At 43.2% G+C, this 72,089-nt stretch overlaps 1 protein-coding gene and 1 long non-coding RNA gene across 2 annotated transcripts; one reads left to right on the plus strand and one right to left on the minus strand.

Annotated features, from left to right (window-relative positions):
- Positions 1–10,737: 10,737 nt before the first annotated feature.
- LOC138774421 (uncharacterized) lies at positions 10,738–27,857 on the minus strand. The gene is made up of 4 exons (XR_011360310.1): positions 27,690–27,857; positions 26,549–26,685; positions 17,301–17,409; positions 10,738–10,902 (listed from the first exon to the last, which is right to left on the minus strand). It is a non-coding gene; the product is annotated as an uncharacterized lncRNA (long non-coding RNA).
- LOC138774420 (serine palmitoyltransferase 3-like) lies at positions 17,759–56,115 on the plus strand. The gene is made up of 12 exons (XM_069955267.1): positions 17,759–18,042; positions 31,119–31,310; positions 32,042–32,196; positions 33,230–33,378; positions 34,962–35,086; positions 36,804–36,897; positions 39,571–39,676; positions 43,867–44,086; positions 47,480–47,606; positions 51,952–52,087; positions 54,158–54,287; positions 55,833–56,115. The coding sequence occupies exons 1-12, from the start codon at positions 18,019–18,021 to the stop codon at positions 55,944–55,946; spliced, it is 1,572 nt and encodes a 523-aa protein (XP_069811368.1). The 5' UTR covers positions 17,759–18,018; the 3' UTR covers positions 55,947–56,115.
- The last annotated feature ends 15,974 nt before the right edge of the window (positions 56,116–72,089 follow it).

Below are 72,089 nucleotides of genomic sequence, written 5' to 3' on the forward strand. Positions count from 1 at the left end.
TCAGTCCATCAGCTGGGTCATGATGTTTCAGCTCCAGAGATCCCTGAGCCTGGCGGGGTCCCGTAGCCGGCCCCACCACTCACCGCTGCAACGGGAAGAGGTAAGTTAAAAGACAGTACCATCCATACAGAACACAGTATATAAACATTACACAGACACTGAAAGGTTTTTTTTTTTGTTTTTTTTTTGCAATCTTTATAATAGAAATCTGATTGCAACGTCAGCGGTGGCATCCCACTACTCAGTGGTGCCATCCTGATCCTGATCCTGGTCACTTCCTTGGTCCAGCGCGCTCCTACAATGCTCTCCTTGTTGGTCCCAGGCCCACTATTGTCCACTGGCATTCTCGTTTTTCCTGAGTGCTGCTTCCTTCTGCTGCTGCAATTCCCCCTCTGTCCACTAGGGTTCATGCACAGCAGCTAACCGAAGATCTAAAGGGACACCGTGTCTCCACCCAATCCTGTTCTATCCGCATATATTTAGGTTTGCTCTGCCTGATCCTCCTACCCTGAGCATCTTGGATCCCTGTGTTCCTAGTGAAGGTGCTTTCCTATTTAATTGCTATTCCGTGTATCCTGACCTGTGTCTGTTCTTTGGCTTGTCTACCTGACCCATTTCTGTACCGTTTGCCTCTCATGTTTCCAACTCTGATTGTTTGTCCCACATCTGAAGCCGTTACCACACCGGGTCTCACTTGTGGAGCAACCTGGTGTACTCTATCTGCAAAAGTCCAGCTTCCATATTCTTGAACGGGATAAAGTGTGAAGACCTAGAGGACAGTTAGACTCCACTCCAAGGTGTTACTCAAAGCCAAACCGGTTCAGTAGTACAGCAGGTTCATGTCTGTGGACTGTTTAACTTAGGTATGCAAATTTATGCAAAAATATAGAAAATTATGAAGTGTAAAAAAAACAGTAAATGCAACACATTAATAATAAACCAATATTTAACCTAGGGTCATTTTATGATACAGTAAGTCGATAGATGCTTCAGTATAAAGATGAGCGAATCTACAGTAGGAACGAAGCGAAGTGCTTCATTCCTATGGGGATTCCGCTTATCAGGCTGCTGGCTGCTCCGCTCCCGACTGCTCCTCCCTGGGGGCTGGGAAAAGATGGATCCAGTCCTGGGAAACTGGGAGAAGTTTCCCAGAACGGGATTCATCTTTTCCCAGCACCCGGGAAGAAGCGGCACCGAGCGGAGCACTCTTCAAAGCCCGCAGCCTGATGAGCCAAATGTTTTGCTTCATTCCTACTGTAGATTCGCTTATCTCTACTTGAGTACATCCCTTCTAACTTGTGGTTAAAATGAATGATCATCCTAAAAAAAAAATATATATATATGATCAGTCAACAAGAGTGTTTGCTCATCTGTCGGATGATCGCTTGGATGTTTCCTCTAGGCAATGATCAGTTTGCAGGAATGATTGTTTACCTGACCATCAGCTTTAGGCTATGTTCCCACAGCGTATCTTTTCGTAAATGTACGGCCGTTGTTGCAATCGGCAACCGGCCGGGATCCCTAGCGGCACCGCAAAGAACTGATATGTCAGTTTTCTGTGGCTGCTATTTAGTGAATAGGGGCCATAAAAAACCATGTCAGTGCACATTAAGGAGCGAGCGGCTGCGGATGCACGCTCAATAGAGTGCAGTGGGGAGTTCTGATGCAGGCGTGCATGGATGCGCCCACATCAGAACTCTGCGGCAGGAAAGATCATCCGGCCGGTCCTGCAGTACCTGCCGGGATACTCTTTTCAGAGACCGGCCGTTCCATGACCACTTACTCTTCTCTTACTGCATGTGAACATAGGCTTAGGCTGGTTCAGATTAGGGTCACATGTAGTATTTTGCATAATAGTTAAGCATGTTTTTTTTCAATGACAAAAACTATTTTTCTTAAAGGAACAACTGTAAGCTATGTTTTTATTAAGCATATGCAACCTATACAATGCTGATTTAGCTGATTGTTTTTTTTTCCCATTAATTATTGATTGTTCTAATTGCTGGAATTATTTGTCATTATTTCCCCTGCCCAAGGCCCCGATGCACTATGTATCCAGCTTCCAGCAATAAACTGTTTTGTTAATGGCCCTGGGGAATGTAACTTAATAAAAATTTTAATGTTGTTTTATATGAATCTGGTTTTCATTAGTTTAGTCTTTAAAAATGTGATTTTAAAGGCATTTTTAATTCTGTTAATTTGTATTTCGAGCCATTTTAGTTTTACTTTATCTTGGTTTCTCAAGAAATTCCTGATCATTAGGAATTTGAAGGTTTCATTTTGCCGAATAGTTTGGTGGTATAGTAACATAGTTACTAAGGTTGAAAAAAGAGTTTAACAGTGCTCTCTGCTGCCATCTCTGTCAATGTCAGGAACTGTCAAAAGCAGTAGAAGTTTTCTATAGGGATTTGTTACTGCTCTGGACAGTTCCTGACATGGACAGAGGTGGCAGCAAAGTGTCCTGCAGGACATACAGCAGCTGATAAGTACTGGAAGACTTCCGATTTTTAAATAGAAATAATTTGCAAATCTGTTTAACTTCTTGACACTTTTTTTTTTTTAATCAGGAGTAGCACTTTAAAAAATGGGTCAATGGAATTTTACCATCCAGCTTGCTCTCTCCCCTCCTAGACCGCTACCTGAGATACTGATGAGGGCTTTTCCCTTAGTAGTCACATGCTGAAGATTCACCCAAGAAAAGGACTAATAATGCCCCTGCTCTGTACCCTCATACAATAATATTGCCCCTGCTGTGCCCCCACATAGTAATATTGCCTACTGCTGTGTACCCCCGTACAATAATAATGGACCCTGCTGTGTACCCCATAAAATAATATTGGCCCCGGCAGTGCCCACACATACTAATATTGCACCCTGCTATGTCCCCACATAGTAATAATTCCCCTTGCTGTGTACCCCCATACACTAATAATGCCCCCTGCTCTGCCCCTAGTAATAATGTCCCCCATGATGTGCCCCCCATACTACTAAGCACCAATAGTTAAAAAATAAAACATCCTACTTCCTACTCACCTAATCCGGGATGTAAGGATGCAGGTAGCAGCTCTTCTTTGTCTTTGGGCGCCATCCTGCGAGCCGCGGGACAGATCCTCTGGCATGAGTGATGACATCACATCATCACGCCTTGTCGAGAGACCACATCCCGTTGTGCCAAAGGCTGCAGGTATGAAGTGCTGGCCGCCTATAAGATTGAATGTAGGAGCAGGATGCTGGCAGTTCCTACTCCTACATTCTATTCACTTTAAAGGACAAGTGCCATGAAAAACTTTTTCCCAGTAATTGAAGCACATTACAAAGTTATATAACTCTGTAATGTGCTTCAATCACCTATCTGCCTCCCTTCCCTGTCTTTTCCCCCCTCCACCCCCCACCAGGAAGTGTCCTAACTCACACAGACCTAACTACTGTCGTCACCGTCACCAGGCAGCTCCTTCTTGTGAGGATGAGTCATCAGCAGGAGGGCTGCTCTAGGTCCTGTTACACCAGCCTCCCCCTCCTTGTCAGGTGACTCAGCTTGCTCATGACTCCTTCACTCACTGAGTCCACGGCAGCAGGAGAGAGGGTATGAGGTGGAGGGGGCTGCCTATGTGCCGCAGTCAGACAGAGGGAAGATAAGCATGACATATGACAAGTGATGGCTTGCAGTTTTTTATCCAATGGGAGCTGAGCAAGCTGAGTCACCTGACAAGGCAGGGGAGGGGGGAGGCTAGTGTAAAAGGAGAAGGAGATGAGAGAAGAGCTACCGCAACTTCTAAGGATGCTTAAAAAGACAGTGTCACAATTCCAACTGGGATCCCATGGCACCCCTGGCAGGTTCTCCCTGCACCCCGGTTGGAAAACACTGATGTAGATACAGAAAAAAAGACAAATTTGGTCAGCTCTCCTAGGACACCATTCACACTAGGCAGGAGAACGTTGCTATGACTGAAATTGCAAACACACAGAAAACACTGAAAAATGAAACAGCTCACCGCAATGGCAAGATAAAGACCCAATACAGATATGAAAATAATTAAAAGCAAAAGCAACTGCTAAAAAAAATTCCCACAAAAATAATGAGGCTCTTGGTTACCATTTGCAAACAGTATAAACCACCCGACCAATTATAAGGTGGCCTCATGCTTGGGTTGGATCCTACACTGAACTTTAGCCTCTCCATAGCATGTAATATGCCTATGTTCTGGGCATGCAGGATCCATCTTTTACTGGCAAGAATAATATCCACCTGGGATGGGTGGATGCCATTGCGGTGAGCTGTTGCATTTTTCTGTTTTTTGTGTGTTCGCAATTTCAGCCCTAGCAACACGCTCCTGCCTAGTGTGAATGGTGTTCTAGGCGAGCTGACCAAATTTGTCTTTTTTTCTGTGTTCCAGAAGGGGGGAGTGGCTGCCTCTACTCTACTTGCACTCCACCCATCCCACCCAGGTGGATATTATTCTTGCCAGTATAAGATGGACCCTGCATGCCCAGAACATAGGCTTATTACATGCCATGGAAAAGGATAAAGTACAGTGTAGGGTTCACCCCAAGGCCACCTTATCATGGTGGGGGGTTTACACTGTTTGCAAATATCTCATTATTTTTATGGGATTTTTTTTAATTTTTTTTGGCAGTTGGGGGGGCTGCTTTTAATGATGTCTGTATCTTGCCATTGCAGTGAGCTGTTGCTTTTTTTCAGTGTTTTTTTGCTGATGTATATAGTCAGCTGATAAATATAATTCAGCTAGTATTGCTTTCTATAGGTGTATGTGTGCTTACTATGAAAATGTCTTCTTACATTCAAGGGACATATATGTAAAAAAAAAAAAAATCTAACTCAGTTGCGAGTATTGCAACATGACAAGGGTTTACCAAAGCCAGGCATCCATCCACAGACAGCTGTTTCTGGGTATTTGTCCCTCATCAGCGTGGGGCCCCTGGCTAACGGGGGGCAATGAAAAATAGACCAACAAGACACAAAAAGGGCCCTATTACACTATTACACTAACAGATTTATCTCACAGATTTCTGCAGCCAAAGCCAGCAATGGATTTGAAAAGAGGATAGATCCCACTCTTTCCTTTATGACCTGTTCTCTGTTTATAGTCTGTTCCTGGTTTTGGCTGCAAAAATCTGTCAGATAAATCTGTTGGTATAATAGGGCCCTTAGTCTCAAAACACGGGAATAGCCAGGTGTACATATACTGTAAACTGTACCAATCCACAAAAAGTAAAAAAAATAAAAAAAAAACCTTTGACTGTAAAAAAAAAACTTTTTTTTTTACCAAAAGCGTTCTCTTGAAAATTATTCTCTCATTTCTTTTCCCATGTAGCAACGAGATGAAAGCTAATAGGATTTGATGCATATTGTGCGCCTTAGTAAAATATTAGTAAATGAATCATACTCAGCTGACTGAGACGGATTAAAGTCCAATGAGAATGAAAGAATATATTGTATAGTGTTCCACAGGTTATCATGGATTAATGATTGAATACATGAGGTCTAATAAATGAGAAACGTTTTCATAATTCTAATGTTTTATTGATCTTTTCCAAGAAGGTCAGAGAATTATAGATTCCTGTGGCCTCTATTAACAGCACATTTAGCTGTAACCTGCACCTTCCATAAGTCGTCTGGCTAATGCACATTTTTGGCTCCGATGATGAAATTAAGGAGGTTAGTGTTAGAAGAATGTGTATAAAAAAAAGTCTAGAAAGTAAAAAATGGACTCCCTTAAAAACAACTTGATGGACCCAAACCAGCATGGCTTTACTGAGGGACGATCATGTCAGACTCCTCCCATTGATTTCTTTGACTATGTCACAAAAGTGTTGGATGAAGATGTTGCTGTGGATATCACCTATCTGGACTTCAGCTATATGCAATGTTATATTTTCTCCAATTATCATAATGTTTGGGTGCCACTGCTTTTACATGTATTTGCAAGATAGTACCTGTCCCAGATTTTCTTAAAGCCAAAGCCAGGAATGTATTTGAAAAGAGGAGAAATCTCAGCCTGTTCTCTGTTTTTAGTCCAATCCTGGCTTTGGCTCAGATAATCTGTTGGTGTAATTGGGCCCTCAAAGTAGTTGGGGTTAATTTAAAACGTTATAACTCCATTTGGAACCTTCCTGGCGCGTAACAGATTCCTCACATACAGAGTTAAAGATTGTGCGTTAGAATTCAACCAAAGATCCATCCAGTTGTCTATACAATTTAAGTTATGTCTGTGTTATTCATACATAGAGATCCTCAAACCTGTTGGTGAATCAGTTCTGTCATCTATATTCTTTACCAAAATATTTATCATGGACATTTAGTTATAGTGGATTGTAAATAATATATTTGGCAAACACAGCCCTTATTCAGAGAATAGAGATGTCTATTAAATGGCTCCTATATTCTGCTGACTGTGTTAGCAATGTCTGGATACAGAAGGATATCCTGCTAACAAATATATATTGAGGCTATGTTAATACATGGCAAAAAAGCAACCATTCAGTGACACTGCCGTGTCACAGAACGGCCGCTGTCGAAGAAGTTCAACTGCAGTATCGGCCGGGTGAACATCACTATAACTTAATTGGAATGCGGGCCCATTCCAGTGTGCCTGCACTCCAATTAGCCATAGCAGACAATGTAAAGTACGATCAGGAGCTGTACTTTACATTGTCTGCACAGTCTATTTTGTGCAGCTGAATAGCGGCTGCACAAAACAGACATGGCAGTTTTCTTTGTGGCTACATGGAATCCTGGCCATAGTGTATACAGTGTATATATTTTGCTGCCTTGATTGCATAGGAGTTAAAGGGAACCAATCACCTCCAAAATGCATATATAGCTTTTTAAATGTGCTGTTAGAGCACACAGCACACTTTCCGTACATGTTTCTATATACTCCCTGCCTCTCCCGTGTAATCCATAAAGTAACTTTATAAAACTGGCGCCCAGTATGCAAATTACATAAGGTAGTCACCTGGGCGGTGTTCGGCTAGATGGTAGTCACAGTCAGTCCGGGTCCCCTGGGCGTTCTTCGGCGGTAATCACGCCCCTCTGGGCGTGATTCAAATCACCCAGTAGCTCTGACATCACTCAGGAGCATGCTGTGCACGACGTCGGCGCGCCTACGTTCTTACGCCGACGCGCATGCGCAGTACAGCCGCTCCCATTCTGGCTGTACTGCGCCTGTGCAGAATAGCCTTGAACTCCGGCTCACACCGAGTTTGAGGCTATTCTGCACAGGCGCAGTACAGCCTGAATGGAAGCGGCTGTACTGCGCATGTGCGGCAGCGTAAGAATGCAGGCGCGCCGATGTCGCACCCGGCGCGCTCCCGAGTGACGTCGGAGCTACTGGGTGATTTGAATCACGCCCAGAGGGGCGTGATTACCACCGAAGAACGCCCAGGGGACCCGTACTGACTGTGACTACCATCTAGCCGAACACCGCCCAGGTGACTACCTGATGTAATTTGCATACCGGGCGCAGTTTTATAAAGTTACTTTATGGATTACACGGGAGAGGCAGGGAGTATATAGAAATATGTATGGAAAGTGTGCTGTGTGCTCTAACAGCACATTTAAAAAGCTATATATGCATTTTGGAGGTGATTGGTTTCCTTTAATGCGATCGGCCACTATGATTAAACAATGGTCATTGTTGCAAATCTGCAAATAATTGTTTATATATATATTGTATATTTTATACAATTTAATTTTTTTTTTAATTATTTACCGTTATATGGTGGCCATCCACTCAATTTCACCATTGTGTGAACAGAGCATTTCTGTGTTTCCAATCCATTCCTGGTTTTGGTTGCTATACAGCCTCAAACATACAGCCTCAAATATACGTAGTGTGAACTTAGCCTAAAAGGGTAACCTGCAGTAACATGCAATGACCATAGACAGAGGTGGCACTATTTTACATTAAAAAAAGAAAGAAAAAAACATAGACACTTTTAATAGTTTCATCCAATTTTAAGTGTAATGTTTCACTGTTAAAGCATTATTATTATTATTAACCAGTTCAGGAAAACTAAGCCCCTGTAAACTAATAGTTTGATTCAAATGGTTTCTTATCACAGCAAAGAGTGCCGACATTTCTGCTGACTGAATGCAGTTTTCCTTATGTGAGCCCGGATTATATGTTCTCTATTTACGGCTAAACATTTTCTTATTTCTTTGAAGGTTTGATGAAAACTATAAACTGTTTCTCGGCAACACTGAGGGATGGAAATTATGTCACGTATTCTGGACTTGGTTTCATTAAAATATCACTTCCCGCAGTCTTGGCCTCCATTTTAGAAAGCTGTTTTGCACTTTCTATATGCAAAATGTAATGGAGGGTTATAGAAACATTATAACTACTCAACAGCCAAAGCAAAGGGGATTATTTCTGTGCTATAACCCAACATGACTGTGTAATTTCTTAAAGTTTCAACTCGATACATGACTACTCCTCCAGCTAAAAGGAACCAATCACTAGAAAAACAGCTATGCAGCTATTCATACATGGTTTCCGAACATATAATTGACATATAATTCAATGTGCCATATGTAAATTATGTAGTCATGTGGGTAGTCCTTAGTGGTGAAAGTAATCAGTGGAGGGGCCTTTAGCATCACAGAGGGGCCGTCCTATAATTTCCCCTGTCATCGATGGGCCCGGCATGCTCAGTACATAAGATATCGAGCAGGGATTGGATGCCGATGTACTGTGCACATCTGGCCCAGCGATGACGTCAGTGCTCAGGGGACATTACAGGACGGCCCCTCCATGAGGCTGCACACTCCTCCACTCTCAGAGAGGTGCCATTAGAGAAGATTTTGTGCACCAGCCATGAATACTTTAATGTCGAGGACCTCTTAAAGGGAACCTGACGATGCGGGCACAGAGCCTGCCTGACCCCCCGATGCAGCCCCCGGATACTTACCCTTTCTGGCAATTCCCGCTCCTGGAGCCGTTCCTGGGACGAAGGTATGAACGCCTGAAGCCATGCGCACACGCTGCAACGATGAGTCCGATGCCCATACAGAATGACAGCTCCATTCATTCTCTATGGGCATCGGACTCATCTCAGGTTGTTTGCATACAGGGCGCACATGGCTTCGGGCACTGATACCTTCGTCCCGGAACCGGCTCTAGGAGCGGGACTCGCTGGAAAGGGTAAGTATCCGGGGGCTGCACCGGGGGGTCGGACGGGCTCTGTTTAAATAACCTTTAAATAACTACATAACGATAATTTACAAATGGCGTAGGAAACTTTCCAAGTTTTTCGGGGGCTGTGAGGAATTCTGATAGCAATTAATTATATGTTCAGAAACAGTGCGGGGGGGCTTCATGATGTATCATGGTGTTACATTTATTGTGGGGTTAGTACCAAATTTTAATAGTTTACAAAAAATTTCTTTAAAAAAAAATTGTAGCTTTGCATTATCCTGTTTTGACCCTCTTATTTTTTGTTTTTAATTTTGTTTTCTGGAGGCCTGTGTAAGAAGTTTGTTTTATGATGTGTGTGCTTTAGTTTTTATTGATACCATTTTAAGGTAGACCTAGGGGGAGATTTATCAAACTGGTGTAAAGTAGAACTGGCTCAGACCTGGGTCCTGCTGCTGGAACGTCATGGTCCCACTGGTGGATTACTAATAATGGCCAAATAATGGTCGTCATTATGAAATAACGGCCGTTATTTGGCTCCTAAAAGATGACCGTCAAACAACCAAAAAAAGGCCAAACTGTACCTGTTACTATGGGGCTTTTCACAGTTCCATATGGCGATGCAGTTGGACACCAGAATATTGGGTTGCTAAGGCAACCACCCATGCCATGTGAGTTTCATGCACAAGTTCTATTGATTAGAATAGGGTTCATGTACAGAATTACCTGGGTGTCGGGCATTAACAGACGTGTAGCTAGGATTCACAGGGCCCCATAGAAAACACAACACACACAAAGCACTGCATATATATATATATATATATATATATATATATACTGGGAGCCAATGGCTGCTTGCTATGACAGTCCACTGTTTTTACCTATAAGGGCCCATTAGGAGCCCTTATGGTTAAATACATAGGTGCAAGAGCAGACTACCCTTTACTTAACCCCTTATGTACTGTAGTGTGTAAGTGACCCAAAGCTCAGAAGACAATGAGATATCTGCTTTACTGCTCGTGCACTGATAACCCCTTACCTCTGCACAGAGCTCCCGCACATTTTTCTTCCCTACTTTATTGTGCAGCTGGAGAACAGAGGTTAGACAATATCAGTGTAGTGAAGCAAAGATCTTCTTCTGCTTGTTAACCCTTTTTTGTGTTGCAGCATGTAAGTAAACATTGGGTCACTTACACACTGCAGTACATAAGGGGTTAAGCAGAAGGACACACTCTCTTACCTTCTCCCCCCGGGCCCCCCTCCTACATGGGCCCCATAGCAACTGTCTACCCTGCCTGTATGGTAGCTACGCCACTGGGCATAAATCTGATCTTTTGCCATCAGCTGCATTTTCATGCCTATAACTCCTTACTGTCTTTAGGATCTATGAAATATCCTTGGTGCTTTTCTGATTACAGTACAGTTATTATATCTCAGCTATATGTTCATTTCTTTCCCACTGGGGGTAAGCAGTGCATAATCCAACTGAATGACAGCAAGCAAAAATCCTAATAAAACAGTATATTGGAAAATTGTTTCACCTATTATTATACAAACAATAACATTTATTAGCTGAAACCATCTATTACTAGCACATTTTCTTCAAGACTCCTTCATGTCCTCTGTATGAAATCATCCCTCTGGTTCTCTGACCTCTGTATTCAGTACAAGGCTCCGTGTGACAGTTCACCTATTGACTCCAAGAGGTCACGTACAGAAGAATTCCTGCGTTGTATCTAGATGCCTAAGAGAAGGTTAAAATCAAAATTTGACCTAGAAGACAAAACTATAATTAAAAAGAAAAAAGCTACTTGCTGGCGGCCAGTGCCACACATTGTACAGAAAAATGCCTGACAGATCCAATGCTGTCTACAGTGCTGTAGCTTTTGCTAAAAAAAAAAAAAAAAAAACGAAGAACCAAACAATCTTATATTTAAAAAAAAAATCTCAGATAACAGCAGACCTGTGGCAGACCTGGAGGCTTTCATTAGGCCCCCAGCTGCCATGACAACCCATCAATCACTTTATGGCAATCGATGCCTAACTGCTTAAACATTGATCTGCGTATAAGGGTTTTTTTCAGCATTGTGGTGACAGATAGTAAATGCTTGTACTCCTCGCTATCCAAGAACGCTCTTTTCTACCTCCTTACCTTCTTAAACCCATAACGGTTTTATTTTTCCGCTGACAAAGCTGTCACTTTTATGGTCACTTCGTTTAATTTTTTTGTGATGTGATGTTACCAAAAATCAGCAATTTTGTAATTCAGGATTTTTTTTTTTTTGTGTTAACACCATAGACCATGCAGGATCAGGAATGCTATCATTTATAAGTTTGGACAATTCCCCACACTGTGATACCAAATATATGTATTTTATGTGTTTACATTTTTCTTATTTAGAAAGTGGGAAAAGAGGGGTGATTGAATTTTGTTTGTAAATTCTGCCATAGGCAGCCTGTTTATCAGCAGAGACGCCATGGCAACCACTGAGGCCTAGTAGGTGCCTCAGGCTGCCAGGACAGCTGTTAAAAACCTCACAAGTAGATTGTGGACGTGCAAATCGGACTCTTGATTTTAACTTGAGTTAAATAAATGGCCTCAATGAGTGCCAGCTACAGACTGCAGCCAGCAGAGGATGAAAATAAAATTAAAGGAAAAAATATTGAAAGAGGAAAAGAGGATCCAGGTGGAGACGAAGGTGGAGGAGGTGGCAGTGGAAGGCAGGGGCCAGGGGGGGAGGCAATAGCCAACAATGCATATTTGCACCGGTACTGACAAGCCGTCTGGGATCCACTCCTTTTTCATTTTTAGGAATGTCAGTTTGACCATGTTGGCTTTGCATAGGCAGACATTGTTGGTGAAGACACCCCCTGCAGTGCTATGTACCCTATCAGAAACACTTACTACACAGCACGGCAGCACCTCCAAAGCATAGAGGGCAAGCTCTGGCCAGGTGTCCAATTTGAAAACCTAGAAATTGAATTGAGAGGAGCCATCATTCAGCACCAAGGGATGTGTTGACACCAGGGCCGGCCTTTGGGGTGTGCGACCTGTGCACTTGCACAGGGCGCCTCACTCCCAGCCAGCTAGGGGGCGCATCGGCAGGCAGAGGGCTGCACTGCACATCTAACTACAAATAGAAGTTAGGTGTGCTGTGTTTCTACCAGAGCGCCCCCGCCCTCCTCCCGGGCTCCGGCAGAAACACAGCACATTTAACTTCTATTTGTAGTTAGATGTGCAGTGCATCTCTCTGCCGCAGCTCCCCTGGCCGCCCTCAGCTTCTCTCCTCCCCTGCGTGGCGCTGGAGCATGACGTCACCCGGACCGCACGTCCAGCCAATCAGTAAGGGGACATGCGCTCTGGGTGAAGTCATGCCCCGGCGCTCAGGTAAGAGAACTCTCGGTGGGGGTCTGGCTCATCAAGGGGGGACTGTATGTGTGTGATGTCCCCTGGTTAGCTGTTCAGGACGTTTGTCCTGACACTAGCTAACCAGGGGAGAACGGATGTTTGTAGAAATGCCGGGAAACTTCCACCAGCAGGGGGCGGCATCAGAGTGTACAGAGAGAGAGAGAAAGGGGGAGGTAAAGCATGGCTGCCCCCTTTCCCTCTGTCACTTCCTGGAGCCTCCTCTCCTCCTGCAGCAGCTAGAGGCCGCTCTGCTGTCTGGCCTGTCAGCTGCCTGTACGGAGGAGCAACCTGCCAGGTTGATTGACCTCTGACCTCCAGCTCTCTCCCGCCGGGACCTGCAGAGAGACAGTGACAGCTCCTTCCTCCTTTAAATACACACTAGCACTGATAGTGTGGGGGAGGGGGATATGCTGGCTGCTAGCTTACAAAGAAGCATAAGTGTGTGTTTTTTTTATTTCTACAGGAGCTTTGACATTATAGGACTACAACTCCCAATGTGGTCTGTCTGCTGCCTGTGCCCCCCCCCCAAACACACAGACAGATCACACTGGGAGTTGTAGTCCCACACAGTCTATATAGAAAGCTGTCATCTGCACTCTGCAGCTCCTGTAGGACTAAACAAACTCCTCCTTATGCATAATAGTCACCCCTTATACAGTGTTACAATAATTAGAATTGTCCCATTTTACCTTGCAGTGCCAGACTGGATATAAGATGTTATCCAGTCATAGTATTTTGGTATCAGGTCTGGTATGGCGGTGTTATCCAGTCACAGTATGTTGGTATCAGGTCTGGTATGGCGGTGTTATCCAGTCATAGTATGTTGGTCTCAGGTCTTGTATGGTAATGTTATCCAGTCATAGTATGTTGGTATCAGGTCTGGTATGGCGGTGTTATCCAGTCATAGTATGTTGGTCTCAGGTCTTGTATGGTAATGTTATCCAGTCATAGTATCTTGGTATAGTTCAGGTCTGCTACGTTGGTGTTATCCAGCCACAGTATAGTGGTATTCTTCAGGGCTGGTATGCAGAATTTAATATGCAACCTTGTTTATATTTTAAGCAGTTAAAAACCATGAAGAAAAAAAGATTCAGACAATGCATGTGGCCGAAACCATGCATCCATTTCTTCCCTAGTAGCCGAGAGGAGGGCCCCGTTAAAAAGTTTGCTATGGGGCCCAGACATTTCTAGTTACACCCCTGGCAGGGGTGATGGTTGTGTGGGAGTGATAGATGTGTGGGGGAGGGCTGGGGGTGTTAGTTGTTTGGGGAGCTGTAGTTGGGTGGGGGCTGGGGTGTTAGTTGTTTGGGGGGGCTGGGAATGGTAGTTGTGTGAATGGCTGGGGGGTAGTTGTGTGTATGGGGGGGTGTCGGGCGATGGGTGTTGTCTGGAGGCATGGGAGGCTGAAGGAGCTTTATGTTACCTTAAGGGGGCGCCAAAAAGAGGTTTCGCACAGGGCGCCATTTACCCTAAGGCCGGCCCTGGTTGACACATACTCATCCATCATGCTTGGCCTCCTGCTCATACTCTGCTCTGCCGATGGTGTTGGTGCATTTTGTGGTGTGCTGAAGTGTTCCACATTGCGGTCATGCTCATCCTTTCTTCCCAGATGGTGCTGGTCCCCAAACTGTATGTGTTTACAAGGGACAAATATTACCAACACCTTCTGACTAATGCCACCCCTCTGCTACTGAATAAAATTAATTGTACAAAGACCAATATCAGCTCATACAATGACCATATACTGTAGCAGCAGATATCATCTCTACACAAGCTCTGCAGACTGTAAGTGATTACAGTGCAGTACAGCCAGTGACTCACAGGGGACGTCTTCTTTGAGTGCATCATAGGAGGCTTTCTCTAAATGGAGTTGCTCGCCTGTCCTCTTCTTCTCCATCACCTGGACTTCTCTTAGTCAAGAGTCGTCCGCATAGGATCTGCCAGACAAAGATTTTAGGCTCCTCGCTAATGCACCATAATCAACCTCCACATCTATATTGCCCTTTAGTTAGTCCCTTCCGTATCCATATACTAGTTAGACTCTTCTGTGCCCCCCATTAGGGCCCTCTGTGCCCCTATATAGAAGTCAGGCCCCTCTCTCTGCATCTGTATAGTAGTTAGGCCTCACTGTGATGGTAGCCCCACTAGTAGGTAGCACCCCCATGTTGCTATTGTCAATATAGGTACTGTCCCTAGTAGGTAGGTATCCCCTGGTAGTTACTCCCCCCCATGTTGTCATCTCCCAAGATAGTTAGCTCCCTTTCATAGGAATCTTCCCTTGTAGTCTCCTCCCTCCATGTGTGCATCCCCTACATCACCTTGTAAATTAATCCCTCTCCCACCATGTAGGCATCCCTCTATTAAGAAGCATAACCTCCCCCTACACACACACACACCCTCCCCACAGCAGGCATCCCTCTGTTAGGTAGCATAATCGACTGACAGCTGCCTTTAAATGCTTTGTGTGCCCCTATCCCTGGTGTCTGGTGGGGGTTTTTCCCCTCCCCTCATGGCACAATTGCGGAGGGGAGATCCCTTCTTCTTACCAGGCGGGGGCTCAGCGTTGCAGTGATGCTGATCCAGGCTCGGAAATCTGTAGATCTGGTCTGCAGCACTGATCTTATCGATCTTATTGATCTGTGCTGTATTAAGTATACTGCAGTGATCTCTATGAGATAAAAGTCCACCAGGGGGACTTAAAGTTAAAGTGTAAAAAATAAAAATAAAGTTTTTTCATTAATAAAAAAAATCCCCTTGTTATGAACATACCTGCTGATGCCTCCACTGCTCTCTCAGCACACTAGCTGGAAAGGGGGGAGGCGTCTGGACTGTCTGACAGGCATGCTGTCAGAGTACAGAGACGCCGGTCCAATCAGAGCTGATGCTCCCTCCTTACTCCCTCCCTGCTCTGATTTAAACAGGTGGAGGCTTCCATGCCTCGCTCGTGATCAAGTCTTTTGGCTGGCTCGTGCGTTTATTGTGTGCTCCTTTCTGTGTTTGACCTCTTCATCTATATTGTGGACTTGCCTTTTGGATTCAGATTTGGATTTGACGTGACCTCCTGGTTCTGACTCGGCTTGTTTGGTTTGTTCTTTTTTTCCCTGGACTGCTTTTTCTGTTTGACTTCTGGCTTGGACTTGTGGTACTTCTGGATTGTGATTCTGTGTATGACGTGACTTCCTGGTTTGACCTGGCTTGTTGGTATTTGGTTTATCTTTCTCCTTTGTCTAGCCTTAACGGTTAGGTCTGCTGGGACTTGTAGTTCTCCTGTTTTTGTTGTTGCCCTTGCTTCCTCCAGACTTGTACTGTTTCATCTCCCCTCCTGCACTTAGCCAGTGTAGGGACCGCCGCCCAGTTGGGGACTGCTGTTTAGGGCAGGTCGTCCAAGCAGGTAGGGATAGGGGTCTGGGTTCAGAATAGGGCTCACTCTTCCCTGCCCCGGACGTGACACCCCTCCCCTAATAAAAGTTTAAAGCGACTCGGTACCCACAATCTGACCCCCCCAAATCCCTTGTACCACCAGATAGCTGCTTTTAATCCAAGATCTGTCCTGCGGTCCGTTTGGCAGGTTATACAGTTATTGTCCTAAAAAAACAACTTTTAAACTGGCATGGTACTGCAAGTTTAAAAGTTGTTTTTTAGGACAATAACTGCATCACCCGGCATACGGACCCCAGGACAGATCTTGGATTAAAAGCAGCTATCTGACGGTACGAGTGGTTTGGGGGGGTCAGATTGTCAGCTTTAAATCATCCCCCTTTTGCCTTTTTATAAAAAAAAAATACAGTAATTTCCTGCATATAAGACTACTTTTTAAACCAGGAAAATCTTCACAGTCAGGGGTCGTCTTATACGCCGGGTGTCATCTTATAGGGCAGATGCTGAAAAACTGGATGCAGCAGCAACCTTATGAAGGGCAGAGTAAACTGCAGGCGTACGGGGTATGGAAAAGAGAGATACAGTGGGGCTGTGGCCAGAAAAACACACTATTTACACCTGTTTTGGCCGCACTTGTATCCTACCAGTATTACTGTACCTCCTCCTCTGCCTCTCAGATCTCGCTGCAGTTTGATGTTTTTTTTATTAATTTTTATTTGGTGTGCATTGGAAGAGGAGGTAGTCTTATACGGCAAGTATATCCCAAACTCTATATTTTAACTGGAAAAGTTGTGGGTCGTCTTTCATTCCTGATCTCACACGGTGCAAAATGGCTGATTTTTGGTCATATCAAATCCAGAAAAAAAGTATTAAAAAGTGATCAAAAAGTTACATATACGCAAATAAGGTACCGATAGAAAGTAGAGATCATGGCTCAAATACAGCGCCATAGACTAAATGATAAAAGTGTTCTAAGGATGATAGTAGAACAATTTTAAACACACACAGTTATATAAATGACATATCATTGTAATCATATATGTTTCTTAAGTCAGTACATGTCAGTTTTACTATAGAATGAATGGCGTAAACACGAAAAATCCCCAAAATGAAAATAAATATCTTTTTTTTTTCAATTTTGCTGCACAAATAATTTTTTTCCCGGTTTTGCAGCATACTTCATGGAAAAATGAAGTCTGCCATTGCAAAGTACAATTGGTGTCACAAAAAATAAGGGCTCATTTGGGTCTGTAGGTGAAAAAAATGCAAGGGCTATGGCCCGTTAAACACGGAGAGGAAAAAATGAAAGCGGAAAAACAAAAATCAGCCCGGTCCTGAAGGGGTTAAAGAAATACCTCGAACATGAAGATTATATTGTAGAGCAGATGTCATTTCTACATGTACGGAAATTGTGGTCATCCAGACAGCAAGCCAAATCCCTTAACCTGCCAAATATAGACTGAGCTGCAAGAAGAGAAATCAACATAGAGTCAGTAAATTTATATAGTATTATATATACACAGGATAAAACAACCGAGCCAACAAATTAGTCAAATAAACCAGCAAAAAAAAAAAAAGTTTGGGTGTGGACTGTAAAGTCTGGGAAATCTTCTGGTAAATATTAATCCTGGTATGTGCTCGTGGCTGCAGCTCTGGAGGCGGGAACTATGGTTATAAAGTCTATATGCTATGGTATTATATCATGAGATTGGGTAATCCTTTGTCTCACACGTATATGTTTTTACAGCATTTTATCCATTAACTTCCTTTAGAAAGAATGCTGAGTATGAGTCTTTCTTCCAGTTATGGTTCCAGAGTTCCTCTTCCCTGTGGCTGGGCTCTATGCCAGGGTAATATTTGTAAATAGCACTGCCAGGTACCGTACAACTTAGACAAACATGCTGAATGCTGGTTTGTTAGGCTATGGATGGCGGCTGTTTTACTACTAATAAAAACAGTTGTGATAGGTCTCAGGGCTAGTAGTGATATATAAAGCAAGCAGCCATGAGAATGCCCACAGTCTAGCTCAGGGCAGACTGACAAGGGATCCTACTGGCTGCAGAGGGGAGGAGGATGACCAGGGCTCATCAACTAAAGGTAAGACGTCTCTCTCTCTCTCTCTCTCTCTCTCTCTCTCTCTCTCTCTGCTAATCTTTTGTCTTTATGAACTTTCTTGTGATGACAAAAAGATTAATGCATGAGTGAACTGGCAGATAAAAAGTACAGTGTTTGTAACTGTTTGTACGGCTCGAGTCACACACAGGGAGTTTCCATGAAGCAGAAGGGAAGTGTGTACAGTTAGAGAAAGGGAACTAGTGACATTCTTCTTCCTACTTTGGTGATTTGCTTCAATTCTCTGTAACATACTGCAAGTTTTATGTAATTCTACAATGTTACGGGTATCTTCTGTAGCCTGCATATAAAGTAGAGTATGAACATATTACTTTATATACAGTATAATATTATATTAAAGGGGATGTCTGGTCCCACATATTTTTATGTCTGAGGCTGGCATTATAATAAATAAAAATTTGCAACATGCCCATCCTGGCTTAGTATTTCAATACACAGGAAACACTCTCTTAGACAATCACCAGGGTCACCTGCACACCAAATTTTGTGTTGGAAAAACTAAAATAAATATATCTATTTAAAAAAAAAAAAACACTGCTGAGGTCCTCACCGATCAAGACAATGTAAAGCGCACAGTAGCGCATTTATTACCTGCCTTACAGTAGCTCAATTAAAAGTCAATGGGGCTGTCTGGAATGATATGATTGACAGCTCCTGATTAGTGATGAGCGATCATTCCGATGTTCGGTTTGGATCCTGAACAAGAACATAAAAAAAAAGATCTTGATCGTTCTGAACATCGAACAAATTGTTTGTGATCGGTGAACACGAACAATTAGCGACATGTTTGTATGAACATATGAACTTTTACAAACATGTTCGCTCATCACTACTCCTGATTATCAAGATCCTCCCAGATGAAAAATATTGACGAGTCCCTGTGACGTGTTGCGTATGTTTTAAATAATCAGTAAATAGTAGAATGATGAATAGTAAAATGCATTCCACAGAACACAGGAGCTACGATCGTTTGGCACGCTGAGTGCATCATCTGGCTCATCTGTGAGCCAGGTGATGCACTGAGTGTGCGAAAGCCATCATTCTACTGTTTACTGACTGTATACATTGCTGAAGGTTGAGCACCACCTGTGAGTCGAGGACTTCTAGAGGTCCCGTGCCGGGACTGTGGACGCTGATTCTGGGGTGATAAGTGCCCAATATATGATTCTTACTGATCATGTTTTAAATAATGTTACCCATGACATGTGTTTTACACTACAGTAGGTGTTTAATTTTTCATTATTTATTTTCTAATTTTTATAATATTATTTTTTAATATTGTTTTGCTGGTACTTTTTTATGTAACAAAGACATTTTATTAATATTATTAATATCAATTTTTTTTCAATCTCTGTCAGGAGCCGTCACACTCGGCTCCCGGCACTGCTGGAGTGTGCGGCAGCCCCCCTGGTAACTACGATGGCTCCCTGGTAACCTGCCTGGCCTGGTACAGGGAACACGCCAACGGCATTCCTGATGACCGGCCAGGCCGGTTGCTAGCGGTGTGGCGGCATCCTCTTAGATATTGCCGCGGCCTATGCCAATCGGCATAGGTGTTATGTCTGTGCTCTTACTGACTAGTAGTCAGCACCACCAGTCAGCTTTATGTGGTCCGGAGCTGGAGTCTCAGACCCAATAACGCCCTGTCTCCATTAATGCACTCCCCTATGTGTCCTCCTTGCTTGCAATAGAGCCTCCTTGTGAGAGGGACTAAGCTAACTTTTCTATCCTAATTGTATTCCCTGGTTTCCTGATCCTGGTTTTCGCTTCCCGACTTTCCCCTCGACTTCCGACATTGTACCGCAACGACCAACTAGTACCGAACATGCTAGCTGACCTTGATATATTGTGTTTGTTCATCCTGTCTGCGTTTTGTGTTTTCACCTATTCAGGCTAGGGACTGTCACCCAGTTATCCGCTGCCACTTAGAGCAGTTGCGGAAAGCAGGCAGGGACAGTGGGATGGGTGCCAGTGCTAGGGCCTCACATGTCTTGTGTCCTTCAGTCCCATACCTGTCAGTCTCACTGCTGAGATCCCCACCAATCAAGACAATAAAAATCACACAGTAGTGCATTTTATTACCCACCTTACAGCAATCTCCGTCCAAGTAGCTCCATTATGTCAAAGGGGCTAGATGACGGGACGGAGATGATTGACAGCTCCTGATCATCGAGACCTTTACAAATGAAAACTAGTGAAAAGTCCCTTTGATGTGTCAAATATGTGTTAAGTAATGTCACCCATAATATATGTTTAAATGTTTAATGTTATGATTTTTTTTTTTTTTTATAATTTTTGTACTGGTACTTTTTTTATGTAATAAAGACATAAATTGCGGACAGAACAATGGACGTCTCACTATAGCCCTAGTCTAGAGAAGAAGACATGCTAAATGTCCCTTTAGGTGGCTGTAGAAGTTATTTTTGGGTTTTTTTTCTTTCATTTTTGGTTGGGATGAGGCTAGTTCAGCTTAGTTGGACTGATTCTGATTTTAGTTTGAACCTGGACAAGACTAGGAAATGCTGTGTAAGGTTCTTGTTTTCTGTGATGTAACCTGTGAAATAAACCGGTAAGGAAGCCAGTATTAACATGTTTATATCTCCTGAGTATTTAATTGATTGTGTAACTGTGCCCTACCTTCTTACTCCGGAAAAAGGTAATCTTGCTACCTAATCACTTACAAATTGGTGGAGGATGCGGCCACAAAGAAAAAACTGCTATGAAAATGTAAAGTTCTAGAGACCTTTATTTTGTATTTCTACAAGGTACCATAACTTTTAACTTTAAGATGGAGAATATGATTAAAGCTATGTTGCAGGTGGTTGCATCACAACAAGAGGTTACTAGGGTGCAACGGATGGGGTTAGAGGAGATAAGCTGCAGTTGACAGTCCAGATGAAGGCTACACAGGAGGAGCAAAGGATACTTTAAAATAAGTTGTGGAACAACTAATCAGTGTTGCTGGAAGGGCCCCATGTGTAGCAGACACCAGTTCTACCTCCATAAGAGCTAGCCATTTTTTGTGGAAGTTTATTTTATAACTTTTGAATGAACTGCTAAGCGAGGGGAATGGCCAAAGGAACAGTGGGCTAGATTTTGACCCTTTTCCTCCTACAAGAACCCCAAACAGCTTACCTTGACTTAAATAATCAAGATGCCAAGAAATATGACAAAGTAAAAAAGGAAATTTTAATACCAATGGGAGTTACAGTATGTTTCTTTGCACAGGTCTACCATATGGACAAATCTCCCTGATCCCAAATGTATAATCGCATCCACCCCTTGGAGCTAGAGATCCTGATAAGCCTCCAAATGGTTAAAACTCAATGTAATCGAATGTAAAGGTCCATTTCCATTAGCTTATGCAAGTCAGTAAACCATGGCAAGTACAGTATGCAAGGGCGGTCTGTGGCTTATGGGAGACTCAATAAGATGCTTTAGATGTCAAATACCAGGTCCTGTTATTGCTAATTGCCAATATCTGATGGACCTCTGCAGTCTAGAAACCGGCATATATTTCTGTACGCTCGGCTAGCTACTTAGCATTGCCTAAGATGATTTGTAAGAAATAAATGTGCACTATTGCTGTAGGAAGTAAAGATGTAAATGCATTATAAGATTCAGGCAGTCTAGTCGCTCTAGTAAGCCCAGATGTGGTAAACTCACAAAAATACCAGGTTAAAATCATTGATGTAATTTGCAGTCATGAGGATACCCAAATTTACCCCACTGCTATGGTGAATATACAGTAGAATATACAGTAGATGGTAAAACCGAGTATTTGATCTCAATTCCATTTACCATGCGTTGTTTATCCAAAGCTCGAGTATAACTCTTTTCTTAAAGCAGCAGCTGATAATAAAAGATCGTGTTGCTGAGACAAAGACTCAAGCCTAGCAAGTTCCATGCATGAATTGTCCCAATCGCAGGTAGGGTTTGGTCAGAGAAGGGGCAGAGAGGAGACAGACTGTGGACCCTAAACTCACCCCCCCCCCTTGCAAACTTTCCCTGCCTAGTTGGATCGAATAGTCCCAAGCTGCTGCGGACAGCCACCTGCGAGCCAAGGTCAAAAACAGTCGAGCAGTGTAATAAAATAACAGAATCCGAGTAGTGAGGTCCAAGGTATGAAACCAGCAGTAGAGAAACAGGGCAGCAATTATATGAGAATGCTAAGCATGCTTTGCAAAAAAGTCTAATAGCTAGCAAAGGGTTAATAGACCAAGGAAGTATATAAAGGAGGTCAGGGGTCTGGTCCAGATTGTAATTGTATCAGAGACCCAGAACCCAGGCTGACAAAGTGAAGTATAAGTGGAAAAGGCAGAGTGTCAATCAAAAGCAAAACAAAGGTTAACTGTTTACTGATCGGAGAGATATATGCAGGGAAGAGGTGGGTATGGTTCATAATCAATTACCAAGGTAGAAAGAATGAAGCAATATTAAAACTGGTGCAGATGAAAGTATGTTTCAATTTTTGACAAAGAGCACAGTTTGCGCCGCATACCACAAACCGAAGACTGCACCAATGTCCTAAAAGGTCATGACATAATCCCTATTGTAAATAAAAGAGCTTGTGCACAGAACTCACCCAGCATGGACAGTTGCTTTGGCAACTTAATCTTATGGCATTTGCTGCATCCACATGCACTGTTTAGTCCAATGCACTTTCTCCAGCACTATATCATGCTATGGCATAAAGGAGAATATGTTATGCTGTGATTGGCAAGAGAGGTAAAGAAAGGAAGAACCTGTGTGTACTACTAACAATCAGCTCAGCTGCATTGTAAAGAATGGGAAATAGCTGTGTACCATACTATAAATTCCTTTAAAAGCAGTTTAGACAACATGGCTGCACCCATTAACAATGTATTAAAATTAATGAAAAAAATGATGATCAGAAATTAGAAACAGATGACAAAATAATATGTTTACACTCCCATAACATTCCCATTTAAATTTCATTTGCATAAAATGTTCTTCTCTCTATCATTCATATGTTAGATTATCTGATAAAGGGACCCCTGTGTGCCAATAGTTTGCACATATTTTTGGGCTTAGCCAATATAGGTTTTAGTTTTAGAATTCTTTTGCCCTTTTTGACACAAAAGTATTTCACATCACACAGACCCTGCAGGTAAATGAGACAACTGTCTATCCACATCACATCAAAATTTACCTGGAACTTGAAAGCGTCAAACACATGTATATAAAGGTCGGATGAGTCAGAGTCACACAGTGTCACACACAATAGACAATAAATGTCAGCGTGGAAATAAAACAAATCATACACTTAATTAAACTGCCTCCAACTCTTTCTGCCACATATGCTAAAAATCAGGTGGAGGATAAACAGAGGTACCCGTGCAAATCCTATTTCTCTTTCCAGCCATGTATGTGAACTTTTCTCATTCCTACTCCTGGTCAGGGGGGTAACTACCACTATAGCAGCCATAGCGGCTGCTATGGGGTCCATCACATCAGGGAGGCCCCATTGCCCACTTCTTCAATACACTGGGCCCCTTGAGCTGTCATCATTTGCAGCACCAGGTCGACAGCTTAGGGTCAGTCCGAAGGGAAGGGGGACCCAATCAAAAATTTGCTATGGGGCCTTGCTATTTCTAGTTACACCCCTGCTCCTGGTTTTGGTTGAAGATATTAAGTAAAGTATTATGTATGAACATACATATGTAAAAAAGTGGTGTGGGTAAGCTCACCTTAAAAATTTATGATAGCTAACAAAATTTCTTATGAGGGTGCACGGACTCTTTCAGGAACTAAGTGTCTGATACCTAAGAAAAATAGAGCAAAAAATAGATAATCTGGCATTCCAAGATTTCTTCCTGTGTTAAAGCTTAACTTTTAATACTATGCAAGTTAAAAGATATAGTTGAGTATTGGACTAACGGGTTTCATGCAGGTGCGCTTAACCATGGTCTAATGAGCGGTAATAGGCAAGAAGTTTAATAGCCAGCAACATCCAATAAAATCAGGGCACAGCATAGGCATATAATTGCCTATTATAACTCATTAGACCATGATTTAGCACACCTGCACAAAACCCGTCGGTCCAATACGCAACTATGGCTTTAAACTTGGATGGTATTAAAAGTTACGTTTTAACACAGGACGGCACCTCGGAATGCTGGATTATCCATTTTTAGCTCTATACTTTTCATTTGTGAACTTAGCCTGAGGCCTCACGTACACATTCTGTGCATGGTCCGAATATATGGACAATGTGCAATAGAACGGATTATCAGAACTCCTGACATTGTGTGTTTTTACAGTTTCAGTACAGCAGCATGAAGATTTAAACTATTTTGGAGCAACAGGCATCATAATTATACATGATGCCAGGAGTTCCGATAAGAACAAATTAACAAAAGAGATCAAATTTTAGCAGTTGTAAAAATGTTTGTTCACACATTCAAGTTTTAAATTACAACTATTGAATACAAAGTTAGGAATGGCTTTGAAGATGGAAGAAATTCGAAGTCTTTTCTTTGTATTCAATAATTGCAATTAAGTACCTGAACATACCAGAACACGCCTTAACCCCTTAGCCGCATTTAAATGTATCTGTGGTGGTCTAGTGGCAGATCGGTTTCTCACAATGTAATCATGAGAAGCTGTTATACTTACCAGGCCAGGTCACAGCGAGGTTCTGACGCTCAGCAATCACTAGAGGCTGATCAATGGAATTGATCAATGCAGTACATATGTGCTGCATTTATCCATATGAGCAATCATGGTCACAAAAAATAAGGGATCACGTGGGTCTGTAGGTGAAAAAATGCAAGCGATATGGCTTTTTAATATGATGAGTGAACCTCGAGCATGCTCAAGTCCTTCCGAACCCAATCGTTCTGCATTTCATTAGCGTTGGCTGCTGAAGTTGGATAAAGATCTAAGGTTGTCTAGAAAACATGGATACAGCCAATGACTATATCCATGTTTTCTACATAGCCTTAGGGCTTTATCCAACTTCAGCAGCCCTGCTAATCAAATGCTGAACAATCGGGTTCGGATGGACTCGAGCATGCTCCAGGTTCGCTCATCTCTACTTTTTAAACATGACAAGAAAAAACAAGTGCAAAAACAAAAGTCGGCTTGATCCTTAAGGGGTTGAAGTGCACCTACTGTATATAAAGTGTATCTATAGAGTGAGTCTTTAGACCCTGACCGATCAAAGGAATGAGAGGGGACAAGTGTGGAGAGATCTACCACATAGACTTTTCACCATAAAAATAAGTTGATTTTCTAATTCTTGTTATGAACATAAGAATTTTGGCGGAAAAATGTAATATTTAGGTTAATAGAACTAAATAGTAGAAAATAAAATCTGTAAATTTTGCCCATTTATTTGAGCAGTGAAAATGTTGTTTTAGGGGCATGTTTTTGTGTGAATAATGAGTGCTTGCACTTTAAAAAACAAAAACAAATTTAGTTTAATTTACTATTGGCATTACACGTGTTAAATGGTGAATGGTAACCCACCTTATCTAACATGTTAACCATTAACCACGTAATGTAAAACTATGGAAAGCGTACCTGTGCTCGACACCCCAAAAAAGAGATATAACTATCTTGAAATAGCTTGGGGTGACCTGATGACAGACCTTTACATATTTTCTTGATATGTCCTTTCATTCATGAAAAATCTGGGTTTATAGTTTTGCAGACAATTCACATAATTGGCATAAAATTAACATTCATTTACAGAGTACAATAAAAGCTAAATGCAGTGTGTTGTTATGGATACACCTCAAGAGTACTGTCATTGACTGTCTATTGTCTATTGACTATTCATATCCTCTGACTGGAATCACACCCATTACCAGATATTTTCTCAAATTACATAAGATTCAGGTCTTGCATATCTAACTATTACATGAATAGGGTGCTAAATTATAAAGCTACAAAGATCCTGGTGCCGGTCTCCTGGTGCCGGTATTTAAAGGAAGGATGACTTTTATCAATGTGGAGGGGTGTGCAGTCAAACTGGCATGGCCTAGAGCATCAGTGCCCTAAGCCTGCAGCGCCTCTCTCCCCACTTTCTCTACGCCCCAGGGTTGGATGGAGGCCAGGAGAGAGGCGCCACAGGCCTAGGGCACTGATGCTTTAGGCCATGCCACTTTGACTGCACGTCCCACCACATTGATAAAAGTTGTTTTTCCTTTAAATACCGGCACGGGGAGGTAGACGCGGGTTTGGGGGAGGCAAGGTCCAAGTACAGAGTCGCTTTAACAGAAGGTCATCTCAACAACATGTAAAAAGGTGTGTGATTAAAGAAACCTCTGCTACTTCAGGATAGTAACATCTCCCCTCCATGTTCTCTTTTCGATAAAATTAGGTAAACATTTTACATCTTCTGATCCATGTTGGTAAGGCTGGTACAGAAGCCTGCTGAGATATTTTTGTTAATTTTTGTAGCAGATGCTCTAGTTTTGCTATAATAAGACTAAGGTCTTACTTCAGATCCTGGTGAAGGGCGTACATCTCTTCCTGCAATTTTGTCTCTTTGCACACTTCATGTGCAGCCTCTGTGTTTTTCTCTGGAACTGGTTCTAGGGTGAGTGTTATCACTTCCTCGCAATCCTGATCATCAGCCTTTAAAAGAAGCAAAAATGGTAAGTGTTAAGCATTAAATATTACTTTGGGTTCTTTTTCTAAATTTTAACCATTAAGGGGTTCTTAGAACTTACTAGAAACAAAGCAAAGTTATGGCAAAACCAGTAAAATACAGAAAAGCAACAATCAAGCTGATAGTAGGAATCTTGTTGGTTATGGAAGCAAATGGCCATGTTGTTTTTGTGAGCCAAAAGGAACCCCTTTACACGAAGAAGTGGTGGAAGGAGATGTACATGTTGGAATACTGTTTTGGATCCAAAATAGTTGAAAGTAATGTTGAGCAGAATTGCCCAACTCTTGCAACGTTGTTTGAACCTGAATGCTTTGCATTTGACCCCTGGAGACTTGAAAAAAAGTTGGATGCCGCCCTAGGGAGTCCTGTAAACATGGATACAGTCTATGGCCCTAAGGAGTCCTGGAAAACATGGATACTGCATCTCCAGCCACCAGGAGTCAAATGCCGAGCACTAAAGTTTGAAGAATGTTGCCAAACCCAACAGTTCAGCAAGTCCACTCAACACTAGTTGTAAGCAATGGTTAATTTATGAGCATGTTAATAAGTAGTTAAATGTTGTCAATGAGGATCTATACATTTCTACTAGAGATGATTGAATCTTAGGTTCTATCGAACTCGAGCCTTGCCAGACCTTTAACATTTGATTCCCGATGCCTTCCCGGTCCGTGTGGAAGAAGGAGACAGCCCGTGTACCGCCTGGAATTCTAGGCGGTACCCGGGCTGTCTCCTCCTTCCCCACGGACCGGTAAGGCATCAGGAATCAAATGCGAGTTCGATAGAACCTAAGATTTTCCGGTGTTCGATCATCTCTAATTTCTACTTGTAGGGATTAATATATGGGTCATGCTCCTCCCTTCCTTTGCTCTGGGGGAAGGACTACAAAATAAAGTGCACCATGCCTCAGACTAGGGCCCACCACTTGGCCTAACTCAAATCTTAATGTTGTTACTGATTCATCCAAACCAACCGTTTCACGGATGTTAAGATATGTGTCATGTCGTTTACGTTGACCTGTGGCATTCTTAGACCTCCGAATCCAATGTGTAAGGACACAAATTATATTACAGACCCCATCATAAGTAGAAAAAGTGGGACCAGTCTCAGAATCTTCCTGATAGTCTGTATCATAAGCAACCGATCCTCCTTCAGCAAAAAAATAAAATAAAAAATAAATATACAGTATATATAGTATATATTTTTTTTATTTCAAATCAACTGGTTCCAGAAAGTGCCAGAGATTTGTAATTTAATTCTATTAAAAAATCTCAAGCCTTCCAGTACTTATCAGCTACTGTGTATGTCATGCAGGAAGTGATGTATTGTTTCTAGTCTGGAGAACAGGAGAGGCTTTTAATGGAGATTTGCTACTGCTCTTGACAGCTCCTTTCATGGATAGAGGTGGCAGCAGAGGATATTGTATCAGACTGGAAAGAATACACAACTTTTTTGTAGGACATCATGCAGCTGATAAGTACTGGAAGGCTTGACATTTTTTAACAGAAGTAAATTACAAATCTCTGGCACTTTCTGACACCAGTTGATTTAAAAGAAAAACATTTTTGCTGGAATACCACTTTAAAGGAACACGTCATTACATTAGGACACTTGTATTATGTATAATGTAAAATAGAGAAACAGTAACATTTTCCGACTGTTTCAAGGATTACAATCTATTTGAGATCCATTAACAGACTAAACATAGTAGTACACGTTTATTTTATGTTAAAGACCACAATAGCCGACACTTTACATCGGAACCAGACTACAAGATAATGCCTAGGTTAAACTGCATTTCTGTTTCAGTGGTGGGAACCAGCCAGACCACCCTATGAGAAGTGAACTGTAATTGGAAAAGAGGTGGCAATATGGATTTGCCCATGGAATGCTTCTTCATAAAATGCTTCAACACAAATCCAAATACTTAACTAATTCATTGACTTCCCCTCTGTTGAAAGGTTCAGCTCTTGGTCCCTTTAGGGGAGGCTTTAGAATTGCAAATCAAAAGTGTTCTTTGTAATACAAGGATGAACATTGGCAAAACTAAATTAAGAACGTCTTAATTGCAGGACAATTATAGCATTGTGAAATGTCCTCCTTGTCCATTAACTTATGTAATATCTGTGACATGTCTGTTCCATCATCATCCTAATGGCATTGTAATCGTTTGCATGAGCGCTAGGGTCATATAAATGGTGTGTGATGTGCCTAGATAGCCTTGCAAGTGTTCATCCAAATTGGCTTTGTTTGGTGGCTAGAATATGTCTGCCTTTTGGAATTCCCAAGAAAGTGGTTGAAAACGACTGCTTTAGATCAATGTTTCCCAACCTGTGGCTCCAGTTGTTGCAAAACTACTGTATAAATCAGTATGTAGCTTTCAGGGTGTCAGGGTCAGCGGACGTGAGCCCACTGTGCTATTGTGCTATGTGACTATCCCTAAGGTTATTGTCTAAGTGTATCCTTCATTCTTCACAAGATGCTCCTGATGGTGGAGATAGGCTTTCCTGGAGGACACACCAGGTTAATAGGTTGATAACCAACCATGTAGCTAGACAGTTCAGGCAAATATACAAACACTGGACACACCACATGCAGGCGGTTGATGCTGGTGACGACACAGGTGCAGGTGACATGGTACGGCTCACACTGAACAGGTCACACTATGCAGGAAACTTGGTACAGGAAAGGATAACTAGTACAAACAAGGTGGGGTCAGGTTCACACTTAAGATGGGAACATGCAGGAATACAGGAGCCAACAGGGAGTGAAGGGTAATTTAGCAGAAACACCAGGATATGGAAACACAACAGCGGGAACACAGGAATCAGGATGGAGAGTGCAGGAACACTGTAGCTGGGAAGTACAGGTACAAAAGGCTTTTGAAAAGGCAGAAACAACAGACCAAGCAGGACCAAAGGACCTTGACGTTTAGGCAGGGTACATGTGCAGAAAGCCTCTTTATCAAAGCCTTTCCTATCTATCGAAGCCACAGGTGGATAAATACTGAGGCACTGAGCCTTTAAATTCAGAGAGGGTGCACACGCTCCCCCTCTAGTGGCCGGATCTATACTACACAAAGGGGGAAGACATGCTGCTCCCTGCTGCTAGGCCGGAAAGGCCACATGGACCCAGACCATGACAAAGAGCAGGGCGACGGCGGCAGAGAGTGGAGACCCCGTCTGCCACAAATGGGAAAATATGGCCACAGTGGTAAGAGGATGGCAGCAGAGGAAAGCCTTGCCATCTTTACACAAGGCATGCTAAGAGTTGCAGTTTTTCAGGTTGGTAGAATGTTGCTTTAGCCCTTTAGTGCACTTTGGTGTAGCTCTATAGACCTCATTGATTAACTGATAATTTTTAACATTAAAGGGGTACTCCAGTGAAAAGCTTTTTCCTAGTAATTGAACCACATTACAAAGTTATATAATTTTGTGATATGCTTCAATCACCTATCTGCCCCCCTTCTCTGTCTTTTCCCCCCTTAACCCCCCACCAGGAAGTGAAGTAAACTCATTCTAATCTAATGACTGTTGACCCCAGGCTTTTCTGTGGGAGACATTTTATGACAATGACATCATCAAGAGGGAGGAGGGTCTAAGCCCTGTTAGGCCTCCCTTTGACAGATGACTCAGGTTGCTCAGCTGTAAGCAAGCTGCAAGCTGTAAGCCAATCAGAGCCAGTTAGACATCACAGGAGATCACTCTCCGCCTGCGCCATAGACGCCATTTTATGCTCGGGGTGATTCCGCTGTCCACCCAAAGAATCAACATGTCATGGCGGAAAGTCAAGCGGGGGCGAGCGGTGGAATTCGCGGCAAAATATCCGCAAGAATTCCTTAGTGTGCACATACTGTACAGTACCATTGTACATTTCTATACAGTATATTGCTGAGATCTCTGGAGCTTTGTTTGAGGGATTCATTTCTGGTGCCACCTGGTGCCAAGAGACCAGTGCTGTAAATAGGCAAAGAAATAGGCTTAAAAAATTTACATGGATAATGTGAGAACTTTATTTATTAACTGTTTTAAACAATTTACAATACAGTCGGGCATCTTATAGTATTTTTTTTAATATTTGCCTTTTCTCCAAAAATCATTGTTTCATCTTTACTAAAATTTCAAACAACTTTCTTTATAACTTCTCTACCAGTGCAAAATGAATCTCTTCTGATAAATATTTTCCTTTCCCCTATTCCCGTAGGAACATCATCCATAAGGCATATTTCATGTTTGACCCATATGACTAGAATATTCAATGATCAAGAAAAAGCAGAAGCATTTACATCTCTGCAGAGTTCACTCAAAAAACCATAAATGATTACTCATCATAAATGATACATAGAGGGCGCACTGTATAATTCACTGTATGATATGTGTATTTTTTTTTCATCCCATAACAGCAGAATGGAGCAGCCAATGGCGGCCTATACAAGAGAGAATACAAGGAGGCTTATGAAGAAGCCCCACTGTACATTCCCGTGCTTACCTACCTCGGCTATGGCATTTTAATCTTGTTCGGCTACTTACGGGATTTCATGAGAAAGTGGGGATTAGAAAAATGCCATATGGCCAAAGAAAGGGAAGAGCAAAAAGTAAGAATTTTTTTAAGCATTTAAGTCTGTTAATATAAATAGATTTGCTGTTGAACAGATAAAAAGCAAGGTATAAGAGCGAGCAAAATGCCCCATTTGAATGATGTATACTAGGGTGCTCACTAGAGATGAGCGAACTTGGTTCGGGTTGGAGTCGATCCGAACCCGAACGTTCGGTATTTGATTAGCGGTGGCTGCTGAACTTGGATAAAGTTCTAAGGTTGTCTGGAAAACATGGATACAGCCAATGACTATATCCATGATTTCCACATAGCCTTAGGGCTTTATCCAAGTTCAGCAGCCACCGCTAATCAAATGCCGAAAGTTCGGGTTCGGATGGACTCGAGCATGCTCCAGGTTCGCTCATCTCTAGTGCTCACCAAATTCATATGTCTATATAGGTCATGATAATCTCAAAAGATAAAGTAGTGGCACTCACCAGGGTAAATTGTAGTGCAGGTTCCTTTATTTCAATAATGCATGGACATGACAAGGGCCGACAGGTGCAGGTTACAAGCTTGTTTCGCACTACTGTGCTTTAACAGACCCCAAAAGAGGGGTCTGCTGAAGCACTACATTACTAATTGTTCTAGGAATTGGAATCTTCTACTTCAGATAATGTAGTGCCATTAATGCACGTAGTTGGATAGATCATACAATATCATAAAATAAAAGCATTAGTTTGACAAATGAGTAAGATGCTCTGATCAGTAAAGTGTTCTGTTTTGAAGGATTTTGTGCCTCTTTATCAAGACTTCGAAAATTTTTACAAAAGAAATATTTACATGCGCATCCGTGATACGTTTTGTCGACCTGTGTGCAGTGTCCCTGGGAGTCTATTTGATCTAAAGGAACGGGTGTCTGATGACTTTAACTGGACTTACAGGTAATGATTCTGTTATTTCTCTTCATATTAAGCTACATGATCCTGGTTGCTTTACTCACATCATTCTACTACACTTACAGATTCTCGTCTCCCCTTGCCTTTGTTTCTGCCCCTGTTAGTTCCCACACTAAGGTCCATATTTACCTTTAGGAATCCAAGGGCCTTTGCCTTGGGCAGCAGTTTTGGGGGAGGCCACCATGCTGTAGCCTGGAAAAAAAATATCAATTTTCACCCTCATCCACATGGGTCAGAAGCAGAGGCATAGCTACCATAGAGGCAGGGAAGGCCGTGCAGGAGGGGGGCCCGGGGGGAGAAGATAAGAGCCTCCTGTGTCCTTCTGCTTAACCCCTTATGTACTGCAGTGTGTAAGTGACCCAATGTTTACTTGCTGCAATGATTACATGCTGCAACACAAAAAAGGGTTAACAGGCAGAAGACAAAAAAAACATTGCTTCCCTGCACTGATAACCCCTGACCTCTGTTCTCACTGCCTGCTGTGCAGAGGTCAGGGGTTATTAATGCACCAGCAGTAGAGCAAAGATTTCCTTGTATTCTGAACATTGGGTCACTTAAGGCCCTATTCCACGGAACGATTATCGGCATATTCGGCTAATATCGGCCGCTACAGCCGATAATAGTCCTGTGGACTTATATACATGTTTTCTTGCATAATGTTGGAGTCAGTTAATTCAGTGTGGCCACTAGAGATGAGCGAATCTACAATAGGAACGAAACAAATTCTGCTCAACCAGGCTGCAGGTTATGAAGTCTGCTCTGCTCTGTGCTGCTCCTCCCCAGGTGCTGGGAAAAGATTGATCCAGTCCTGGGAAAATGGGGAAAGTGGATGCATCTTTTCCCAGCTCCCGGGGAGGAGTGGCATGGAGCGGAGCAGACTTCGAAGACCACAGCCAGATAAGCAGAATCCCGATAGAAACTATGTGATTTACTTTGTTGCTACTGTTGATTTGCCTATCTCTAGTGGCCACCATGGCCGACTTCTGTCACGCTACTTAAAGGGATGGTTTCATTGTAGGTACACTGGAAAAGTCATTAAGAATGTGATCAATATGGGATCATACAACTATCTGGGCTTTGCAGAAAATAATAAAGAGTCCTTAGAAAAAGTAGAGACTGTATTAGAGAGATATGGTGCTGGAGTGTGCAGTAGCAGGCATGATATGGGTGAGTAGAATAAAGCTATTATCATGCTTAGAATATAACTGATTGAGGGGTTTGTTTTAATTCTTCAACATACAGTAAAACCCATTGTATTGCAACCCATAAGCCACATGCATAGATCCTGTATGCGTCCTCACACAATAAATACCTCCGCAATATGGTGTGGGTGGTAAAAGAAACACTGCTATAAGGTATAGGCCAATTTCTTTTAAACTATTCAATTGTAAATTATAATTGTAATCTACATCCAGCTCCAGGTGTTCTACCAACCTCCCACATCTCTTCTCAAAGGCAATCATGTTTCACAGCAAGATAGCAGTGGAGATGGAATGGAGGTCTATTAGCGGGAGCAAACTAGCGCCGACCTGTCAGGTCAGCAATCGCTAGTTTCTCATTCCCCGCTCGCTGCCGGCGCTATTACATGCACTGACAGTGAACGAGTAAGTGCGGGGGGGGGGGGGGGGGGGAATGCGGGGAGCTGCAGAAAGGGCTCCAAGGATGATATTAACCCTTTCACGACCTGGGGTCATTGATTCCTCAATGCCCAGGTCATTTTAGGACATCAGCTTATGGGATCATAGTGATCCCATAAGTTGATGTCCCTATGTCTGCCCCCTCTCCTCTATCCCTTGCCGCTGTTACAATCGTGTGACAGCAGCAGGGGAGAGAGGAGAGGGGGCAGAGCTCACGGGCGCGCCTATCAGGCCCAGCCTTCCCTCCCTCGCCCCGCTGCCCTCTGTAGCAAGGAAACCAGAAGCCTGAGGCTTCCGGTTTCCATGGCTACCATCACTTCGCAGAGCACTGATGGACACCGGAAAGAGAATTCTTCCTCTGTGTAGAGGGAGAATTCTCTGTCAGAAGCCCTATAGATGCTGCGGTTGTGCTGACCGCAGTATCTATAGGATTAACTCTCAGCACCGGGGTGCGGCCCCGGGCTGAGAGTTGTGGTGGGTCTCCAGCTATCACTGAGAGCTGGGACCCGCCGCGGATGACACAGACGCAGCTTCTGCGCCTGTGTCATCCTGGATCATAAATTAACGTTGATGCAGCATCAGACATAGGCTACAGCAACGTTAATTTACAGTGTGGTGGCAGGAGGGGGTTAAAATTGTCCAGGTTGCCCATAGGATATAGCAGTGGTCTGCTGCCTCTCCTATTTCACGGGGCAACGGCGGCAGATTATTGCTATCCTAATCATTCGTCTTTCAACATGTTGAAAGATGTTGAAAGACAATGGTCAACCAACATTGTGCATGTCAGCTGATCGTTGCCTTTTATTACACAAAGCGATTATTGGCTGCAATGGACGATAATCGGCCAAATACGGTGGATAATCGCTTCTTGTAATAGAGCCTTAAGTAATGAGTCAGCCAGAGGTCCCAATGAAGAGGCCTTTACTAGGGAATATCACCCCAATTCTACTCCTGGGATTATGATGTGGGATGACATAGTGTACAGTAGAAGGGGTCATCCCAAAGCGTAATCTCCATATCTCCTCAGAGAATTCTTAGGAACCGATTTTGCTTATTGTTAAATAAATACATTTTTATGTTTGTGAATGAGATTCCAATTTCATTTTCTTTTAGGACAAATGGATAAACTCCAGGAGCTTGAAGATCTGGTTGCAGAGTTTCTCAGAGTGGAGGCAGCAATGGTTTTCAGTATGGGTTTTGCCACAAATTCAACAAACATTCCAGCTCTGGTTGGAAAGGTTGTGACATTTACATTAACTACTACTACTATGACCAGATTAAGCACAGAGAGAGTCCAGATTTACATACAACAGTAAACGATTGACATGTCCAGTACAATGACAATAACAAGCAATAATCTTTCGAAGGCACTTTACATTCAGATTTGTGTCTAATTCTAGGGATCGTTGCAACATACAAAAACGTATGCAACTGTTGTAGGAGAATTGCAGAGCCTGACCACAATGTTGTAGTGATTACACTGCTAAATAATCACAAGATCGCCAACCATCATTTCCACTAGTGTTGAGCGAGCATGCTCTATTGAGCATAGTATCGGGGTGCTCAATACCTACCTTGTGTGCTGGGGTGTAAGGAAGGGATGTGTAAAGGAAATATACAAAAATTAGAACAAAAAAAATGCAATATGTTACTGCAAGACATATTAGAATTCCGTCAGGATGCCGTCAATTGATGACATACCGCCAGAGATCTAATGTGTCTTGCAGTAACGTATTGAATTTTTTTCGATCTAATTTATGTATATTACCTTTACACATCCCTCGAAGGTGAACCAGGCACCCTCCGCTCTGCCAAGCAGGGGACACCTGGTTAAATGCTTGAATCTCACATTGATTTCAATAGGGTTTACTATTTGAATCAAGCACTCGACCATTAAAAAATCAATGAATTGAGTAACAAGCACTCAAGGATTTTAGGGCTCACTCAACACTAATTCCCACTACTATTGAACAACCAAGAGTCACCATGGAGCCCTATAATTTACTGTAAAGACTGTCATAGACATAAAATCCCCCCCCCCCCCCAAAAAAAAACAACAAAAAAAACATCAAGCTCAAGCTGTAAATAATTCAGTGCTTTGTTTTTAGTATTTTATAATATAATAAGATAATATTTATAATATTAAGTACCACCCTAGTGTCACTCAAAGGAGGTATCAGGGATTAGAAAAACAATGCCGTTTCTTCCAGGAACATCCATCATTCTTGTCCTCAAATTGTGGTATGGCAGCTCAATTCCTTTGAAATCAATGGAGCTAAGTTGGAATACCACACATAACCTAAAGGCAGGGTGTGGTGGAAGAAAGCAGCTATGCTTTTCTAACCCAGGATAGCCACCTTAAAGTGTCACTGTCGTGAAATTTTTTTTTGCAGAAATCAATAGTCCAGGCGATTTTAAGAAACTTTGTAATTGGGTTTATTATCCGAAAAATGCATTTTTATCATGAAAAAGCAGTTTGAAGCTCTCCCCCCTGTCTTCATTGTTCTCCTAAGGAGAGAGCTAAAGAAAAGACCAAAACAGGACAACAAAGAGTTAATCTACAAATCCCTCACGGGATATCTCTACTGACCATCACCAGTGACCTGTCTGAGCTCAGATTACAGCTGTCACCCAGCTCCGTGCCTGTAATCCTCTGTTATCTGCTTTCTGCTGCCGGCTAACTCCCTCCTTCCTCCTCCCCCCTCCCCTCTCCCTAGAACAGACAGGGGACGTCTCCTGCAACAAGTCACAATTTTCAGATTTTTCAGAGTGGATGAAAAAGAGGAAGGAGGGGGGGACCTGGGAAAAGGCTTTTTACATGCAGATAATGGCAGATTTGGCTAATAAACCCAATTACAAAGTTTCTTAAAACCGCCTGGACTATTGATTTCTGCAAAAAAAAAAAATACGACAGTGACTCTTTAACCTCATCAACTTTGGTATATCTATTTACAGGGCTGCCTTATCCTTAGCGATGAATTAAACCACACTTCTCTAGTTCTCGGAGCAAGACTCTCTGGAGCCACCATTCGAGTATTCCAACACAACAGTAAGTGTCAGGAAACGGACAGAAAAGAGACTTCAGAGCGGTAACTTCTGTACAGTGCTGAGTCGCCTGCACTGAGTCTTCTTGGTGAGTAGCTTTTCTCATGGTAGGCCTCTGCACTGTATACAAGTTACCATCTATATCATAAAAATCAAAGTCTGTCTGTCTGTCTGTCTGTCCCGTATAGACTTCCAAACGCCTGAACCGTTTGACCCCAAATTTGGCACATAGATACATTGGGTGCCCGGAAAGGTTATTGCGAAGGTCCCGTCCCCGCCAGATGTACGGGAGGGGAGGGGGAAGACCCTGCAGGTATACAGGACACTACAGGTATACAGGCCCCCAAAATTATACACTACAGGTGCACGGGACCTCCACCAACTATATACTACAGGTATACAGGACCCCAAACTTTACACTACAGGTATACGGGACTCCAAAACTATACACTAAAGGTATACAGTACCTCCACCAACTATATACTTCAGGTATTCAGGACCTCCACCAACTATATACTACAGGTACATAGGACCCCAAACTATACACTACAGGTATACAGGACCTCCACCAACTCTATACTACAGGTATACAGGACCCCAAACTATACACTACAGGTTTACAGGGACCCAAAACTATACACTACAGGTAAACAAGACCTCCACCAACTATATAATACAGGTATACAGCACCCCCACCAACTCTATACTACAGGTATACAGGACCCCAAAGCTATACACTACAGGTATACAGGAACTCCACCAACTATATATTACAGGTACATAGGACCCCAAACTATACACTACAGCGATACAGGACCCCAAAACTATACACTACAGGTATACAAGACCTCCACCAACTCTATACTACAGGTATACAGGACCCTCAAACTATGCACTACAGGTATACAGGACCCCCAAACTATATACTACAGGTATACAAGACCTCCACCAATTGTACACTACAGGTATCCAGGACCCTCAAACTATAAACTACAGGTATACAAGACCTCCACCAACTATACATTACAGGTATACAGCACCAACTATATACTACAGGTATACAGGACCCCCGAACTATACAGTACAGGTATACAGGACCTTCACCAACTATACACTGCAGGTATACAGGACCTCCCTCAACTATACACGACAGGTGTACAGCCCCCCCAACTACACACTACAGGTATACAGGACCCCCCCAACTATACACTATAGGTATACAGCCCCCCCCCAACTATGCACTACAGATATGCAAGACCCCTAAAAACTATATACTGTGGGTATACAGAACCCCTCCAGGTATACACTAATTCCACTGATTAACTCAGATGAAACAATACCTTTAGCTTGGCCTCCTGGGCACCTTTGAACAAATCTAATTAACACACTGACACGTTACACCCGGGCAGCGCCGGGTACATTTTCTAGTATATATATATATATATATATAGATATATATATAGATATAGATATATGGCTTCCTCTTGTATCACTGGCACTGTCAGCAGTACCTAAAGAGGTTCTCTCTCAACGAAATACCAGGTTGCCTGTGGGCAGTATAGGGGTACTCCACAGACGTAAAGGGGAAAAAATTTTTTTGCTAATACATAGCTTTAAAGGCTACCTGGGACCATGATATTGCAGTCATAGCCAATCAGCAACTGAGTCACTACACCAGGTTGAACAGCGAAGGAGATCAGTAAGATATTGGTGGCACTGTGGAAGCCAAGTCCTATCCTCGGGCATATATTAAAAATTGCCCTTGCCTGAAGCACCCCTTTAATAGTTATATTATCTTGTAATATTACTTATTTAAAATAAATAGCGTTTTCATTCAACTTTGGTTAAGTGGCCGTACAGCAATTTATAGAGCAGGGTCCAGTTCCCTCTTCTAAACTGCCCGACATGATCACTGGGTGTGGCAGACAGCCCTGCAGTTGCCAAAACAAACATTGGTGGCAGCAGAGAGGCCTATCTTGCCCCTTACTGCTGCCACTCAACAAAAGTTGAATGGTACATAAAAAACTATATATTTATTTTAATCAATTTATATCATGAAGTAATATAACTATTAAAGCAATGTATTGGCATGTTTTTTTTTTGGTCTCCGGAGTACCCCTTTAACCCCTCCATATAAGAAGGAGGTTCTACTACTGAAAATCAAGATGTATACAAAGGCTAGTAAGATTAGTGTTTGTTATTTGTTGTCCAATGACCGGTTCTGCAATGCTAAATATTATGACCATACAGTATCTCCTCCCTAAACTTTCTCCTTACAACTAGGCTTGATCGAACAGCAGAAAAAGCTAGGTTCAATCATACTCAAACCTAGCCGGACCTTCCGCATTTGATTCCTTATGCTTTCCCTGTCCCTGCGGAAGGAGACATCCCGGGACCACCTGGAATTCTGGGATTCAGCCTAGGTAATAGGCTGTATCCCGGAATTCCAGGGGGTCCCTGGGCTGTCTCCTCCTTCGGCACGGACCGGGAAGGCATCAGCAGTTAAATGCGGAAGGTCCGGCTAGGTTCTAGTTCGAATGAACCTAGCTTTTTCCACTGTTTGATCAAGCCTACTTACAACTAATAGAGTAACAACAAACAGGTAACAGTATCGGGAGATTTGATGATCCAACCATTTTTGTCTGCTTTCATATTGTATATTTTTTTCTATGTTAAGATATGAAGAACCTAGAAAAACTACTGCGGGATGCTGTAGTGACCGGCCAGCCACACATTCGAAGAGCCTGGAAGAAAATTCTAATTATCGTTGAGGGAATTTACAGGTAAAATCTGGCAAAGGTTATACAGCTGATGCAGTATATGCTTATATATATATTTCCAAACAATACACGTCTATCCAGGGTCCAATCAGCCCACATACAGTAATAATGCCTTGTCAAGAAAAAAGCATCTTCATAATTGAGGTGCCAGTAGTCTCCTTGGACTTGTACAAACCCTACAATCAGCTGGTTTAAAGGGGTTGTCCAGGCAGGAGAAATTTTACATATATGCCTGAGAAGGGTGAGACACTCACCTACCTGGCACCCATGCCGGTCATGTTTGGGGTCATGTTGTTACAGGTTCACTCAGCCAATGAGGAGTTGTAGAATTCTTTTTGCTTCAGCCACTGATTGGCTGAGGGGGTCTGTAATGTCACAGCAGAAATAGAGCAGCATAATACTGGCAGCAGCATAGGAGCCAGGTAGGTGAGTGCCTGTTATTTTATTTTTTTAATCACCCCCTACCCTGGGCATATATGTATCTGCCCAGACAACCCCTTTGATATGTTATCAAAGCTTTCCTATTGTCCTATTATTTGCTATAATGCAGGGGCGTAGCTAGGGGTTCAGCCTAGGGGGGGGGCGAGTGAGTCTGAGTGGGCCCCCAACCTATTATGTTACCCATAGGGAACCTCAGTAGACCCCAAACAAATAGAGATGTAAGTAAAGTGCAGACACATCCAGTGACTCACAGGTGACGTCTTCTCTGATGAGAGTGGGTCAGGTTTCCTTTTCTTTTTCATTGTGAAGACTCTTCTAACCACAAATCATCACAGCAGTATCTGCCAGACAAACATCTTCAGCACCTTACTTTTACAGCACCTTTAACCACCTCTATACAAACTCTCCATCATAGTGCCCTTAAACAGTAACAGAGACTTCTTTGAAGACCAATCTGTAGTCATTTTTCCTTTTCTGTGCTTCTCTCTATACTTAGATCCCTTCTTTATGCCTGTATCTGTAGTTAGGATCCATAATCGTGTCCTCATCTGTAGTAAGACATCCTCTTCATGCCCCATCTGTAGTTGTGTTCCCTCTCTTTTCCCTCTGTAGTTAGCCCCCCCCCCCCCTTATGCCCTCAACACTAGTTGGGCCCCCACTTTGTGCCTCCATCTGCAGTTAGCCCCCCCCTTTGTGCTAAATAAATGGTACCCCTTTGTCCTAATGAACTGTACCACCGCCCCCCTGTATAAACTGTGCCTCTTATGAACTGTTTTTATATTAAATAGTGCCACTGTCCCCGTTTTATACTGTGCCCACAATGTAGTTTGCCACTGCCTACCTAATAAACTATATTACTACTGCCCTCCAATGTACTGTACCACTGCCCCCTGTAATGTACCGTACCACTGTCCTCTCTCATGTACTGTACCACTGTCCTCTAATGTACTGTACCACTGTCCTCTCTAATGTACTGTACCACTGTCCTCTAATGTACTGTACCACTGTCCTCTCTAATGTACTGTACCACTGTCCTCTCTAATGTACTGTACCACTGTCCTCTAATGTACTGTACCACTGTCCTCTAATGTGCTGTACTGTACCACTGTCCTCTCTAATGTACTGTACCACTGTCCTCTAATGTACTGTACCACTGTCCTCTCTAATGTACTGTACCACTGTCCCCTCTAATGTACTTTACTACTGACCTCCTAAATCATTGTTTTCCAACCAGTGTCTCCTCAGCTGTTCCTTAACTACAACCTCCATTATGTCAGGACATGATGGGAGTTCTAGTCTTGTAGCGACTGAAGGGTCACATGTTGGAGAACACTATACTAAATAAACCTCCCTCCTAAATTATGGTTTCCCTACCAGTGGCAAAACTACAACTCCCATTGTACCCTGGTGGCAGGACATGATGAGAGTTTTAGTTTGGTAACAGCTCAGGAGCCACTGTTAGGAAGCAATCATTTAGGGGTACAGTTTATTTAGTAAAGTATTCTCCAACATGTGACCCTCCTGCTGTTCCTAAACTACAATCCCCACTATCTCCTGCCAGAAGGGATGGGCCAGCATGATGGGAGCTGTAGTTTTGTCACAGGTTTGAGAACACTACTAAATAAACTCTACCTATGTGTATACACTCCAGCCGGGATTCCTCAGAAGGCAGTACTACATAAGTTCCGTAGAAATCACGGCCATTGTTACAACGGCCATGATTACTACGGAACTTACTGTATGTAGTGTGAACATAGCCTTAAACACTAAGTTTTACTTATCTCTTCTTACATCACATTACATACACCCAGGGACACACACACACACATCCCATGCACCCAGGACACACACATCTCATGCACCCAGGAAACACACACATCCCATGCACCCAGGACACACACACATCCCATGCACCCAGGGACACACACACATCCCATGCACCCAGGGACACACACACACATGCCATGCACCCAGGGACACACACACACATCCCATGCACCCAGGACACACACATCCCATGCACCCAGGACACACACACATCTCATGCACCCAGGGACACACACACACATCCCATGCACCAGGACACACACACATCCCATGCACCCAGGACACACACATCCCATGCACCCAGGACACACACATCCCATGCACCCAGGGACACACACATCCCATGCACCCAGGACACACACACATCCCATGCACCCAGGACACACACACATCCCATGCACCCAGGACACACACACATCCCATGCACCCAGGACACACACACATCCCATGCACCCAGGACACACACACATCCCATGCACCCAGGACACACACACATCCCATGCACCCAGGACACACACACATCCCATGCACCCAGGACACACACACATCTCATGCACCCAGGACACACACACATCCCATGCACCCAGGGACACACACATCCCATGCACCCAGGACACACACATCCCATGCACCCAGGACACACACATCCCATGCACCCAGGACACACACATCCCATGCACCCAGGACACACACATCCCATGCACCCAGGACACACACACATCCCATGCACCCAGGACACACACACATCTCATGCACCCAGGACACACACATCCCATGCACCCAGGGACACACACATCCCATGCACCCAGGGACACACACATCACATCTCATGCACCCAGGACACACACATCCCATGCACCCAGGACACACACATCCCATGCACCCAGGACACACACATCCCATGCACCCAGGGACACACACATCCCATGCACCCAGGGACACACACACACATCTCATGCACCCAGGACACACACATTCCATGCACCCAGGACACACACACATCCCATGCACCCAGGACACACACATCCCATGCACCCAGGACACACACATGCCATGCACCCAGGACACACACATCCCATGCACCCAGGACACACACACATCTCATGCACCCAGGACACACACACACATCCCATGCACCAGGACACACACACATCCCATGCACCCAGGACACACACATCCCATGCACCCAGGACACACACACATCTCATGCACCCAGGACACACACATCCCATGCACCCAGGACACACACATATCTTATGCACCCAGGACACACACATCCCATGCACCCAGGACACACACATATCTCATGCACCCAGGACACACACATCCCATGCACCCAGGACACACACATATCTCATGCACCCAGGACACACACATCCCATGCACCCAGGACACACACATATCTCATGCACCCAGGACACACACATCCCATGCACCCAGGACACACACATCTCATGCACCCAGGACACACAGCACTTACTGTAATTGCAGGGAAGCTCTGAGGGGGCCATGTGGTGCAGTTCTCTGATCTTCTCCTCACAGTCGGACTCTGGGCCCCTCCTCTTCTTCTGTCCCGACATCCAGGAGAGCAGGAAGCAGCCGGAGGAGGTAGTGGGGGAGGGGCCCGGGCTGTGAGGAGGGGGTCCTGTCTGTGTCTCTTCTGCCCTGGTATAGAGTGAGCAGACACACAGACAGGAAGCTGCAGTGTCTGCCCTGAGTGCAGCGGACACTACTTCCAGGCAGCCTTAAAGTGGCAGAGCAGCCTAATTAACATCCGGCCTCTGCGGCCCTTAAGTGTACTGGGGGGGACCGGCCCGGGGGGCCCCCAGCCTTGGTGGGCCCGGGGGCGACCGCCCCCTTTGCCCCCCTCTAATTTCGCTACTGCTATAATGTTATAGTAAGCAGAACACTATTTCATTCTCCAGTATGGAAGGATCTATTGTACATCTTCCAGAAATAATAGCGTTAAAGAAGAAGTACAAAGCGTACCTGTACTTGGATGAAGCACACAGTATAGGAGCTGTGGGCCCAACAGGACGAGGAGTGGTGGATTACTTTGGGATGAATCCTGAAGATGTTGATGTGCTAATGGGAACATTTACCAAAAGCTTTGGTGCTGTAGGGGGATATATTGCAGGGAGAAAGGTAAGTGGGTTAGTATGATTACTAATAATTTTACTGTCTATCCAAATATGCAGGAGTTGTTCACCAAATCAATTGGTACCAGAAAGTGCCAGAGATCTGAAATTTACTTCTTTAAAAAATGTAAAGTCTTTCAGTACTTATCAGCTGCTGTATGTCCTGATAGAAGTGGTGTATTCTTTCCAGTCTGGAGAGCAGGAGAGGTTTTCCATGGGGGTCTGCTACTGCTCTGGACAGTTCCTGACATAGACAGAGGAGGCAGCAGAGAGCACTGTGTTAGACTCGAGAGAATATTCCACTTCCTGCAGGACATCCAGCAGTTGGCCTGGAAGACTTGATATTTTTTTAATAGTAGTAAATTTCAAATCTCTGACATTAGTTGATTTTTTTTTTTTAACAACCCCTTTAAATGGAAATTTACTGCAGGTTAAGAAACTTTAACCTGCTTATATGATCCCATAGAGCAGAAGACAATGAGAAAGAAGTGTTAGCTAGCCTGCCACTGGATGACCAGGAAGGGTTTGCGGAGGACATGGACAGTGAGCTCTGGACTTGCCCCATCCAGCTGTCACTTCCTACTCGCCTCAAGACAGCCCTGGGTGGCTGCAGGAAACTGGGCAACAATCCCTTACCTGCGTCTGGGGTGTAAAACACAAAATGGAGACAAGACAGACAAAACACCCAGGGATGTTCTTATGAGCCAGGGTCAAATGCTCAATGCAGTACAGAATCAGAATCCAAATGAAGAAGTCAGAGATACAAGAGCAAAGATCAGAGTAACAAGATAAAGAGACACAGACATATACAACACAAGGTACATTTAGCTCGCTCAGGTAAGACTAATTGCCAGCATAGAGTATACGACAAACAGACACTTTATAGGAGCTAAGGGACTTATGGTGCGTTTACACAGGCAGATTTATCTGACAGATTTTGGAAGCCAAAACCAGCAGCAGATTATAAACTGGGAACAGGTGATAAAGGTAAGACTGAGATTTCTCCTGTTTTCAAATACATTCCTGGCTTTGGCATCCAAAATCTGTCAGATAAATCTGTGTGTGTAAACGCAGCATTAGGGTCCATTTAAACAGAAAGATTATCTGATAGATTATCTGCCAAAGATTTGAAGCCAAAGCCAGGAATGGACTATAAACAGAGATCAGGTCATAAAGGAAAGCCTGAGATTTTTCATCTTTTCAAATCCGTTCCTGGCTTTGGCTTCAAATCTTTGGCAGATAATCTGTCAGATAATCTTTCTGTGTAAATGGACCCTACTGCTGGGTTTATACGAAGCGATAATTGGGCCGATCGTATGATTAACGATGTCGGAGTAACGATTTTTTTTTCATAACGATCAGCGTTTAGACGGTACGATATATCGTACCGAAAAATAGTTTTGCTATCGTTTCGCGATCGCACGCCCGCAGCCCGGCCCGGCCCCCCCGCTCTCAGCCCGGCCCCCCCGCTCTCAGCCCGGCCCCCCGCTCATCCGCAGCCCGGCCCCATGGTCATCCGCAGCCCCCTGCTCTGCCCCGATCGCCAACCCTGCCGCGCCACCCCCACCGCCGCTCCGATCGCCACCCCCGCCACCGCCGCTCCGTTCGCCACCCCCGGAGCTGCTGCTCCGACCGCCCCACCGCCGCTCCGATCGCCCCTGCCCCCCCCATGCCGCTCCGATCGCTCCGCCGCCTCTCGCTCCCCTCTTCAGCCAATCACTGCACGGCAGCACTGACTGGCTGAAGAGGAGCCGTTTGAAATTCCTGGCTCCCCTCTTCAGCCAATCAATGCACTGAAGAGTGAGGAGCCGGGGATTTCGAAGACCTGCTACGCGGAGCAGGTAACGTATGCTCGTGGAGCATATCGGAGCGGTGGCGGCGATCGGAGCGGCGGCGGGGTTGGCGATCGGAGCGGTGCGGTGGCGATCGAGCCGGCGCAGGGGCTGCGGATGAGCGGGGGGTAGGGCTGCGAGCGGGGGGCCGGGCTGCGGGCGGGCGGCCGGACTTTCGCGCAACAACTGTTTACACAGAACGATCTGCGAATTTTTTGCGAACGACGAACGACGATTTAAGAACAAGATAAAAGATCAAAATGAACGATTTCTCGCTTGTCGTTTGATCGTTAGCTGCGTTTACACGTACGATTATCATTCGAATTCAATCGTTATCGTGCAAATTCGAACGATAATCGTTCCGTGTACACCCAGCATATGTCCAGAGAGTGATTGAATAAGGCACCTTTGGTGCACCACTCCACCCTGCCCACTCATCCTAGAAGAGAAGTATTGATAAGGTCCTCTGTAGTGTTCAATGTGCAGAAAACCACCTCAATATTCAAGAAGAGGCAGCTGCACTTGTCATAGGAGAGTAATAGGAGCAGAACACCTCTGACTTCAATGGGCCAACCAAATGATCTAATGGTTGTTTGGGCGGCTCCTCCCATTCCTCCCCACTCACTGTCTGTGCGTGAAATAGCACAGGCAGCAAGCAGGGAACAAGGAGGAAGCGAGCGCTGAGCTGACAGGTCGGCGCTCGCTTCCCCTGGAAAATTGTGCTATGTAATACTGCCCTAAGTATATGGCATGATCAATACCCCCTATGTACTTTCATTGCTTTATTTCATGCACCTGCCCTTGTGTTAATTTTACACTTAATCCATGTAGCATGTTAATCATTTTACCCTCTTTTATTAAATAGTTGAATTTAAAATGAGATTTTTTTTTTATTGTACTAGTCTTCTGTCACTCCACCTGAATATGCATTAAGAAGTTGAAATTTGGATGCTACTAATCTTCTCATAAATTAACGCTTAAACAAGGTTTAAGACATTAAGGGACCTATTACACAATAAAGACAACGATCAGCTGATGACAACGATCATTGGCTGATCCTGTCTTTAGATCCTGACCCGCCGGCTGATGAATCTGTAAAGAAAATAATAAACTATATACATTACCTCTCTACTTTTCCAGTGTCTTCCTGTCTTCTCCACGCTTTCACAGCTGCCGGTACAACTTCAGAACCCCTCTCTGAAGTGACAGGCTGCACAGCCAACCACTGGCCGGGACGGAACTGCTGCGACTAGTGAATAGCTGAGCAGCCTATCACTTCTAAGACCGGCTCTGAAGTTGTACTGGCAGCTGTGGGAGCGTGGAGAAGCCAGGAAGACATCGGAGTGTGGAGAGGTAATGTATATAGTTTATTATTTACGATATACAGCAAGGGCTGCATGGACGTGGCTAACAATGTCCGTTCAGCCCGTGCTGCACAATAATCGAGCTGTGTAATAGGCTCGGTAAATGAGTGTGGATGTAGCAGATCGGCGCTTGTTTACTAAAGTGATTGGGACGTGTAATATGGCCCTTACAGTAACATTCTCTGAATGGAATTTCATCTGTAGGATCTTGTGGATTACTTACGAAACCACTCGCATAGTGCAGTTTATGCAGCATCTATATCTCCACCAATCGCAGAGCAGATCATAAGGGTAATGAAGTGCATCATGGGAACTGATGGGACACTGACAGGTACCTTTATACATTTCTTAATTTCTCATTGTTTATTGAGCTGTAAGATATTTGCTCGTGCTGTGGAGAGAAGAACGGTCATATCATAATTTAATTTCCTTGTAAGGATATATTTATTAACCATTAGGCTATGTTCCCACACAGTATTTTTGCAATATTTGCCATTAAATGATGGCCAGCAACTCAATTTCAACAGTGTGTGAACAGAGCCTTTCTGTGTTTTCAATTCACTCTTGGTTTTGGTTGCAAAATACTGAGCAAAAATACTGTGTGGGAACATAGCCTAAGGGTGCGTTCACACATACCGACTCGCAGCAGAAATCTCGCTGCGAATTTTGCAGCGAGATCCGCTACAAGTCAAGGTCCCTGTCAAGGGGTCTGAAAGACCGCTGTGAGTATGTAATGCAGCCGCCCCCTTAACCCCTTCAGCTGCCGCTCGGCTCCCGCGCAGTCTGTATATACTTTACCTCTCTCCTTGCTGCACGGGGTTCCGGCATCCTGCTCTCCCGCGTAGCCAATCAGTGTGTTGCCCAGTCGCCGGGACCCGTGCAGGAGAGAGGTAATGTATATACAGACTGCGCTGGAGCCGAGCAGCAGCCGAAGGGTTTATGGGGGTGGCTGCAGTACAAACTGAAAGACTCACAGCGACATTTCCACTGCGAGACGGTACATGTGAATGTACCCTAAGACTAGATTCGCTAAGATGCTCCAAGCTCCGTCTTGCTTCGGGGGCTCTCGGTGTCTGGGCGTTCTTCTCAGCCGATCAGTGACTGTGGTGGGGCAGGCAAGGGACCCGCAGCGGATTGCGCTGCGAATTTGCAGCGTGAAATCCGCTGCGGACGTTGTGTTTGTCTAGCCTTAAAGTGTCACTGTTGTTTAAATTTTTTGCAGAAATCAATAGTACAGGCGATTTCAAGAAACTTTGTAATTGGGTTTATTATTTTATAATGAAAAAGCAGTTTGAAGATCTCCCCTCTGTCTTCATGGTTCTCTTATGGGGGTGGACGGAGATGAGGCACCAAAACAGGACAACAAAGAGTTTATTTACAGCTACCTCACCGGGCTATCTCCTCTGAAGTCAGCACTGGCCTCTCTGACCTCTGAATACTGGCTTTCACACAGGTCCCGCTGTGTAATCCTTTGTTCTCTGCTGGCCAATAATCTCCTTCCTCCTCCCTCCTCCCCTATCCATAGGTTACACAGGGCTCGACTGATGTAAAAGAGTCAAGAATTCCTGATAATGAGCTGTGAATGAGAGGGGGGGGGACCCGGGGAAGGGCTTCTTGAATGCAGATAATGGCATATTTCCCTAATAAACCCAATTACAAAGTTTCTTAAAATCGCCTAAACTATTGATTTCTGAAAAAAAAAAAAAAAAACGACATTGACACTTTAAGAATATTTCCAAAATGTAGTACAACTGAAGCATAGCAGACAAAGTTACCATCAAAGTGGACCTGAACATTTAGACCACAGTACTCTAATATAATGCTTAAGTGGTTGAATTTCATGTATTTACTGTACAGCGAGATCTGCAGAAGTCTGGTACGTCTATCAGACCTGCACATGTCCTGCCACTCCCAGCAAGTCACAGATATGGCTTGAAAAAGGTCCTATGAGGACAGAAACATCGTCGACCGTGCCTTAGCTGGCTATAAAAATTACTTTATTTCGTGTCTAGATAGAATATGCGACATACATGATGCATTAAAAATGTTGTACAGAAAATTCAAGTAGCTAAGCACCATATTGAAGTGCTGTGGTTTGATCTCCAGTGATTTGTGAGCGGTGGAGGATCGGGGCATGTGAGTGTAGCTTCATTTTTATTTTAAAGCCAGCTGGATAATTTTTCATACCATCTGAACCATGGGATAATTCTTTTGTCATTATAGTGTCTTCCTAAAATGTACTGTTTGTTATATACATATATTATATATATAATACATTTCAAATTAATATATATATAAACACAGTGTATGTGTATATATATATATATATATATATATATATATATATACAATGGTACCTTGGTTTAAGAGTAACTTGGTTTAAGAGCGTTTTGATTTAAGAGCTCAAAGTTTTTTCAAAATTGTGACTTGGTTTAAGAGCATTGATTTGGTTTAAGAGCTCCCGGTACTGTGTGGGAGCGCGAATGGAGGAGGGGCATGGTCTGCACAGCGGGGTCTACAGCTCTGTACTCTGACCCAGGAAGTTTCCCTCACCTTCCAAATCATAGCAGATCCACTTCAGGCTGGGGCTTACATCAGGGGACAGGACTGTGGAGGTAATCTCTCCATAGCTGTAACCCCTCTCTCCCCGGACACAGAGCTGCATGTATGTGCCCACATCTGCCCTGCTCATTCCTTCATGCTCCCTGCAGTCTCTGTCAGCCCTTGTGTTTCCCATCCTCTCCATTACTGTACAGTAACTTATAATATCACATATTCTGCTGTTTCTGAATGTTTGTTTCATCTGTTTTACATGTTATTCAGAATAATAAATCATTATTTTGGGGTGTGGAACCAACTGTCTGCATTTCTATAATTTCTTATGGGAAAATTTGAACAGGTACTAAAGAGAAAATGAAGCCGCGGCAACTCACCAGTCTGCAGAAAAACTTTTCTTCTTTATTGTAGGTACATAACAGTACAAGAAGACATCACAGAGGGGGGGATGGTGGGAGGACGGTCACACAGGCATGTGTAAGGTAGCGACGATCGTTTCGTGTGAGCTAGTCACACTTTATCTGGCTAACACAGCCAGCTCTGCACTGACCCTCCATACTAGTAGGCGTGATAGTCAGGTGGCTGGCTGGTCACATGGTACAAAAACACACAGGTGAATTAAAACCTTGTTAAAAACAAAAACAATTCATGCAAAATTTAGAGAAAAGCGTGAAATTCATTGCGGTCATTGAGACCAAGAGGACTTGTGGCAAAGAAATAAGAAATTAAAGCAGACTCTTGTAATAATAATATATGCCGGTCGCCCCCATCTTTCAAAGGATTAACTATTTGCAATCCAGCAAATTTTAACACATTTGGATTGCTTTTATGTATCTCTCTTATGTGGCTTATCAGCCTAGGGGCTCCACGGCCGGTGCGTATAGAGTTGCAATGTTCTCGAAACCGTACGTATAGGGGGCGTATTGTTTTACCAATATAGTAAAACCCACATGGGCAAAAAATTATATACACTAAGTAAGAAGATTTACAAGTAATTAATTGGCGTACTGACCATATTTTACCTCCTAGTTTAACGGTATCCAGCATGGCATTTTGTGGGCAGAAGGAACAATGCAAACAACGTTTATTGCCAGGGGAACAAGTTAACCATGAATTATTGTATTTATTAGTACTATAATTTCTCGTAGATTTTAATTGATCACCTACTGTTCTATTTCTTCTGAACGTAATGACAGGTTTATTAATAGCAGCCTCTTTTAAGAGGGGGTCGTCTTCTATGATATACCAAAATTTATGAATAGCTTTTTTTAAAATTTGATTACATGGGGTGTTATTAAATGAAAAATAAAATCTTTTATTGTTGTTATTTTGTTTTTTTCTCTTTATTTTTGCTATTTTTGAGGAGGTTGACTCTAGGAATAAGAATAGACATGAACATGAGACATAGAATCCGGGTACCCTCGTTTTCTCAATCTTTGCAATAATTCATCTGCTTGTAAGTTGTAAGTAGTAAGATCACTATTATTTCTTTTTAAGCGTAAAAGTTGACTAAAAGGAATACTTTCTTTTACCTTATAAGGATGTGAACTGCTAAAATGTAGCAAGGAATTACTAGCAGTGGGTTTACGAAACCCTTTTGTCACAATAGTGTCATTTGAGATGTCTAGAGACACGTGTGTTAGCCAGATGAAGTGTGACTAGCTCACACGAAACGATCGTCGCTACCTTACACATGCCTGTGTGACCGTCCTCCCACCATCCCCCCCCTCTGTGATGTCTTCTTGTACTATTATGTACCTACAATAAAGAAGAAAAGTTTTTCTGCAGACTGATGAGTTGCCGCGGCTTCATTTTCTCTTTAGTACCTGTTCAGATTGTTTTGCTTTGCTTAGACGCCACATGTGCACCACCCACTGCTGATTGCTCACACAGCTGACTATCTCTGGACTTTTTACTGGTGCAAAGCAAAGTAAGTGCCGACTGCCTGTTTTTCTTTTTTGTTCGCTTATGGGAAAATTTGCTTTGGTTTAAGAGTGGAATTATACGAATTATGCTCGTAATCCAAGGCACCACTGTATGTATATATATATATATATATATATATATATATATATATATATATATATAATTTTTTTAAAATAATAACTGCAAACCCTTAGGTCGGCAGAGACTCAATCAGCTGGCAGAGAACACCAGATACTTCAGACGAAGATTACGTGACTTGAATGTAATTACTTATGGAAATGAAGATTCTCCGGTTGTCCCTGTGCTCATGTACATGCCAAGCAAAGTAGGGTAAGTACTTCACATAATAATCAAAGCAAACTCCCAATCATCAGTTCATAATGGAGCATATTAATGCATAATCAGGGCTTCCCCGAGGAGCGAGATGCAGCACTCGTACTGGCCATGTAGACCATCAGAAAATAGAAATGCAACCAACTCCGAGAGCCATAATATAGGTCCGGTACAATGCCTGATTCTTTAGATGTTTATAACCCTTAATGCTATATGAAATTGTACCAACCTTAGTTTGATGCTTTTATTCTATAACTATATTGTTGGCATAGTGATCATTTACATTGCTTATAAGTTGCTTGTATATATCGCTCTGAAGACAATAAACAATTATGCGCTGTAGGTTCTTTCCTAGAATCTTTTATGGGTTTCTGTGTCACATACAATCATACTGCAGCAATAAGTGACTTATAAAATGTTTAACTAAAATAAACACGTAATGTGAAAGAGTATTAAACAAACCAAAAAAAAAAAAAGACTATGGAAACCATAGTCACTTTAAGACTCGACTATAATCCGAAAAGGAAAACAGCCCCTTAGGGGGAATAAGTCAACTTTTTATCATGGTAAGAGCTAACGTGTCAAGGAGGAGTGGCCAAGCTGCACTCTGCATGCCTTCTAACCCCCAACCCCCCCACCCCCACCCCTCCCTTCCCTGTGTCATTGTTGTACTGGGTTAGGCGCCTTCAGAACTGAGCCCTTTATGTGAATCTTTAAAGGGGGGGGGGGAATATTGCATGCCGCATTTGACACTGCCTCCTTGACACTTGAAGGGGTTATCCAGTGGAAAAAAAATTCTTTCAAATCAACTGGTTTGAGAAAGTTATATAGATGTGTAATTTACTTCTATTTACTTTCTATTTACTCAACTTTTACCATACTTATCAGCTGCAGCAGGAAGTGGTGTTATCTTTTCAGTCTGACACTGTGCTCTCTGCTGACACCTCTGTCCATGTCAGGAATTGTGCACAGAAGGAGAGGATTTCTATGGGGATTTGCTACTGCTCTGGACAGTTCCTGTTTCTGACAGAGGTGGCAGCAGAGAGCACTGTGTCAGACTGGAAAGAATCTACCACTTCCTGCAAGACATACAGCAGCTGATAAGTACTGGAAGACTTGAGATTTTTAAATAGAAGTCACTTACAAATCAATGTAACTTTCTGAAAACAGTTGATTTGAAAGGGAAAAAAATCAGAGCATAACACAAAGCTGGCATATTTCCTTTACGGGGATGTCTACCACCCTTTCGAGTAATGCAAAGACATAGTTTATGTTTGAGAAAAGGACCAAATAAAAACCAATGCGTGTATGTGGAACACATCACAGTAAACATCAACAAGCGTCTTTGACAGGGTGCCAATGTATACCTTCAAAGTGTGGCCAAAATATATTGTGAATGTGGCCCAAGATCCCTTCATGGACTACTTCTCTTTGTAATGTAATACCTGTAATGTAATACTGTGGCATGGGGAAATGCCAGGCACAGCTTCTCTCAGCAATCTGATGTTCAGGAGTTATATGTACGTAAAGTGGAGCAGCAGACCCACTAAGTAATCTATAATTTACCCAATTTACGTCCCACCATACTGAATCCATATGCGTTAGTTATTCTGAATTAAGACAATTCAAGACAGCATCCAACTCGTGGCTACTTTATACACCCAGCAACGCCACATTTCAGATGCAGCCACAGCGTGTGTCAACCCCCCCTATACACAACCAGCGGTCAGGACTTTGCAGGTTATAGCTGCCATAGATTTCAAAGTTGTGCCAAACTGGCAAGGTGGCAGCAGAGAGCACTGTGTTAGACTGAAAAGAATACATCACTTCCTGCAGGACCTACAGCAGGTGATAAGTACTGGAAGAGTGGAAGAGTTGCCATTTTTTAATATTTAAGTAATTTACAAATCTGTATAGCTTTATGACACCAGTTGATTTGAAAACAAACAAGACGAGTACCCCTTTAATGGAACACATGGCAATGTTTGCCCTTGGAGAATATTTCTTTGCAAATAAAATTGTAGAAAAAATTGTTCTGAAATTTCATTCTCTGTTTTGTACCCGTAGGGCTTTTGCAAGGCACATGTTAAAAAAGAAAATTGGAGTTGTCATAGTTGGCTTCCCAGCAACTCCTATCGCTGAGGCTAGAGTCAGATTTTGCATTTCAGCCGCACATACGAAGGAGATGTTGGACAAGGTGAGTTATGTTATTCCCATATCTGAAACTATGGTATTTTGTGTAAGTTAGACAGTATGCATGCACCTGTATGACACCATCATAGGCACTCTGCTGCCACATGGTGCTTATGTGAGGCACCATATTCTCCCATCTGGGAGAAGATCCTTACTGTATATAATGATGCATGCAATTATGCATGTGACAAATTTTTTTTTTTTTTATTACCAATTCTTACAAAATTGGTGAAAAAAAATCTTTGGAGAAAATCAAAGAATCAAGACTACTCTGAAGAAGCATGCATTGTGGGAGAGTTATAGTGCGAGAGGAAAAGGTGCCATTGATACAGTAACCGATTCTTTCATTTTTCCATAGTGACATTGAAGAATTAGAGTGAATCTTATTCTTTGTTATGAGCAGCCATTCAGATTTTTCCCTTGTACTTGTTTAGGGCTATGTTGACACATTGTAAAAAAAAAAAAAGAGAATAGGCGGCCACTTTTTCCATTTAAAAAAGATGTCCGTTATTGCAACGATTTATCTGACTGCAATGCATTGAAGTCAATGGCATGACGGACGTCGAATGCGCACAATGTATAAAATGACGGGCGCTGTCTGAGCAGAAGTCAAAATAATGATCATGTTAATTATTTTCGGACATCTTTTGCAAAGAGCGGACGTTATTCTTTAGTTGTTCACACAGTGTTGCTTTTTTCACCGTCCTTTCTTTGTTTTTACTATTAAATTCAATGGACTTTACAATTAAAGACAAATCCAAAGGCCAATCGGTAAACTTAAACTGGAATAATGTACCAACAGCCGTCATTGCACAGGCGTGCGGCCAATCCTCAAAATAACGGACGTCATTTTAACAATTATAATCGGACAAGTAAAAGCGTTATGAGAACATAGCCTTAGAGAGAGAGAAAAAAAATCACTTGAATGGGAGAACTTTTACTAGTACTAGTACTAGTAGTTCCATCAGCAGGGAGTATGCCCGGTAAGAGAGAGGGGAGGGGGGGTGCCTGCTTCCCTTCTTAAAATGGTGCCTTGACAGTTAGCATATTACAAAGTGTTCCTTTTCCAAGGATCAACAATAATCTACGGTAAACCTAGCAATACAGGTTCAGTTTCTAAGCAAAAAACACAAAAACATTCTAAAAATTCCATTTGGCTGGAATGCCAATGTATCAATGCCAGGATAAAAGCAACAATGCATTAGTAATTCTTCATCATCTTGTTCATCAACTTGTTTTTGTTCTTTATGTTATTCTCATATTTTAAAGGGAAACTGTCGGCAGGTTAGAAGTATCTAACCTGTTGGTATGTTCCTTTAGGGCATGGGTCATTGAGGATGAAGAAATGTCTCTTACCTTCATCCTCAGTGCCGTTATATATGGGGATGTCACTTGCCTTCCAGCAGTGGAACTTTTTATAATAGGGGCATTTAGTATTACATGATAGTTTTTTTTTAAATATTCCATAACGCCATAAGCAATATAAGTCATTTGCTATTCTGTGTATATAGGAATTAATTTGGTACCTTTCTTTGTGCCTCTTTTCCAGGTAGTGGTGGAGCTGGATAAAATGGGTGACGTTCTAAATGTAAAGCATTCCCGCCATCGTAAAATAAATCGTACAGTGGTTTATGATGAAACGAATGTGGAACTAGATGCTTGAGTCCAATGGCAGACTTGATAACCATCACTGCAGTGGTGCAGCCTTCTTGGAATGAATACTTTTTTACATTCAGCTCTTTACCCCCAAGGAACTGCCATTGAATGTAAAGAAACAGCCTTTGGATACTCTAGTAATGTTTTCCTTCAATAAAGCCAATATTTTTTAAGAATTAGCTTTTATATCTTTTTGTTCATGGAAAATACCAAGGGGAAAGAATTAAACTAATCCTAAGTAATACTAAAAATCAAACAAAAATGTCATTCCTTAAAAAAGAGGATGCACATTCTCCTGGAAAAAAAAATTAGACACCATGGGGGAGATTTATTAAACATGGTGTAAAGTGAAACTGGCTCAGTTGCCCCTAGCAACCAATCAGATTCCACTTTTCATTTTCCAAAGAGTCTGTGAGGAGGGAAAAGTGGAATCTGATTGGTTGCTAGGGGCAACTGAGCCAGTTTCACTTTACACCATGTTTGATAAATCTCCCTCCATCACTCTAGGAGCCACTTTTTCATAGATCAAGGTGATTTTCTAGACCCCCCTTCCTATTCCCTAATCTCTAGGTATCGATGCCTTTTGCCTGATATGCTAATGACTCTTTCGCCATGGCTTAGGGCCCTATTACACGGAGCGATAACCGATTTGGCAGATCATTCCGTGTAATAGAGACAACAATCAGTCGATGACAACACTCATCGACTAATCGTGTCTTTAGGTTCTGCTTAAAAATCATCGGCCACAGGCCAAGCATCGCTATTACACATGGGATATGTGCGTGGCCGACTGCTGATGAATCTGTATTAATAAAGTTCATACATTACCTGACCATGCTCCCCGGTGCTTCTGCCCGCTCCCAGGTACCTTCCTGTCTTCTGCCGGGTCTCTGAAGTCTCTGGTGGAACTGCACAGCAGGCCTCTAAAGTGACAGTCCTGAACAGCCACTACCAAGGAGTGGTGAGAAGCACTAGGGAGCATGGCCAGGTATGTGTGAACTATTATTTTACACTAGGCAAGGGCTGCACGGACATCGCTAATGATGTCCATGCACCCCTTGCTGCACGATGGTCGAGTCGTCTAATAGGCTCAGTAAACGCAGATCAGCACTTGTTTACATAATTGATCCAGCCATGTAATACGACCCTTCGTTCTCTATGGAGAGAGCTCTCCGGTTCTGAATCTGTGGAGCAGGGGCTTCACAAGGATGATGATGGTTGATATTTTTGGAAAAGGCCAAAACTCATGAAAAAGGAAATGACGTGAGAATGTAGTTTTAGGCCAGGTTCACACGCAGTAAGACAGCAGCTGTCTTACGGCTGTGAAGTTCACCCCGGCCAGTACTGAAAAACTGATGAACTTCACTTCTTTGGAGTTGGAATGCGGGCACATTCAGGTGTGGCCACTTTCCAATTAACCATTGTAGACAATGTAAAGTGCGTCCAGAGCCACACTTTACATTGTCTGCACTGTCAGTTTTGTGCTGCTGCTATTCAAGTCAATTTTAAGTACGGTCGCATAGAATACCGACCGGAGTTTACACTGTGTGTATATACTCCGGCAGGGATTACATAGGAGACAATGTCAGCCGTTATTTTTTGAAAAATAATGTTGTTTGACCGTGGCCTAAAACTGGGTATTGATACTGACATACTAGACCCTAATAAAAAGCCAAATGGAGACACTCAAATTTCATTGTATTCATACATATCCAAGTGCAATAACAAAGCTAAGACCTAAAGCAGAGGAGAGCTCCGGCAATGCATTGCTATTTCAAGTACTGACAAAAGCAAACAGGAGAGCTGACAGGTCTACAACATTAAACATTTTTTCCTGCTCACACCTAACGCTTACATGGCATTATTTATTTATTTATGGATCTTTTTTTCTTTTTCTTTTTGAAATGTGTCCCCAAAAGGTCAGAATAGATAAAATAACACAGTAAATGTTTCTTATACCATCATGTTTTTTCTCGGCTGAATGCTACAGAAAGTGATTTATGTCGGATAATAACAGCTGATCTAGGTCACTTTAGTGCCATCTCCCAGGCTGCACTGACCCACGCTAACATACATGCCATTGTTAATACTTTGGTTTTGCAGTAATTATCAATAAATAGCGAGTTCTGGAGGGGAAAAAAAAATCTGTGAGAGAGCTTCATGGGGCAACAGGTCTGTAAAATAACAGTGGTTAGAAATCAGAGCATACTCACCCTAATGGGTTGTACAGGTGGTGCAATTTTTTTGCTTATAAGTAAAGGTGCCTTATGGTTCATTGGTTACTGAAATTCCTGGTGCACTAGGGGAGGTCCTGAGCCCCTTAGTACACTGCTTCACATGGTAGCTTCACCAACAACTAAAGGGGTACTCCAGCAAAAAATCTCTTTCTTTCAAATCAACTGGTTTCAGAAAGATTTGTAATATACTTCTATTTAAAAATCTCAAGTCTACCAGTACTTATCAGTTGCTTTATGCCCTGCAGGAAGTGGTATATTCTTTCCAGTCTGATATTGTGTTCTCTGCTGCCACCTCTGTCCAAGACAGGAACTGTCCAGAACAGAAGCAAATCCCCATAGAAAACCTCTCCTGCTCTGGACAGTTCCTGACACGGACAGAGGTGGAAGCAGAGAACAAAGTATCAGACTGGAAAGAATACACCACTTCCTGCAGGACATCCAGAAGCTGATAAGTACTGGTAGACTTGAGATTTTTAAATAGAATTATATTAAAAATCTATATAACTTTCTGACACCAGTTGATTTAAAAAAGAAAAAAATCACTGGAGAACCCGTTTAATGGCTTCACCCAGCGGTGTACTAAGCGGCTTAGGACCACCCCATCATTTTTTTTATTTTTTTTCACATCTCTGGAACACTGCAATGGTTTGGGAAAAGAAAAAAAAATCAGTATAACCTGGGCTACTTTACCGTACCAGTAAGTTAATATACCCAGACATTGTGATAGATTCCCTTTAAATTTATCTCACAAGCTAAATATGCTCTAAGAATCATTTTATTACAAACAGCCCATACAAGGATTTGTTCACCTTCTACAGACAATAACAGAGATAACAAACAGTATGAATATTCGGGAAGATTTATCAAACTTGGTGTAAAGTGAAACGGGCTCAGTTGCCCCTAGCAACCAATCAGATTCCACCTTTCATTTTCCAAAGAATCTGTGAGGAATGAAAGGTGGAATCTGATTGGTTGCTAGGGGCAACTGAGCCAGTTTCACTTTACACCATGTATATAATAATAATAATAACAACAACTATTATTATATATATATATATATATATATATATATATATATATATATATACTGTATATATATATTAAAATGACCAATATTATTAGAGGCTGTAAAAAAACAAATCACAACAATCCCTTGACTGGGACAAGGTTGGAAAATACTGCCCAACTACCACTACTACTTGTATGGGATGCAGGTGCACAGGCTCATATATACAATGAAGAGGTCGTAGCATTGCCTACCTACTGATCTGGCATTGATAGTCTGTCTCCAGGATAAGGCATCATGTTAGCATCGTAGAAAAACACTGTATTAAAAAAAAAATCATAAGTGTAAAAATATCTCCAGTAGCAAAAAGTCAGCTGATAATAAAAAGAAAATAATGCAGATGTACAATAAACTAAATGATCATTGAAGGCAGGTGATGTCAAAGAAACTCCATGACCTGCTAGTAGTCAATAAGATAGATAATACACTGTTAGATAGTCATAAGGTAATAATAGTATAGTGATAAGAGATCAAAGTGCATCTGCAGGAATATATATTTTTTATCATCAATATAAATGTTGTTGAGGGAATATAGCGAGTGACATGGCTGCTCTTATAGGAGGAGTGGAGTGTATATGGTCATTACGCATAAGCTTGGTAGGCCCAAAATGCTCATGGGGCCCATTGACACAAGGCCGACTCCAGGTTTTTGCAGGTAATTGGGCGACCGAGCCTCAGCGGGCCCCTCATTTACACACTATGCACAATAACATGAGACACCACTAACATGTACAAACATACATTATTGACATAGACACTGACTGACACTGAGACACTGACACACAGCACTTACAGCTCAGTCTTCTCCCTCTTCCTCTCTGTCGGGTGCTCCATACACTGTAAGGTTGAGGACCTTTAGGTCATGTGATCAGGTCCTTCACCCTTTTTGATGCCGGCCCTGCATTGACAGGTTGGTATCTTAGGATACCTTGTTTAAGTTTGTCAGGAGCAAACATTATGATGGTAAAACAGTGATATTTACTAAAAGAAGTGAAAAATGAACATGGGGGAGCCAGCTCAAAGGTAAGTATGTAAAATGCTACAAAAATAATGGATAATACAGTGGTGTTTCCAGGACAATCAATATTTTAGTGAAGAAAACTGACAGGACATTCACTTTTGTAACTTGTAACTTTTTTTTTTTTTTAACAAATAGTCATATTGGCTAGTATTGGAAACATATGCAGTGGCTCATAGTTGACGTCTTCTCTGATCACGGTTGCTCACGTTTCTTTTTCTATTCCTTTTGGCTCAAGCCATGACTCTTCTCTTCAGAATCTGCCAGAGAAACATTTTAGGCTCCTTGCACCAGCACATATAGTAGTTAGGTTCCCTCTGTGCCTCCATATAGTGGTTAGGTCTCTGTGAAGGTAGGCCCCCAGCAGATCCCAGTCTAGGTAGCCCCCCATGTAGGCATTCCCCTTGTAGGTAGTCCCCCTGGCAGTTGCCCTCCTCCAATAAATAATATCCCTCATGAAGGTCATCCCCCTGCCTCCCCTCCATGTTGGCATGCCCCCTGCAGGTAAACCTTCTGTTGACAGCCCCCTTGAGGTAGGCAATACCTAAGTAGGCAGCCTCCCCTTCCTATGTAGACAAGCCCCCTATAGGCATAGATGTTATCTATATAAATATGGAGGATTATTTTTTTTTTATTCTCATATTGACAAGGAGCTGATATATAATAGTACAGTCTGCTGTATACAGAGCAGTTACAAGTTATTGTATAATAAATGGAGTAAACATTTTGCACAATGACTTTTCTATTTGTACATCTACATTTCAGCACATTGCCTATGAAAATTAGATGTCATGCTGCACTGTAAGTTAAAATGATAGTAAAGACAAGTAATGTTACATAGTCAGACCGCTGATAAAGTCACAACAAGAGGTGACAAATGGATAGAACAGCAAGGTGACAATAATTATTTCTAAGAAAAAAGGAAAAAACATAACAGCAAGACAAAAGTCTTTTTGCAGCCGTATAAAAAGCTAGTCCTGTTTTTTTAAAGAGGCACTGTCATGAAAAACAATTTAAAAAATGTACTCTGGCGAAAATCTTTTTTCTTTCAAATCAGCTGGTTTCAGAAAGTTATATAGAATTGTATATTTACCTTTTGTAATTTACTTTTATTTAAAAAAAAATCTCACGTTTTCCCATACTTATCAGCTGCTGTATGTCCTCCAGGAAGTGGTATATTCTTTCCGGCCTGACACAGTGCTCTTTGCTGCCACCTCTGTCTGAGACAGGAACTGTCCAGAGCAAGAGAGGTTTACTATGGGGATTTACTGCTGCGCTGGACAGTTTCTGACACGGATAAAGGGGGCAGCAGAGAGCACTGTGTCAGACTGGAAAGAATACACCACTTTCTGCAGAACATACAGCAGCTGATAAGTACTGGAAAAATTGAGATTTTTAAATAGAAGTCATTTACAAATCACCTACAGGTGAAATCCACAAGTGTAAGAAGAGAAGAGGAGACGGGTAACAGGTTTGCAGAGGAAAGTATCACTTATCTATACTGGAACGCAGAGCGGAAGGAGCCTGGAGTTTGGAGCACTCTGTTCAGCGACAAGAGTGAAAGCTCGCAGTACACTCTTAATGCACTAATCCCTTAGAGTGAATAAATTTCTAGAAATAGTCCGCTCTCCATTTTTCTGTGATTTTTTTTGTTTGAATGCATTGTATGGTCAGCTCTCCTGACACACAGCACCAAAACCTCTGTAACCACACAGTGACATTACACTGACTGAATAGTTGCACAACAAAGAGCATTGTCTCCTGGTAAGCATGCATAGCTGACAATATAATTAGCAAAAGTTAATTTAATTAGTCAGGAGAAAGAAACAGATGACTGGCACCAACCTCTGGTACCTGACGTGAGAGTTAAGCAAACGGGGTGAGAATACGATGATCCTGAATAAAGTAGCTGACAGGGAGTTCAGACAGGAGCAGAGATACATGTAACAGCTTGCAAGTAGAATGAAGAAGTCTAGCACTTACCATCCATAAATAACAGTTGAGTCTTAATTCCATGTTGTTCACAAACCAGGATGTAAGTGGAGGGGGTGCAGACGTGTATCCTGAAGTGCAACAGCCTTTTCAGGCACTAAGCCCTTCTTCCGGGCTTCCGGCATGGCTGGAAAAAGGGCTTGATGCCTGAAACGGCTGTTGCATTCCAGAAGCGATATCTACACCCCCCCGGCACTCTCTGCCTGCTTTGTGAACAACATGGAATAAAGACTTGACTGTTATTTATGGACAGTGAGTGCTCGCCTTCTTTGTTGTACTTGCAAACTGATAGTATAATTAGGCTAAGTTAGTTGATTACAACCTGCATGATGAACAGGTGTCTTCCTGTGTTTGGCACTGTTTGGCCATATGTACAGATGTGGCCAGGGTTAACATGATCCCTGACAAAACAATTATGTCAGGGAGCTATGTTAAAGTGTCACTGTCATATTTTTTAATTTAATTTTTTTTTGCAGAAATCAATAGTACAAGCGATTTTAAGAAACGTTGTAATTGGGTTTATTAGGCAAATATGCCATTATCTGCATTCAAAAAGATTTTCCCTAGAGACCCCCCCCCCCCTCATTCACTGCTCATTATCAGGAAATCTTGACTCTATTACATCAGTCAAGCCCCGTCTGTTCTATGGAGAGGGGAGGGGGAGGAGGGAAATTAGTCGGCAGCAGAGAGCAGAGAACAAAGGATTACACAGAAGTACCTGTGTGAAATCAGGTATTCAGAGGTCAGTGTTGACTTCAGAGGAGATAGCCCAGTAATGTAGCTGTAAATTAACTCTTTGTTGTCCTATATTGGTGCCTCATCTCCCTCAAACTGCTTTTTCATGAAAAAAATGCATTTTTTGGCTAATAAAACCAAATACAAAGTTTCTTAAAATCGCCTGTACTATATGTACTACATCTGTATAACCTTGATTTAAACATAGAAAACCTTTTTAGCGAGTATATATTGCAAAATTGCTGGTGATCACAACCCCTGTTGATTTCTTGAAAAAAATATTTGTGACAGGTACGCTTTAGGGTGCCTTCACACCTACCGGATCCACAGCGGATCTCACTTCTGCGGATTCGAAGCGAGAACCGCTGCGGATCCGGTATCAACTCACCCCTATGATAGCACATATTCGCAGCGGGATTGACATCTTGCTGTGAATATGTGCTTTAACTCCCCGCCGCCCGCATTCCCGCCGCCGAGAGCATACAGTACCTGCTCGGCGGCGCGGCTGCAGTGAGGCTGCCGGCTCCGGTCCCGCTCAGATCAGCTGAGCGGAGATGGGCTGATGGGGGGATGTGGCCTGGATAGGGGGGAAGTGCCGCCGCCGGGGATAGGGGATGCAATGGCGGGGCTGCGGGCACCAGGAAGTTAAAGCACATATTCACAGTGGGATGTCAATCCCGCGGCGAATATGTGCTATAATAGGGGTGAATTGATACCGGATCCGCAGCGGTTCTCGCTTCGAATCCGCAGAAGTGAGATCCGCTGTGGATCCGGTAGGTGTGAAGGCACCCTTAAAGTGAATAGGCCACAAATACACATTGATTTACTCAAATCTGGAAAAATTTAACCCTTTTTCATCTGGTATCACTTTAAAAATTCTTCTGTGTCTGGGTATTGCTGTTACATACTTGCAATTCCAAACATAAGAAGCTGCACTCCTGAAATATAAGATGTGCTGCTTATATTCCACAAGTGCATTTTCTCCTGTTTTGAATTGTAGGTACTAAGATGTGAATTTAACCTTTTTTATACCTGGTTTCTTTTTGGCTTCAACAGTGCTGCCTTCTTCTTATTTGGGGGCTGTTACATGGCTTTCCTCAGTGACGACAGATAGATAGAAGTAGCCAGGCCTGTAGCGATCACGCCGATCAGCTGATTACAATATTGGCTGCTATGACTGGTAGAGATGACCAAACTTTTTAAATGTTCAGTTGGTTCAGTTCATCCACACTAACCCCACTAAAACAACCAAAACAATAACGTCTGTTATTTCAAAACAATGTCCATTGTTTTAAAATAACAGCAATTATTTACCATTAAATGGCGTCCACTAAATTTCAACAGTGTGTGAACATAGCTTTTCTGTGTTTTCAATCCACTCCTGGTTTTGGTTGCAAAATACTGACCAAAATACTGAGCAAAAAGACTGTGTGGGAACATAACACACAAGGAGTTTTTTGGGGAAACTGCCAAAACCAGAAGAGGATCCAACAGGAAAGAGAAGAACGAGTCCTCCCTTTATATTTTCCATGCCATTTAAATCCTCTTCTGGTTTAGGCACAAAAACTGCAGTGGCGGTTTCCCAGAAAAGCTGTGTGTGTTTCCAGCTTTAGGCTATGTTCACACAAAGTAAGTAAATTATTAATCACGGCCATTGTTGCCGATTTGCAACAATGCAGTGATTAATCCTTTACCTACATTGTGCTGCAGGCTAAGGGAATCCCGGCCGGAGTATATACACATAGAATACACTACGGCCGTGATCCCTAGCGGCACACCAAAAAACTGACATGTCAGTTTTTTGCGGCCGCTATTCAATGAATAGCGGCCGCAGAAAACCTGTCAGTGCACACAATGGAGCGTGCAGCTCCTACCACACGCTCCACTGAGTGCAGCGGCAAATTCCAAATTGAACTGCAGTGAAGACCATCTCTGGGATTATCTTCTCTGACACCGGCCGTTCTGTGACCCAGCCGGGTCATGGAACGCCCGGGGTCTTACGCAGTGAGAACATGGCCTTATGCTGGTTTCACATATGGCACATTTCTGGAAAACTGTCACTGCAGTTTTTGTGTCAAAGCCAAAAGTAGATTTAAATGGGATGGAAAGTATAAAGGGAGGACTTGTACTCAGGGGTGTAACTACATACTATGGGACCAGCCGCATCAGGGTGCCCTGTGGCCCACTCCTGCAATACACTGGGCGTCCTGAGCTGTCATCATTTGCAGCAGCAGGTGGCCAAGCGGGCCTCCCGGGATCTGCAAATGTCTCTGTTACGAGCCCTTGCAGTTATGATTACACTTGATGCCTTAATGGTCAGTTGGGAAGGAGTGGCCCAATCAAACGTTTGCTATGAGGCCCAGCTGTCACTACACTACAGGAGCCCGCAGCCGGCTCCCTGTAAGCGCTGACAGCGTCCCTGACAGACAGCCGAATGGCTAAGGTGTTTTTTATTGTGTGATTATAACTGGCTGCTAGCATCGCCAGTCAACTCTGGTTAGGGGGTTGGGGTGTCTGCCCAAATCATGGCATGGGGTCAGGACTCCAGCCTCCATAAGACTACTCCCCTCATCATCCTCCTTGCCTGCAGTAGAGCCTCAGTCCCTGAGTGTATTCTTGGCCTAGCATTTGTTTCCTGATTGTTTTACTGGTATCTTTGAATTGCTGGCTTTGACTTTGGATTACGGTTTTCTTCTTCAGAGACCGCTAGTTGCTGACCCAGACCTCTGACCTTGTGTTTTGTCTATCTTGTCCACATTCTGTGTCACATCTGTACAGGCTAGGGACCGTCGACCAGTTGTCCACTGCTGTTTAGGGCAGTTGAGGCAATTTGGCAGGGGCAAAGGGGCGGGTGTCACCAAGGGATCACCTATCTCTTGTTGTCCAGTTTCCTAATCCTGACACCAGCCATTTCTAGTTACACCTCTGTTTGTACTTCTCTTTCCTGTTGGATCCACTTCTGGTTTGGCTCAAAAACTGCCATGTGTGAAAACAGCATTTCCAGGAGTTCTCCTAGCTTCCTGGCAGGGCCGTTTCCAGGCTTTTTGCCGCCTGAGGCAAACCTGGGCTACAGCTGCCCCCGCTGAACAGACAATCACCGATCCCCCCCGGTGGTGGGGCTGCGACTGCTGCTGTCATTTTAGCAAAGTTAAACTTAACTAAAATGACAGCGGTGAAGATCTTGCCGCCCCCTGCAGGGGCGCAAAATCTGCCGCCTGAGGCGGAATACTCATCCGCCTCATGGCAGAAACGACCCTGCTTCCTGGACATTTTGGGAATACAGGGAAATAAAAGAATGTAAAACTTCACTAATTCCTCCTGGAATGAATGAGACTTGGAGCTCTCTGCTTCTGTTCCTCTTACTTAGATGTGCACCCAGCAATCATGAAAATGAGTATAACCTCCGAGTGCATTCATCATTTCCCACGTATCTGCTTGGTGTATTGTTTATCATGTTCGCAGTCATTTGCAGTTATCTTTTCTTACCGCAAATTTATGCAAACTACTAGCAATTTTCTTTCATTTACATAGATATTTTCTGACTCTGAATGCTGAAATTAAAAAGAAAAATAGAAAAAAATTTATACACGCTGATTTTTCGGTGTCTTCAACTATAATGGAAGATACAGTGCAAAATTGATGTTGGATGTTTGAGGGTTTATTTTATGCAAATAAGCTATGCAAATAAAGAATGTATCAGTAGAGCCTGAATACACAGCTCAACGACTTGCTGCCATCTTCTACTGATATTTTAATTTAGGTCCCCGTAATTCTTGGTGCTAAACTGGTAAAGTTATCAAGCATATGGATCAAACAGAAAAACTTCATGTGCACATGTTCCCATTACATTCCATGTAATATGTTCCATTCTCCGGAGCTAGTCCCATGTCATACCTGGCAAGTGTTAGCTCTCTGGAGACAGCACCCATTGTTAATAACAGATATTGGTGATCACTCCAATGCCAGTCATTTAACTTACTTATATGCTGTGATCAAAAGCGACCATGGCATCTAAACAGTTTTGACAGATGTCATTGGTGGTGCAGTGGTCCAATCGGCACCTTTAAAATAAAATTGTATTTGCTACCCATTGATTTCAATGGGTGACAAAACTTGTAACAGCAACCCACAGGTGCAAGGGCCTACTGTATATACTCCTCCCAGCGTACACACGGTAAACACCTGCTCTGTGGATATTAAAAATTAAAATATAAATTTTTTTTTTTAGAAAAATGAGGATCTTAGCAAACTATTTGATCAAACAAAGTGTACCATGTCGCCACGTTAAGGCGTCCTCAGACACACGGTCCCTATTCTAGCATTTTCACACTAGCAATGGCCTCTCCTGGGCTGAATAAGCCTACAACTGGGCAGATAGGAGCCAAATGATCTCTTTTATAGCAGCCTTGGGACATGGGTGGCGTGCAAGCCAACAGGAGGTAGCCACACCCCCCACATTCAACAGAAAAATATTTAAATTTTGGCAACACATCAATGACTCTGTTCACACTGCAGGTTGCACGCTGCTTGTGGCTTAAGTACAGACAAAAAACAAAAGGTGTAACAGCAACCCACAGGTGCAAGGGCCTACCGTATATACTCCTCCCAGCGTACACACGGTAAACACCTGCTCTGTAGATATTAAAAATTAAAATATAAAAAAAAAAATTAGAAAAATTTGGATCTTAGCAAACTATTTGATCAAACAGATTGTACCATGTCGCCATGTTAAGGCGTCCTCAGAGACACGGTCCCTACTCTAGCATTTTCACACTAGCAATGGCCTCTCCTGGGCTGAATAAGCCTACAACTGGACAGATAGGGGCCAAATGATCTCTTTTATAGCAGCCTTGGGACATGGGTGAAGTGCAGGCCAACAGGAGTTAAAGGGAACCAATCACTGGAAAAATACCCAACCCTATGCAAATTAACCCAAGCCAGGCATATGGGTGGTCCTCAGCACCAAAATAGTCCAATAGTGAGAATCTTCTGTTATTACACCTCTCTGGGACCGTCGGTGCTCAGGGACAGCCCCTCGGTGACACACAGCTGGCCTCTCTGTGCATGATTCTCAGGGAAGAAGACTTGCCCGTCCCTGAGCACCAACGCTCCCAGAGAGGTGTAATAACATAGGATTTTTCGTACCATCGGCGACTACTTCGCAGCTGATGATCGCCCATATGCCTAGCTGGGGGCTTTATTACACTATAGGTATAGCTTCATAGGTATTTTTCCAGTGACTGGTTCCCTTTAACTGCAGATGCAATAGCCTTAGGGTTCTATTAGATGGCCCAATCATAAAGTGTAAATGAGCACTAATCACTTAGATGAGCGCTCGTTTACTGAGCAATTACACAGGCCAACTATTGGGCAGCAAGGGCTGCACAGACATCGTTAGCGTGATCCGTTCAGCCCTTACCTTTAGTGTAAGTATTTACTTACCTTACCATGTTCCTGGGTGTCCTTTGGCCTTTCCTGGGATGTGCAGCTCTGTCTTCTGTTCCTTCTGATCCGGTCTAAGCACTGACAGGCCGCTCAGCCAATCACTGGCTATAGTCCTTACTTGGCGAGTAATTGGCTGAGCGGCCTTTCAATGCAAAGAAGGGAACAGAAGACAGAGTTGCAGAGACCAGGGAAGGCACAAGGACACCTGGGAACATAGTAAGGTAAGTAAATACACTACTAGTAAATACTGTACACTACTAGTAAATACATTTTACACTACAATCATCGTCCGTCGGCCACGCATCACTGTTACACATAGTGGTGCACGCCCAACACCCAATGATTTTAGGTTGTTTTATCGGCTGATCACTCTCTCTATTACACTGAGCGATAGTTGGCCAAATTGGACTGATTCGGCTGATTAAAGCTTCCTGTAATAGGGCCCATACCTCCTGGGACTGTGAAGTAAGCAGTAGTGGATGGTGCACTACTACTTACTGTACAAGATCATGGACCCCAACTCTGGTTTCTTGCACAAGAACAGAAGGCTTTTCTTGCACAGAAAACACTATTTGTACAGTGTTTTCCTTTCTCTATGCACAAATTATTGGCAATTCTTGTGGCATCGGTAAAAAAGAAAATGCCAGATAGCTTGTGTCTCCTCTGTGCATCTTGCTTACTACTGAAAAATAAGTATGCTGAGAGTGTCTGCATTCACACGTCCCGTAAAATTGTCCATGGTCGTGGATCCGCAACCACGGACAATTTTAGGCGCCATTGAAGTGAAGGCAGCCATTCACCTGATCAGTGCCTCAACCCCCACCGCGAAAAAATAGGACATGTCCTAGTGCCTTCTTTTCCCGGCAGTGCAGTCCAGGCCTCTTCCCATGAGCGTGTGAAGTCGGCCGGCACGGGAAGTAGGTGAGTAGTCAGATGCGATGACAGGAGCGCACATTGTGCGTTCCTGTCATCTCTGCTGCTGGGCGGGGATCCCTGTTGGGTGGTGGAGGTGTTGACCTGCTAGGGGATTCGTGCCGTGATCCTCCTACGGATCGCTGCACAGATCGTGTGACTTTCATGTAAATAAATGTATGCATGGACAAAAGATAAATGTTGGCTGAACTGATCAATTTTAGCAGTATCAGCCAAACATCTAATATATATGTGGTTCCCCAGCTTTACCCCAGGGATCAGGAGGAATAGTCATTAGCTCCCTATAAAGTTACATTCACACTCTCACAGTTTTTACTATTTGTAATTCAAAATAAAAATGAAAAGGTTAACTATTTATAAAACCTAAACAAAGATTTGTATTTATAAAATATTCTGCTTAACGTGAGCATCGAGTGAACTTTGTGTGTGTGCGAGACTGTGGTAAACGGTCAGCCGCACAGTCACTGGCCTGGAAAAAAACATCTTTATACTTGTCGTTAGAATTTATAGGTAGAGCACAACCGGACGATTACAAACAACATGCTATAAAACTCGGTAGAAAACCTTGGAAACGTCTTTGAATGTAATGAGGTGTTTACAGCAACAGCTATTACCGTTTCCCAGAATTTTGTGTTTTTTGTGGCAGATGATCAATGTGAAAGCTGCCAATAAAGAAATGGGATAGGGAAAGTATTGCTGCCTTTAAGCAGAAGATGGGTGGTCTTAATTGAAGTTGGCTCTTTTCTTTAGTGTGTTTAAGTGTAGTGAGGTAAAGGTGGTCACAGAGGACAGTAGGCCGTTCCTTGTGTGTAGGAAGCATGATCATCGGCTGGTCTCATTTTTTGTTGCATTGCTGTTGTGTTTGTCTTGTGAGTTTTGAGAGAATGGTCTTCACAGCTTTGCCAATAGCTGTGTAGATAAAGACTTGGTTACTCATAATTAAAGGAGAAGTCAAGTGGATTATAAAAGACGGCATCAGGCAGAGGGAGGGGGAAATTGATTACAAGAACTAACTTACCTCTCCCCGTGCCCACGGACCGGAAGGCTTTTTCCCCCAAGTTGTGATGACTTCACGACTCAGGGGAAAAGTCCTGTCCCGGCTGATGGACTGGCCGCTTAGCCAATCAGTGATTGGAGCGGCCTCCCGTCCCAGTCACTGACTGGCTGAGAGGAGAGTCCATCAGCCGAGTTGTGACGTTTCCGCTCCCCGCAGGGGTCCTGTGGCTGATCCTGCTGCTTACCGCGGGCACGGGGAGAGGTAAGTCAGTACTTGTAATGAATCCCCCCCCCCTCTTTAATTGTGCTAACATAGCCTATTGCAGGGCAAAGGGAAGTAAAAGTTGTGACTTGTAGGAAACATGGCGCAGGCTCCAACCAGAGGCCCACTAAGAGTCAATGGAAGAAAAACTTGTACGTCTTTCATCTGACCAAGGGGAATCTCCCTCTAAACAGGAAAGCAGGAGTTCAGAAGCTACTCCTTCAATGTGGACTCGAGACAGCTCTTGGGTAGTTCACCTTCTTAAAGGGGAACTCCAGGTAGAGGTTAAAAAAAATGAAACTGCTGCAGAAGCATAACGCATTACTTACCTATCCATCCCAGTTTTTAAACTACCAAAAATCCATTTCTTTTTTCTTTTTTTTTCTTTTTTTTTTGGGGGGGGGGGTTTGTTCTTTATTGTGTTTCTGTACTTCCTGGTTGAGCAGTTCCTAGAATGCAGTACTGGTTCCAAAATGCAATGCTTTCCCTCAGCTGTTCATCATAGTCCACAGTCCTTGCAGCAGCTGCTTCTGGCTGATCAGAGATGGTGGATCACTCAGGGTATTGGGGGATCCAGCCAAGCCTTCTGGGACATCACGCCCTTCTGGGACATCACGTCTGCATCATCAGCCTGTGCTCAGCAAACACACACAATGTGAGACAGAGGCATGGAATATTTGTCTTCTAAGGTGGGAGAGCAGTGGGAGCAGGAGACAATGTGAATCGGCACAGAGGCCATTTTTCTTCACTTTCTGGATTTCTATTATCTACCAGTGTGGCAGAACCATACAGATATGGTAATCTCACTGTGAATGACCCAGAGCTGATTATTGGTGGCTAGGCTGTGGGACCCTCTTTGGTGCGGGTTTGCACTAGGACTGGCCCAATGCCCTTAAAAGTCCTAGTTTAGTCCTATGGAGAATTTATTTAACTTTCCACCGAAGTTTCCTACCCTGCTCTGCAAACTACATAAACAGTATGCATACCTCCCAACCGTCCCGGATCAAGCGGGACAGTCCCGATTTTCGGGTGATGTCCCGATGTCCCGGAACAGCACCCCTGTGTCCCGCTGCCTCCCCTCATGGCGTCACTGAAGCCATCTGACAGTGTCGGCGGCTCCTGCGGCTGCTGACAGTGTCAGATGGCTTCAGGGAGCAGACAGTCACATGCAGAGAACTTCTGGAGCAGACAGCCTCACACACAGGTCAGCTGCTGCCCCGGAAGCTCTCTGCTCCAGCATGGTACCTGCATTCCTCTTCTCTCCTGTTATCTCCTGTGTGCTGCCGCGGCTGCTGGTGACGTCACAGGACAAGGAGAGGTCGGAGGGAAGATGAAAGCAGAAGCCGCGGGGCTGGAGCTGTGAGCTGCGGGGGCAGGGAGCTGTGTGTCAGGCTGCCTCTCTCCTGCTCTGTTCCTGACTACCTGTGACCAAAGCAGCAGCTGGGAGAAGACAGACAGCTCTGTGA

Source organism: Dendropsophus ebraccatus, chromosome 15 (assembly GCF_027789765.1).
Source record: "Dendropsophus ebraccatus isolate aDenEbr1 chromosome 15, aDenEbr1.pat, whole genome shotgun sequence".
NCBI classification, from domain to species: domain Eukaryota; kingdom Metazoa; phylum Chordata; class Amphibia; order Anura; family Hylidae; genus Dendropsophus; species Dendropsophus ebraccatus.

Coding starts and splice junctions, on each gene's coding strand:
- LOC138774420 (XM_069955267.1), top strand. CDS start 18,019: ATGACCAGGGCTCATCAACTAAAG. Junction 35,087..36,803: donor TTCCAGCTCTGGTTGGAAAG/GTTGTGACATTT, acceptor ATCTATTTACAG/GGCTGCCTTATCCTTAGCGA. Junction 36,898..39,570: donor TCGAGTATTCCAACACAACA/GTAAGTGTCAGG, acceptor TTCTATGTTAAG/ATATGAAGAACCTAGAAAAA.